The sequence below is a fragment of the Aulostomus chinensis genome, chromosome 16 (genome assembly GCF_037954235.1).
Source record: "Aulostomus chinensis isolate RoL2024-O1b breed Wild chromosome 16, RoL_Achi_v1.0, whole genome shotgun sequence".
Lineage (NCBI taxonomy): Eukaryota > Metazoa > Chordata > Actinopteri > Syngnathiformes > Aulostomidae > Aulostomus > Aulostomus chinensis.
Genome location: NC_141335.1, coordinates 13188666 through 13254298, shown reverse-complemented (window position 1 = coordinate 13254298; position 65633 = coordinate 13188666). Strand labels below are relative to the sequence as shown.

Sequence of the window (65633 nt, the reverse complement as noted above, 5' to 3'; positions counted from 1 at the left end):
CCAGTTTGGACATCACAGCTCTGGACCAGTTAAGGTCGAGTGAAAAAAAGACTAAGTGAACCAATGTTGATGAATTGTTGGACTTCTAAGTTTGTAGTTGGGTCCATGTCTTTCTGGATATTACATGTTCATGTGTTTTCTGTTGTGATTCAGTAAAATCAATGACTGCAGAGCTCTGAAGCAGTAAAATAAACAACATGGTGGTTTAAATGCAGTGTTGATAACATGTATATCTGAAACAATCTCCCAGAAAACCGCAGGTCTACTGCAAGTGTGAGCTCTTTCAAATCAGAGCTGAAGACTTTACTGTTTGCCGCTGGCTTTTATTAAATCAAATCTGTGGCTTCAAGTCAATATCTCACACTGCACTTTAACTTGTAATCTGGCTTTTATTTCCAATTTTCAACTTTTTATTTCTGATTGTAGCCCTTCTAATTGTTTTGTTTCTTTGCGTAGATTTTTATTGCTTTTACACTCCGTATGTTTTCTTGTTTGATGTAAAGCACTTTGAATGCCTTGCTGTTGAATTGTGCTCTACAAATAAACCTGCCTTGCCTTGCCTTATCTCCAGTTTAATGGCATTCAGCAGTCATTCATAAATTCTTCTTTCTTTTCAAAGGAGAGCATCACCAAAAATGCGTAAGTAACAACCAAAATGTGAAATGCTGTCAGGCCATTCAGGAGGAATTCCTCCTTGTTGACAGACACATTAATATATGACATCTATGTGGGCTGAATCTGATTGGTTGCACAGCAGAAATTCAAGGAATGAAGTAATTGGTCACATTGACATTGTTCACAACCTCAAATTATGCCAATAATATGAAAGCCAGGAAATAGAACCAAAAATGCTTTAATCCAATCAAGAACAGGACAACAAAAAAGGCCTTTCAGCAGGTACCGGAAAAGTCAACCCTTATATAAGCCTCATATTGAGTTGCGAGGATTGTGCAGTGGATTGCATTACACTGCATATTTGTACAGTTTTACTCACTACAAAGTGGGGACAATTATTCATATTTCATCTGAACACATTTGGTTGAGTTGTTTAGATGGTTATAATGAACTGGCAAAATAACTAAACTCTTTCCTGCGAGTGTGTGGATGTTGTTTGTAGTCTTGAGGGTGAGTAGCATAGTTAGCATGGCATGAATGTTTGATTGGAGATGATCTGCTATGTGTTGATTTTACCTGCTCTTGTGGTTGCATCTTAAAGTGTTTATGTAGATTTGTTTACACAAATAATAGCTTTCCAGTGACGTGTCATTGGCAGCCATTTTTTTGTAAGCACTTATGACAGTAAACAACAGATCACTGAATAAAAAATGTGTGCAAGTAGAGACAAGAAAACCCTGATGGGCTGAAATTAGGTCTCTTACCTAAAATACAATAAAAGGATTACAGTAAATACAATCATGAACCCCAGGTAAAAAAAAGGCAACAGCCAGATGACATAGGAAAGGATTATAGTAAATAGAATCATAAACACAAGGTAAAAATATAAAAAAATGGAAACAAAGCCGCAAGACAGTAAGGTTTTAAAAGATATTGAATGTTTGACAATTAAAATAGGAGCATTCCACAACTTTTCTCCTCTGTAGCAAAATGAAAATAGAATATAAACTGGAAATATTACATCTGTGACAGAAAGGGGGATAAAAGTAAAATAAGAAGCTGAATATTGACAAGTGTTCTTGCTGAAATGAGATTTGCATCATCTACTATATAGTCCTACATGCCTTCAGCAAGAAAATTGATTCATACAGTCAATTTTTGGCAGATTTTGGTGTTGTTGGTGATAATATAATTAATTCTTGGTGTCATTCATAAATATTCTTCTGGTTTATGGGAACACCAACTCATCTTTTGTTCATCTACAAAGTTAAATGCATAGAAGGGCCCTGAGGTCTTTAGCCTACTTTATTTTGGTAGAGTAACTCAGAGTGACTCAGTGAAATTACTAGTTTAGGGAATGGGAAATTCCTAACTTTCTAAAATTAAACTCTGCAACAATTTAACTTAAAATGTCACTATGTCAGAGCCTCTAAATCTTGTAAAATTACCTTAATGTCAATAAAATGCACTGTGAATATTTTACAGTGAAGAAATTCTCACTTCAGTCTGAGGAGAAAACAAAAAGTCACCTTGACACTCAAATGTTTTAAGTTTTTTCCACAGAATAAACAGTCTCTTGTCAACACACCTTGATGTAACCCCTATACTAAGCCGGCAGGAATTATGCTAAATTAAACCCCTCGGTGCAGGCCTGTATCGTTGCTTTTGGGAGTGGAGACCAAAAACACAGCGGTTGTTTCACTTGCAATGAGCAGAAGAAGTCCAGCGTCCCGTCATTTTCCAGCATTGCCAGAGGAACTCTGAGCATTCCAGGCTAGCTCAGAGCGCTATCTGGTTGTTGTTTCTCGTTCCCAGACTGAAAATAATCCAAACAAAACGTCACACAGTCCAAACAAGGCTTCTAATTCTAACTGAGGTGGTTTGTAGCAGCGCAACGGTTGTTAAGATTCCTGATACTCACTGGACTAACGAGCAGCTAATTAAGTCCTGGGACGCTCAACACGTTGAACTGAAGTTCTGCTAAAAGACTGGTCTTTAAGATCATCTTGCCAATAATCTTAACTAGGGCCAGGGCCAAGGCCTTGACAGTTCGGGTGTGATTAGCAGCCCGCACAACTTAATACAAACATCACGTCATGTACTTTTACACAATCAGCTCCTGATATGGTGGTGACATATGAACAGAACATGATCACAAGGTCATCATCTCACATGTGGCAAATTACTGTGAAAGCAGGAACCTCAGAATTTTGGTCATCTGAGTGAGAAATGCTACTCCACACACGCGCATAGGAGGCCCTGCTGTCGCGCTCTCGGTGGCTTATATAATATAAAAACCTACCGATATCTGATATTAATATTGCTGTCATGGCAAATAACCGATATTTACCGATACCGATATTTTGTACTGAAGAACATGTAAAAACAGTGAATAGGAAAGTAATGTATTTTCTTTATTTCCAAAACTCGCAAACACATTGTTCTTTCAAGTTGCAGGGCCTCCATAACACACACGTTTGGCTTAATCTATAAAATTTTGATTAATATCTTAATATAGGATAGATTAAGCACTGGCTATGGCTGTCTCAGTATGCGATCCAGGAAATTCTTGTGCATGCAACTCAAGTTATCATCAATCCATGAAGCAGTAATTGTAACAGTAATTGTGTGTTCACACCAAACGCGAACACGAATTTCACGTTGTGTCATTCGCGCAAATTTGACGCTGGATCATTTTAGTGTCCATTTGACTTCTGGTGGAAGTAACGATCACATAACAAAATGAAATTGACGCAGCTTTGAAACGGGCGGAACGGTTAAAATCGGATTGCGCTCTCCATGAAAGGACACTTTTCAGAATTTTAAGCGCCTAGCCAGAATTGGGAACAAGGTATTGTGTGATATATATTTGTTTGTTTTGTTTTAATTTGCTATGATGTGTAATTTGGTTTATTTGCTGTGTTTGAAGTGTTTAAATGTACATGTACATGTTCATAGTCTTTGACCGTTAAGCTGATGGAGTTACAAGAGCTGTCTTATGTGTATGTATTGTATGTATTGTTGTCAATGTCAGTTAATTTTTCATTAATGCACTTATGTATAGTTTTGTCATAAAGTTGATGTTTTTAAGATTTAATTGTATTTATTTAACTGTCTTATCTAGCTCTTACGGTGTTTCATGGAAGGATAACGGCTGAATGAAAATAAAGACTTCTGAGAAACATCAGTAAGCCTTTACCATTGACTGGCTGGGGTCACTACAGTAAGAGCTTGACCCTCATCAATCCTCACGACCTGCTGCCTCCCTGACAAGCCACGACGGAGGGTCTCCACGGTGTGTTTGCCTTTGCTGCTACTTGCCACTTGCTGTCCATCCTGGATCCGTCAAGCAGCACGTTTCCATGCGTTGATGACTGATCTATGGTGATCCAGGCCTCAGGCAGGAGGATTTGGTACAATGGTCAAGTACGGCTACATTCAGTGTCATTGAAGTAGAACTGTGAGTATTAATCTATAATTATACAGACGATAGATGAGCAACGGATCAAACCTTTGTTACATTTACATGCTATGACTGGACTATTTATAGCTAAGAGAACTTTTTTCTTAATTTCTGAACTTTGCATTTCAAGTTCTTTGAAAATTGTGTTTATTGTGGTCTTTGCATTGACAGTTATTTGAATTCGTTCCATGTTCATACATCTATGCTAACTATTTGTACCGAAATGTTATGTGTTATACTTATGCTGTTCATTACATGGTTTGACCATATCTGCTAAAGGGTTGTCTTCCAACTTAAAGGTTGAAAATATTTCGTTGATAATGGCAGTCAGCTATTGATAAAGAGTTGGACAAGCAGAAAGCTGGTTTTCAGCATGAAATTGAAGAGCCACAAATAAGCCCCTCATATCTTCAGATGCTTCTGATAGTTTGTGTTTGAAGGAGACTGTTGAAACAAATGATGACCTACCTGAGGGTCTCCGCCGCTCCAAGCATGCACGAAATCCCACTGAGAAGATGCGTGTGCACCAAGATGAAGAGGCCAAGAAAAGGGAGAACAGGCTGTTATCCATGTATGAGAAATGGAAGCTCCAAATACGCAAAGCAAGAGATCAGCTGAAGACATACATGCAGGAAAGTGAGCTCTGGCTTCTCATCGACGAACTTAAGAGTGGTAAAACAGACATGATGGACATGTACTTTGACATTCGAGATCTCACCACACCTTCCACCGACATAAGAAGACGAGTTGATACATGTGAATCAGTGACCACAGAAATCATCAACATTGCCTACAGCAGAGAAATAGATGAAGAAGCTGAGTTTGATGAGAAACAGGAAAGACACCGCCTTCATGAACTGCTCCGCCATGACTGTGCAAAATCCATTTACGGTTCCGCAGCTTCCATTATAAGTCACAGCAAGTTAGACCACTATTCTGTGTCATCATCACTAGCAGCCAGACGAGCAGATGCAGCTGCTGAACTAGCAGCTAAGGAGGCAAATTATGAGATGCTGCAAAAGGAAGAAAAACAAAGGGAATCGATACGAGAGTTAGAGAAACAACAACGTAAGGCTCTAGATGCAAAAAGGCGTGAGTTGGAGCGATTACAAGCAGAGAAAGAAGTTCGGGCAGCCCAGGCCAAGCTGAAGATCTATGATAAGGAGGCAGAACGTGACACTGCTTTCTACACGAACAACGAAGCAAAGAATATGCCTGAAACTGCAGTCCCATCACCCCATGTTACCGTATCCTCCCATACAGACATTTCCTCTCTCTCTCTCAGGTCCTTCAAGACAGCTTAGTCTTAACTAGGCTTCCTGTTCCTGAGCCATTCGTCTTTGGCGGTGATCCAATACGGTTCATTGAATGGAAGGCAGCGTTTACCTCGCTCGTTGACCAAAGGGCAATCACTCCAGCTGAAAAACTCTTCTATCTGAAGAAATATCTCAGTGGCCCAGCACGTCAGGCTTTACATGGCACCTTCTACCGAAGTGACAATGAAGCCTACCAAGACGCCTGGAACAAATTGAACCGCCGCTTTGGCCAGCAATTCGCCATTCAGAGAGCGTTTAGGGAAAGGCTCTCTAATTGGCCAAGGATTCAAAATAACGAGGCTGAGGGGCTCAGAAACTTCTCAGACTTTCTGAATTCCTGTCAAGATGCCATACCTCATGTCAAGGGCCTTGACATATTAAATGACTGTGAAGAGAACCAGAAGCTTGTTCATAAATTACCAGACTGGGTGACTTCACGCTGGAACCGTCAAGTCACTCAAAGCCTGAACGAGAGGCAAGAATTCCCCAGTTTCAAAGACTTTGCTAGCTTTATGTCAACTGAAGCCGAGATTGCCTGCAATCCCATTACATCCCTTCATGCTCTTCATTCATCAGACTCCAACACTGAAAGAAGAAATCGAGATGTGAAGAGAAACAAGGCCAGTGTTCTTACCACTCAAACAGTCGCAAATAATGATAACCAAAGGTCAGACCACAGAAAGGCTAAGACTCCATGTATTCTTTGTCAGGATACTAAACACCAGCTTCATGCATGTTCCAAGTTCACTGAGATGTCGTTGACTGAGCGACGGAGCTATGCAAAGGAGAAGAAACTCTGTTATGGATGCTTAAAACCTGGCCACAATGCAAAAGACTGTCACCATCGTCACTTCTGTGACATCTGCAAGGGAAGGCATCCAACAGCCCTTCATGATACCAACTATGTGAAGGAAAGGTCTTCATCAGAAACAGGGACAAGTCAAGTGTAGCAGGAGAAGGCTCAGCCAATACATCGATGGTGATACCAGTGTGGGTGTCATCCAAAAATAATCCAGCTGCTGAGAAACTTGTCTATACTTTTCTCGACACCCAGAGCGACACTACATTCATTGACCAAGAAGTAAGTGACAGTCTTGATGCAGAAAAACATCCAGTGAAGCTGAAATTAACCACAATGAATGGAAAGGACACTGTTATTACAAGTGAGTGTTTCTGGTCTTCGTGTAAGGGGATACAGTTCTGCCATTCAAGTTAATCTTCCGGTGGCCTACACAAAGGACTGTATTCCGATGAACCGCGCTCACATTCCTACTTGTGAGACAGCTAAACAATGGAGTCATCTCACAGAAATAGTTGAAGAAATCCAACCACTGAAGGACTGTGAAGTTGGGCTTCTCATTGGCTACAACTGCTCTAGAGCCATGGCTCCAAGGCAAGTCATTCTAGGTGGAGACGAAGAACCCTATGCTATACGGACAGACTTAGGATGGAGCATTGTGGGGCCTTCTTCACATGGCCATGACTCACTGAGCCCAAGTTGTCTGTGTCATAGAATCACAGTTAAAGAGCTGCCTCCAGCAACTCCTGCTGATGTGATTCGCATACTGGAATCCGACTTCAAGGATGGAAGTGAAGATGGTAAAGCAGTGTCACAAGATGACATAACCTTTCTCAACAAGATGGGTGAAAGCATACAAAAAAAACATACATGGCCATTATGAAATGCCTCTCCCCTTCACAACCAGACCTAACTTGCCTGACAACAGAGACTCAGCCATGATATGCCTCAACCACCTCAAAAGGAAACTGCAACGGGATGAAAAATATAAGGAGCAGTACGTCAAGTTCATGAAAGATGTCATCGAAAGAGGAGATGCAGAGCAAATCAAAAATGATGGGAGCAAAGGAGAAAGATGGTACATCCCCCATCATGGTGTTTACCATGTGAAGAAGCCAGATAAAATTCGTGTAGTGTTCGATTGCTCGACCAGATACAAAGGTACCAGCTGAAATGACCATCTTCTCTCCGGGCCTGACATGTTGAACAACTTGAGTGGAGTTCTGATCCGCTTTCGTCAACACCCTGTTGCTCTGATGTGTGACATTGAGAAAATGTTCCATCAATTTCATGTCCATGAAGCTGATCGGAACTACCTTCGCTTTCTGTGGTGGAGACAAGGAGACTTGAACTCAAAGCCAAGTAAGTTCCGTATGAAGGTACATCTGTTCAGTGCAGCGTCCTCTCCTGGATGTGCTAATTTTGGGCTGAAGCATCTAGCTAAGGAGAATGCTGACATCTACTCTCAAGGTTCACGATTTATCATGAGGGACTTTTACGTAGATGACGGCCTCAGAAGTGTGGAAAACACTGAAGATGGTATTCAGCTTGCTAGAGAGGCGCGTGAACTTTGTGCCACAGGTGGTCTTAGACTCCATAAGTTTGTGTCGAACAACAGAGATGTCCTTGAGAGTGTACCCCTCTCTGAAAGGGCTACCGATGTGACAGATATGGCCCTTATGTTTGATGATCTTCCACTTGAGAGCGCTCTCGGGATGCAATGGGATGTAGAGTCTGACCATTTCAAGCTGAACGTCAGCCTTAAAGAGCAGCCTGCAACACGACGTGGCGTTCTGTCTACTGTGGCATCTCCGTATGATTGCTCGGTTTTGTGGCGCCAGTCTTGCTCAAAGGGAAGATCATTCTTCAGGAGATGTGCAGGCGTGGCACAGGCTGGGATGATCCTCTCCCTGATGAGCTTCTTCCAAAATGGGAACAGTGGAAAAATGATCTGTCTCACCTGGATAATGTTACCATACCCCGCACTTACTCACCTGTTGGATTTTGAAAGGTTTCTACGGCAGAGCTACATCATTTCTCTGACGCCAGCTCAAAGGGTTACGGTCAGTGTTCATACCTCAGACTGCAAAATGAAGATGGAGATGTTCACTGCATACTAGTTGTTGGAAAATCCAGAGTTTCGCCAACGAAACTTACAACTATTCCACAATTGGAATTGACGGCGGCAGTTGTTTCAGTGAAGATAAGCAACATGCTCAAGGAAGAACTTGGATATGCTGATGCTGAGGAGTTCTTCTGGACTGACTCAAAGGTGGTCTTGGGATATATAAAAAAATGAAGCACGGTGATTCCACACCTTTGTGGCAAACCGTATTCAGAAGATTCAGCTCAGCTCAGCCCCTCAACAATGGAGATATGTTCCAACAAATGACAATCCTGCTGACCACGCTTCTCGAGGCTTGACTACAAGTGAGCTTCTGTCATCTACCTGGTTTACTGGTCCCAAGTTCCTATGGGACAAGGAAATGAAACTACCAGCAGATGAAACTCCAGACTTAACAATTGGAGATCCAGAGGTCAGAAGTGTTCTAGCACTCACCACAGGAACCACTCAACGAGTAAGCCTGGTTGATCGCTTATCTAAGCTTTCATCTTGGTCCCTGGCTACTCGAGCTGTTGCACGCATTTTAAGGCACATCAGCAAAAACAAGTCAAACAGTCTCACCACTGTAACAGAACAAGAAGATGCAGAATGTCACATAATCAAGGATCTGCAGGAAAATATGTATCAAGAAGAGTTGAAGCTGTTGAGAAAAAAGATTCCTCTACCATCTCACAATCCATTATACTCACTTGATGCATTCCTTGACTAAGATGGTGTCCTCAGGGTGGGAGGAAGACTGAGCAACTCCTCTCTTCCCAACTCCATCAAACATCCTGCGATCATCCCCAAAGATCACCACATCACAAGGATGTTGATTGCTCACCATCACGAAAGGATGAAACATCAAGGTAAAGGCCTCACCATTAATGATATCAGGTCCAACGGCTACTGGATTCCAGGAATTAACCGGGCAGTAGCATCTTTCATTCAGCACTGTGTCACCTGTAGACGGCATCGGAAACCAACTGAAGAGCAAAAGATGGCTGATTTACCCCCTGAACGTGTGGAACCATCACCCCCCTTTACCTTTTGTGGTATGGACTGTTTCGGCCCCTTTGCTACCAAGCATGGTAGAAAGGAAAATAAGAGGTATGGTCTTCTCTTTACTTGCCTCAGCTCCCGGGCCATCCATATTGAGATGCTTGACAACATGTCAACAGAGTCTCTTATTAATACCCTGAGATGTTTCATTGCCATACGTGGCACTGTTCGTCAGATAAAGTCAGAAAAAGGAAGCAACTTTGTCGGAGCCAGAAACGAACTCAAAGAAGCTCTCAAGGAAGTTAGTGCAGACCGGCTGGCTGCATTTCTTGCTGAAAAACAATGTGACTTTGTCGTGAATGCACCCTATTCAAGTCACGTTGGAGGGATGTGGGAGCGACAGATCAGGACTGTTAAAAGTGTCCGAAGGTCTATGACATGTTCAATACTTGGCAGAACAATTTTGGAGTAGATGGCGAAAGGAATATCTTGCCAATATTGCTCTCAGACAAAAGTGGCACATCTCACGAAGAAATATGCAAGTTGGAGGTATTGTGCTTGTGAAAGAAGATGATGTGCACAGAAATGAGTGGAGACTAGGGACAGTTTCCGGAATCACGACCGACAAAGACGGACTCAGAAGGAGGGAGATCTGCCTTGGTGACAGGAAGCTTGGCAAAAAAGGGGAGCGTCTCCACAAGATGTCTGAAGTTGAGCGCCCAGTCCAGAAACTAGTCCTGCTGCTAGAGAAAGGCTAATTCTGCTCCCCCAGCCCCCCCCCCGTTGTGGTTCATAATACCCTATTTTCAAAGTATCTAATCGCAATGCAGTGTATTAAGATTCTATATCTGTGTCAAATGTTATGTACTCCAATGTAAAGAGATTCATTTTTATTTGAGAAATCATTCGTACATAATGTATACTGTTCCATTATTCACTCATGATTGGTGGGAGTGTAAGTAACTTTTAAAAAATGTTCTTTAAATGTGGTAACTGCTTCTGTATGCCTTTATTTGTTTTCCCCTTTTTTATATACGTATATAATTCATGTTTTATTTTTTGTGCTCTTCTGGCGGAAGTAACGATCACATAACGAATATAATATCTTGATTAATATCTTCATATAGGATAGATTAAGCACTGGCTATGGCTGTCTCAGTATGCGATCCAGGAAATTCTTGTGCATGCAACTCAAGTTATCATCAATCCATGAAGCAGTAATTGTAACAGTAATTGTGTGTTCACACCAAACGCGAACACGAATTTCACGTTGTGTCATTCGCGCAAATTTGACGCTGGATCATTTTAGTGTCCATTTGACTTCTGGTGGAAGTAACGATCACGTAACGAAATGAAATTGACGCAGCTTTGAAACGGGCGGAACGGTTAAAAACGGATTGCGCTCTCCATGAAAGGACACTTTTCACAATTTTAAGCGCCTAGCCAGAATTGGGAACAAGGTATTGTGTGATATGTATTTGTTTGTTTTGTTTTGTTTTAATTTGCTCTGATGTGTAATTTGGTTTATTTGCTGTGTTTGAAGTGTTTAAATGTACATGTACATGTTCATAGTCTTTGACCGTTAAGCTGATGGAGTTACAAGAGCTGTCTTATGTGTATGTATTGTATGTATTGTTGTCAATGTCAGTTAATTTTTCATTAATGCACTTATGTATAGTTTTGTCATAAAGTTGATGTTTTTAAGATTTAATTGTATTTATTTAACTGTCTTATCTAGCTCTTACGGTGTTTCATGGAAGGATAACGGCTGAATGAAAATAAAGACTTCTGAGAAACATCAGTACGCCTTTACCATTGACTGGCTGGGGTCGCGACAGGGGGTAAAATAGAGGGTTAAGTTCATTCTTCCATCAGTCAAGCATCTTCATCTCATTAAAATTATCATTCCAGACAAGTCCATCCATCCATCCATCAATCAAATCTACACTTTTGTGAGGTATTTGTACCTTTTATATAATTACCTTGTTGCCATAAGAACAGTGCATATTACTTACCTGAAGAGACTTGCCCCACCAAGGCTACCTTTGGTTCAAACTGGACTGCCAGATAAAAAGACGGGTCAAGCTTGGTGTGTTTGCATCAGTCTCGTGGACATGATGAGGACAGTGAACAGGGGCATAGGAGGGGCAGCAGGACCCTGATGTTGCCTGACCACACCCCCAGGCATGATCTTGATTCAACCAGAGCAGTGCTGGGGGTGGGGTAGAATAGAGGGTTAAGTTCATTCTTTCATCAGTCAAGCATCCTCATCTCATTAAAATCATCATTCCAGACAAGTCCATCCATCCATCCATCCATCCATCCATCCAATCTACACTTTTGCGAGGTATTTGTACCTGGCAGGTCTTGCTAGGACCTCTGTCCTGACTTCCTCCAGTCCAGAGGTGGACTGTACCCCTGACCTCTGGATCTGTGATAGACTGGATCCTGCCAGGTTGGTGTCTGCAGCTGCAGGTTAGCAGCAGATGCCAACAACTTCATCAGGGCCTTCATTCTGTCTCTGTCACTCAGGTGAACCTTCACAAAGACCTGAAAACAACAGTTCATAACCAGTTCTGTGTGTTCCTGTGCAAAAATGCATTGTATTAATGTTATAAAAGTACTGTTTGTATGATTACCTGTTTTTATTCCTGTGCTCTGCTGCAAGCAAAGAGGGAACTGAAGTGTTCTCACAATATATTTTTCAATTCTCAAACCTCTCAATGGTGACTACAGTGCGAGAGACAAAAATGGTGAGTGAAATACACACGCACACACACACACACACTGTACAGCAGAGATTGCTTCTGTCCAAAAAGACACATGAATTTAGAATCATAATGGAGTGTCTTTGTAGTTCTGAGACATGAATTGGGGTTATAAATGGACTCAAATGGTAAACAGACTCAATTTTAGATAGCGCTTTTCTACCTTAGCGGCACTCAAAGCGCTTTACAATGTGATCTCACTCACCCATTCACACACACACACACACACACACACACACACACACACTGATGGTGGAGGCTACCATGCAAGGCACCAATTTACTCATCAGGAGCAATAATGGCTTCAGTATCTTGCTCAAGGACACTTCGACATGGTCACCGGGGTCGAGAATTGAACCAGCGACCCTTCGGTTACTAGACAGCCACCCTACCCCTGAGCCATGCTGCCCATATATGCATCTTCTACACTAAGACACTGGAGGAATGGCAATATAATAAGATTATAGTTATAAAAAATTGTACAATTACAAAAAAGTGTGCTTAGAGATGTATGTGTGGATCTATAAAGGATCAAAACATATCTTATATTTTGAAATTGGGGAAACAATTATAGAATGAAATACAACTAGTTCCAATCGAAAAGGGATTTACAGAAACAAAAAGTCATTGATTCAAAATAAATCAACGGTTTCATGAATAAATGATTAAATCTAAAAATTTATTGCAAATGCAGTTTTAGGGCGGCACGGTGGTGAAGTGGTTCGGGTGAACCCTGCCTCTCACATGAAGGCTGCTGGGATAGGCTACAGCCCCCCCCGTGACCCTTACAGGATAAGTGGTAGAAGATGGATGGATGGGTGGTTGGATGGATGGTTGGAAGGATGGATGGATGCAGTTTTAAAAAGGAAATGAGGCAAGACAATGAGGTGTAATAAAACATTTTTTTGACCACTTCATTGAAATTGCTGTGGTGAACAGTTACCTTCTCCACAAAGCACTAAACACAATACAAAACAAGACCCCCTTGTCCCACAAAAAGTTTTGGGAAGTTTTGACGTGGGAAATGGTGGAGCACTGTACAGCTGTGGCTGCTGCAGCCAGTCCGGGCCCTAGCGTCAGCACATCCTGCTTGCCTTTGTTGGGGGGGGTGGCACACAGCAGCGCAGGAAAGGTGTTGTCTGTGCGGCCAAAGTAAAACACAAGGCCAAGCAGATGCAGGACTACAAGGCCAAGGACATGAAGACACCTGTGTACTGTTCCAAGTGCAACGTGTCACTTTGCCTTGTGCCTTGAAGGAATTGCTTTGTGGAATATCACAAAAAGTAATTGCTTATTGTGATATTCCACATCAATTCCTTCAATCCCTTGAAGGCCCATTGTAAATAGTTGATTTGTTGCACTTTTTTTTTTTTTAACTTACTCTTATAGTTTGTTGTTGTGTTTTTTTTTTACTTGCACATTCCATTCCTCCTCAATAACATTGATCACTTTATATTTTATTTATTTTTTGTCACTTTTTTCTACCAAAAGAACTGCTGCTGGAAAGCCATTCCATCCCCTTATTGCACATTGTAAATAGTTCAATTTGTTGCACTCCTTCCTTAGATTTCATTTGCTCTAATTGTGTTTGCTGTGTTTCATGTTCTATATATTTTTTTATTTTATATTTGTTGCACTCTTATTTTACATTTTTTGCACAGAATGGTTGTTTGTTTCTATGTTTGCACTTTTCTGAAAATAAATATACTCCCTGTGGATCCAAAAAAGTAGAAGTTCCTGTTATTTTTCATTATTCTGTATTGCATATAGACATATAATTGCAGAATGTAAAATAAAAAATGATGAGGCACAAGGTAAATTTCATATCCAAAAGCTCCAATAGTTAGTAGTAGAGAACTAAAATTAAAATTTATTGTAATTTGGAGCCAGTTTTCATCAGAGGTAGAAAAAAATCCCTTTGGCACAATTTGGCACACTTTTGTTCTGAGTTCTCACCTGGGTGTATCCTTACAAAATCCTTGATGTAGGCTTCACTTCAAAACCCAAATTCTATCAACTTTGGTAAATTTGTGGTCAAGGACTGGATGAAGCTAATCAGTGGTGTCTGGGTGCATGAAATCATTGCTGGCATGGTGCTTTCCTCTGTCAAAAAAATAAAATATTTTGGCAAGAGTAAAAAAAAAACGTTATTTTTCCTCTGGTTTATTCCAATTTACTCAGGCTTAATGACAGATACAACCCCTCGGTGCAGGCCTGTATCGTTGCTTTTGGGAGTGGAGACCAAAAACACAGTGGTTGTTTCACTCACAATGAGCAGAAGAAATAAAAATCAAGCATTACCTCTCCAGAGCACGGGGTCCACAGAGAAGTGTATCCAGGTGTTACCCTCCACCGGATACACGGACAGCAGCGCAAGAGGGAGAGTCCAGCGTTTTTTTTCCAGCATTGCCAGAGGAACTCTGAGCATTCCAGGCTAGCTCAGAGCGCTACCTGGTTGTTGTCTCTCGTTCCCGGACCGAAAATAATCCAAACAAAAGGTCACACAGTCAAAACGAGGCTACTAATTCTAACTAAGGTGGCTTGTAGCAGCGCAACGGTTGTTAAGTTTCCGGATACTCACTGGGTTAACGAGCAGCTAATTAAGTCCTCGGACGCTCAACACGTTGAACTTAATTTCTGCGAAAAGACTGGTCTTAAGAACATCTTGCCAATAATCTTAACCACAGTCTAGTCCACAAACCTAAAGCTCTCCGCTGGAAAAACTTTGCATAGACGAAGACGGCTCTTCCATCGTCTGATCAATTAGTTTTTTGTTTTTTTCACCATCTCCCACAGACCCCAGATCAGTGCATACACGTCACGTGAGCCAATCAAGACTCAAGACACTACCTCTGTGACCAGGTACATTTCTCCAGAAGATATCTCTTAAAAAATAACTTATCGGAGTAATCCTGCTTTTTCAAATTTGGTTGACATTTTATTTTGGGTGTTTGTCTTTTCCACAGGTTTTCCTGTAGAGAAATTTAAATTAACAGAGGAAGTTTTTTGCAGCGGCATCATGAAAGACAAACATCAGTTGATGTCAGAATAGAATTCCGTGAGTGTAATGTGTTTTTCTTTAATCTCGCTTTAAAATGCATCATCGTGATGCAACAAACCCCTCCCCTTCCCAACTGTCACATATAGGTTATAAATCGTTCTGTCTTAAGACCTGAAGGTGTTGAGGCAGGAGGTTTGTATTCAACAAACTTTACTGAGAGAAACAACACCAGTTTGAGAAACTCTACAGTCGTACCCTAAGATCAATTTCTGACTCTTGAATCAAGTTCACGCTGAAGATTTGACTTGAAGAATGTCTTGCAGGACTTATTCCTTACCCAGCTCGGACAACACAGATGTTTCAGGTAAGAGTAAAAGTATGGCAACATGTTGAAAGAAACTAAGATGTTACACAGGACAGCTCTGCTCTAGTGTTCAGGATAGATTACCAGTGTCTGATACTTTAAGGATTTTGTTCGTCATCTCATCCTGTCTGTCGTTAGCCTCGTAGCACAACTGCCTAAGTCATATTTTGGCCAAATTGATATCTGCCTAACTCACCGAACTACTAAACCTAAAGATATGACTGAGGCAATTGTGCTACGAGGCTCTAACGCTATGTTACTATTGTGTCTGTTGGGGTTTCTTAAATTCATTTGAATTCAGTAACCATGTGAAGGCACACTTCAAAGCTTAAACCTCTGCCAAGGTGCATGCATTGTTTGTGTGGAAATTTCGGCATAGTGAATTTTTGGGTTCCATTTTAAGAAAACTTGGTGCATCCGGTCCCATCACTGACTCCAACTCATTGACTAAAAGTAACACAAGGGGAAACAATGTGTTTAAGCAATAAAAATGGTAAAAGTTCAAGATGGATGGAAATGTAGCACTTGATCAGTTGGCAGGAAAGAATCTGTTAGAGGTTGCCATGGTGATGAAAACTGCCACTTAGTTGTCTTCTAAAAGCTTTGGTCTTCCTGACATGGCAGTCCATGGGTCAGTTGGAGGGTCAGGGAGAAAGAAACATCTATGTGTTTAAAAAAAATTGAAACACCTTCAGCTAAAACACGTACATGAAAGTATTATTTGTTGCTGTGGGGAGCAATTGAACAGACATTTCACTCTTTCCCATCTGTGTGTGATGTTCACCACTTTAGTCTCTGAACATCCAGTCAGTTAAGAGAAAAATATTGGTGTTTTTGCCCTGTGAAATTTAGTGAGTTCTTCTTGGCTCATACTCATATATCTCTGAACCAAGTTTCATTGTGTCATCCTGCTAAAATACAATCCAAACTTCCTTAAATGATGATTCATTTGCATTGGAGACAGTTCACGGGATCTTAGAGGGACTCACAAAGATTAAAAGGCAAGAATGTGAATCGTTTGTTGTTGTAATTCAGCTGATGAAATATGTTCCTCATCTACAGTTACTTCTATAGCACCAGAGATCCAGGCAGCCCAAACCCTGTACAGCAGCTCGACCTCTTATTACATCCTGGACTTTATCGGCGAGGGCTGTTTTGGAAAAGTGGCCAAGTGCCGAAATCTTGTGACCAAGGAGACAGTTGCTGTGAAGATTCTCAAGAATGATACTGAGTTTCTTCAGGACACAGAAAAGGAAATGACCATGCTGCAGATGATCAGTGGCCTGGATCCTGCTCGTACCAACATTGTAAAATTTTTTGAAAAATTTGATTTTATGGGACACACCTGTCTGGCCTTCGAAATGCTGGACCAGAGTCTCTTTGATCTCCTGAACCAGCGAGAATGGAAGCCCCTGTCTTTGTGTGAGATTCGTCCAATCGCACAACAGCTGCTGGAGGCCCTGGACGCCCTGAGGGTTGTTGGTGTTCTGCACACTGACATCAAACCCGACAACATCATGCTGGTCAATCAGCAGAAACACCCCCTCAGGGTCAAGCTCATAGACTTTGGGGAGGCGATTCCAGTCTCTGCAGCCACAGTGGGGCTGGAAATCCAGCCAAGAGGTTTCAGGGCACCCGAGGTCACCCTTGGTCTCCCATTCAGCCAGGCCATTGACGTTTGGGGGCTGGGATGCGTCCTGGGCTTCCTGTACCTAGCAGACAACCCCTTTCCAGTTGAGTGTGACTACCAGTCCATGAAGTGCATGCTTGAGGTTTTGGGCCAGCCAGCGGACCACATGCTGAGGACCGGTTTATACACCCGCTTCTTTTTCAATGAAGTGGATACAACTGATGGAACAAGGTGGGAGCTGAAGACCCCTGAAGAGTATGCCGAAGCCAGCGGTGTGGAGCCTAAGGAAAGGAAGGCCTTCTTTGACCTTCCGAGCTCTCTGGATGACCTTGTCTGCATCCATCCTGAAGGGAACGCAGCCGAGTTTGAGGACAGGAGGGTGTTTGTGGACCTCCTAAAAGGTCTTCTGCAGCTTGATGGGGAACAAAGGGTCTCCCCCCGTCAAGCTCTGCAACATTGCTTCTTTACTTTCACCCACCTGACCCACAGCACAGACGCCTGCTCCTATGTGACCACTGCCCGCCACATGATGGACATCTGTCAAGTGGATGATGTCCACACCTCTTCATCTTTTGGACCCCCAATTAATGTGACCAAACACCCCGTCACCACAAACAACCTGGCCAATGGAGAGGAATCCCCCTACTCTGAAGATGAAGAGGGCTCGTCTGCTGATGAACATGAAAGTGTCAGGTCTTCAGATGATGACAATCACCTTTCAGAGGAAGATGAAGACGCCCAAGATGAAGAAAATGAGGGCTGGTCCTCTGATGACGACAAAGACACCTGGTCTTTAGATGATGAAGACACTTTGTCTGAAGATGACGAGGTAGACACCTCGTCTGAAGATGACGAGGAAGACACCTCGTCTGAAGATGACGAGGTAGACACCTCGTCTGAAGATGACGAGGAAGACACCTCGTCTGAAGATGACAAGGAAGACACCTGGTCTACAGATGAAGATGGAGATGCTTGTGATGAAGACATAGACACCTGCTCCTCAGATGGACCACGAGAGCCTTCTCAAGTTTCTTCATCCGTCTCCACTCCAAAAGTGTTCAGAAGGATTCACAAATTCTTTCGCCAAATCACCACTGCCATTTGCTGCTGCTTCAGACCCGTAACAGAAGACTGACTTTGGTTGGAATAATTTTTTTTTCAAGAGTGTGAGACTCATAAAAAAAAATCAACCTGACGTGAATTGAATCAACATGAGGATGGGGATCAACATTAAAATAAAAAAATCAGGAACATCACAAGGCGAAATGGTGGATCAGAGTCAGGGCCAAGTGAAGTAATCTGACAATCTGGCAAAGAGTGAGGACCATTCCAGATGTCCCTGGAGCTGACGATTCTCCTACCACCCTCAGCCCCATGGCCAGGAGAGAGCGTTCCACCTACCTGACATGTAAATGAGCAACTATCCCCTAGAGTACATTTTTATTAGAATAAAAGGCTTTTCATTTACACACCAAACAAAAACAACACACCAATTCTCATATTTTTTTTGGTTTGTTACAGTAAAATGAGCTGCGCTTTAACCAGAAGAAGATGTGGAGACGTCCCTCCTGCTGCGTCTGATGACGACGATGCTTTTGTTGTTTGCCAAGCAAGAATAGAAGAAGACCCAGAAAGCACCTCATGTTTCTATGGAAAACTATTGAATCAGTTTTTTTTAATGAACTTTGAGTCTGTTGCACAAAACTTGCATGAATGTTTGAATTTCATCCTGAAAAAAGGTTGTCTTTGATGAGATGATGAATGTAAGTGAAAATAACTGAATAATGAATTGTTTAAATGAAAACTAAATTCCACCTGAATGTGGATTCAAGTCTAAATTTTAATCATTAATCCAAAATTATGTTGACCCTTACTGTCATTACCAGACACAGGCAGGACTTCATCAGTAGGTGTTGGTCTTTGGCTTAGAGAAACAGCCTTCACTAAGATGGCAACAACTTCAAAGTTTACAAAGACACACACACACACACACACACACACACACACACACACACACACACACACACACTTGTTTTGTAGAGTCATGAAACTAAACACTGATCTTGTATCTTAGCAGGTAAGCGGCCTCTGGGTTTTCACACAGCGCGCGTTCATGGATTCCATCAAGCTGCCTACCCAAAGCTACAATACTGAACTGGCAGACGAGGTATGATGATGACCTTCACTCCTTTCTCCAAGCAAGTCTCAACATGATTTAGATGTTGCAGCTAAATGTGATTTTAATATTTCTTGCAGGATCGTTGGGATGCTGACTGAGAGGATGGTGGACAAATCTGGGGTCCTGTACGGCCTGAGGCACGTGGCCATGGCCTTTTTTCCTCCCCTATGTGCTGTTACCTTGCCGTGGTGGGGGGGCTTATGGTCCTCTATGACTCTGAAGGCTGCCACAATGGGGGTCCCCAGCAGGTCCAACCATGCCAGGCAGGTTTCAGAGGAGAGGCCAGACTAAAATCAGCACTCGCACCCCTGGATTGGGGTTTGGTGCCAGGCTTGTCCATCTCCCCCGTTCTGTGTGCTGCTCTCCTCCATGTGTAGAGGGAAGATGAAAACTGAACACTGGTTCCAGTTTGGACATCACAGCTCTGGACCAGTTAAGGTCGAGTGAAAAAAAGACTAAGTGAACCAATGTTGATGAATTGTTGGACTTCTAAGTTTGTAGTTGGGTCCATGTCTTTCTGGATATTACATGTTCATGTGTTTTCTGTTGTGATTCAGTAAAATCAATGACTGCAGAGCTCTGAAGCAGTAAAATAAACAACATGGTGGTTTAAATGCAGTGTTGATAACATGTATATCTGAAACAATCTCCCAGAAAACCGCAGGTCTACTGCAAGTGTGAGCTCTTTCAAATCAGAGCTGAAGACTTTACTGTTTGCCACTGGCTTTTATTAAATCAAATCTGTGGCTTCAAGTCAATATCTCACACTGCACTTTAACTTGTAATCTGGCTTTCATTTCCAATTTTCAACTTTTTATTTCTGATTGTAGCCCTTTTAATTGTTTTGTTTCTTTGCGTAGATTTTTATTGCTTTTACACTCCGTATGTTTTCTTGTTTGATGTAAAGCACTTTGAATGCCTTGCTGTTGAATTGTGCTCTACAAATAAACCTGCCTTGCCTTGCCTTATCTCCAGTTTAATGGCATTCAGCAGTCATTCATAAATTCTTCTTTCTTTTCAAAGGAGAGCATCACCAAAAATGCGTAAGTAACAACCAAAATGTGAAATGCTGTCAGGCCATTCAGGAGGAATTCCTCCTTGTTGACAGACACATTAATATATGACATCTATGTGGGCTGAATCTGATTGGTTGCACAGCAGAAATTCAAGGAATGAAGTAATTGGTCACATTGATATTGTTCACAACCTCAAATTATGCCAATAATACGAAAGCCAGGTAATAGAATATTGCATTACACTTTATATTTGTACATTTTTATCCACTACAAAGTGGGGACAATTATTCATATTTTATATGAACACATTTGGTTGAGTTGTTTAGATGGTTATAATGAACTGGCAAAATAACTAAACTCTTTCCTGCAATAGTGTGGATGTTGTTTGTAGTCTTGAGGGTGAGTTGCATTGTTAGCATGGCATGAATGTTTGATTGGAGATCTGCTATGTGTTGATTTTACCTGCTCTTGTGGTTGCATCTTAAAGTGTTTATGTAGATTTGTTTACACAAATAATAGCTTTCCAGTGACGTGTCATTGGCAGCCATTTGTTTTTGTAAGCACACATGAAAGTAAATACTAACCTATAGATCAGTTAATTCAAAATGTGTGCAAGTAGAGACAAGAAAACCCTGATGGGCAGAAATTAGGTCTCTTACCTAAAATACAATAAAAGGATTACAGTAAATACAATCATGAACCCCAGGTAAAAAAAAGGCAACAGCCAGATGACATAGGAAAGGATTATAGTAAATAGAATCATAAACCAGCCGCGTCGCCAGACATATTATACTAGGGCACATGCCTAGTATAGATCTGTAGTGCGACTTCGACTGTGAGAGAGTGAGACAGCAAGAGAATAAGAGTTAGGTAGAGTGAGCGAGCGAGAGAGGGAGAGAGAGAGAGAGCGCCGCAGCTGAGCTGAAGTGATGACACAGCGAGATTGAGCAGGTAATTTCAACACCAACTTGTTGAAAACTGTAGCCTATATTATTTAGATCTTTTTTTAATTTCATTTGAACTCTTATTCTTAGATGGATATCAGAATTTTATTTGCCCGTAGCAGGGACAAAACAGCGAAGAATGAAAGAGGTAATTGAAGACCAAGCTAGCCAAATTGATAACCACGCTAAGTTAGCTAAATTTATTTCTTGTATCAAAAACAATCATGGTTATTTGCTGCAGATTGAGGAATTTGTAGTGAGTCATGAAAAAATATGTTAGTTATGGTCATAATGGTCTGCAGGGGGAAGTCAGTAGGTTGAATCAAGCACAGATATTTAGAGAAGACTAGATACGTCAGCGCGCTGTAGCGGCCGGCTAACGAACGTGCCTATGTGGCAGCCATATTGGTTGGGTCAACTTTCCCATTAAGGCAATGTATTGTACACTGAAAATAAATCATAACTTGCTCATTTTATAACCGATTTTCATGCGGGTAACTTTTTTGTCAATGTCAACACGTGCTGTTACTACAGTAGATTAAAGTAAAAGATATAAATACGGGAAAAGGCTTTTTAATCAAAAAAGCCTAAAATTGTATTTATTTTATTGTACTCCTCATTGACTCCAGGGGCCAGAAAATATTTTGCATTTAGCAATTTTATGTATACATGAAAGATAAATGTGTATTTATATTTACTTGTAACGGTAATCAAAAGGAAAAATTTATGTGTAACCCCCCTCCATAGAGTAGAATTTATGAACAATTATACAAGTTACAAACAATTGCATTGAAATTGTAATCCTTCATACAAAATTCATTGAAAAACTATTAACAATTCACAGTATTATTAAAGGATTTTTTTTTTTGTACTTCTGTAACTTTTTCACAATGTTATTTATATTTTGCTAATCAAGATCAATGAAGTTACTATATATGGTCCCTTGCCAGTCTAGGGTAAAAAAAAAAAAATCCCATATGTATGTATAAATGCTTGTACAATAGCTAATATTAATCATTTGGTATTTGGCTGTCAAGCTGCTAGCTTACGAGAGTGCTTTGCTCGTAGCCAAGTAAGTTCTCAGACTAGAAGCTCTCAACAAGATTAAATAATGAAAAAATAGAGCCCAAAAAAAAATTATACTTGTGAAAGGTTATTCCAACTTTCCGTGACTCAATTGTACGGCGTTGTGAGCAACCGTCGGCAGCACAATGAGCCGGCATCGTTATTTTAGTGCTTTCGCTCCGTCCACATCCATTAAAGCTGGGTGAGTTTGACCCGACTAGCTTAGCCTCGCTGTAGGCACACTGCTCCAAGGGGCGTGTCGTATCTACTCATTTATATCTATGGAATCAAGTGCCACTGGACTTCTTTCTTGGATTTGAACTTCAAATCCAAGAAAGAAGTCCAGTGGCACTTGATTCAACCTACTGACTTATGATGACCTGGATGATTGAGAATCTACACAGTCATTCTGCAGGGGGAAATAAATATTAAAATTTGTGCAAATTTTACATTTTTTTTTTTTGCACACTAGACTTGACTTGTTAATTGGTTTGTCTTAGACTAAAGAAAATATAGTTTGTCACCAGAATAATGGCTGCAGCTGAAGCATATTTTTGTTCCCAGAAAAAAATATACAATTTCAGAATTTTCATACGAAAAGTATATGGTTTCCTTTTGTTGCCTCTATTAGATGTTTTAAAGTATATTTATCTGTGCAGACAATTTAGAACAACAGAATGTTGAAAGAGGTGAGGGAGAGTTGGAAGTTGGTGAGGAAGAGAGCAAGTGAGTTGCCTATGATGTATCAAACATGTTTATTTTTTCCCTTGGACTCAAATGATTTTGAATATCAATATTATACCTCCCATATAAGGAAAAATACTTTTGGTAAACTAAAAATATTTTTTTCCAGAATGCTTTTTATTGTGGTTATTTTTTGCCTCTAGGAAGAGGGCAAAAACATAGATATAATAGAACTATTATTTTTTTACACACACAAAATGTAACTATTAGACGTTTGTAGCGAGTTGTAGCAGAGAAGTGGCCATGCGTAGCCGATAGATTTCCTTTACTTACAATCCTATGAAAACTGAGGACAATAAAAATACAGATAAGAGGGAGAAATTTGTACTATACATGTACATATTTGTGCATAAATAACCAGCTATACTTTGGGTATCTTCAGACTAAGTGGGGCAGAGTGCAGAGTTGATGTGCCTCAGAGAGAGATGACAGAGAGAGTAGACACAGAGAGGTGAGACCTGGTTGACAGCTTGGTTAGTATACAATCTATTATAGTATACAACAATTACATATATATTTTTTTATGTTGCACCAGGCAGGAAAGGCAGGATGAAAGAGAAATTGAGCTTTCTGAATCCGTGAAAGAGGCAGATGATACAGAGGAGGCAATGCAGCAAGGGACAGACAGCCAGAAGAGTCCTAAAGGAGCAAGGCCAAAAACCAGTGCTCACAATATTGAGGGACATGTACAGGATCTAGGACGAAAGGATTCAGGCCCCAATCAACTCATCCTGCCACAATATCCACAGACAAACTTTGGTGTGAAAAAGCGGTCATTTAATTCTGATTGGTTTAAGAAATTTACGTGGTTGGAATATTCCAAATATAAAGATGCAGCCTTTTGTTTTTCTTGTCGACATTTTGGCAAAAACCTGAAGCATGACACATTTGTACATACAGGACTAAAAAATTTGAAAAATGCGCTGCAATTTTGTCGAGATCATGATCAATCCCCTGCTCATAAGGCAAGCGTGCTCTCCTGGCATGGCTATAAGACAAGTTTAACTCACGGAAGTGTTGTCAATCAGTTGGACTTGGCAAGAGACCAAAACATAAATGAGAGACGCGAGTACCTCAGTCGGGTGGTGGCTGTTGTTAAGTTCTTGGCGAAACAAAATATCCCATTTCATGGCCATGATGAGGGCATGTCCAGCAACAACCAAGGAAACTTTCTTGAGTGTATTAAACTCCTCAAAGAATTTGATCCTTTTCTTCAATCCTATGTGGCTCCATCACATTGTACTTACATATCACCTACATCCCAAAATGAAGTCATTCAGTGCTGTGCCCAAGAGATAGTTTCAACTATTGTCAAAGAAATAAAAGAAGCAGGGATGTTTTCTGTTAAGGCAGATGAGGCAAGAGATGGCAACACTGAGCAGCTAGCAGTCTGTGTCCGTTATGTTGTAAAAGGGTGTGTGAAGGAGCATTTGCTTGGGATGACAGAATTAAAAGGCTTTGATTCAGCATCTATAATATCTGCTCTTGAAGAACAGCTGACGTTGAATGACATATCTCATGTGAAGGTGGTGGCGCAGGCTTATGATGGAGCATCAGTGATGAGTGGGACAGTAGGAGGGGTCCAAGCCAAGTTCAGGGAAAACCATCCAATGGCCTTTTATGTGCACTGCTATGCCCACCACCTTAACCTAGTCCTGTGTTCCACCTGCCAAGCTGTACCTGAGGCCAAGGACTTATTTGAGCTTTTACAGAGTGTATACTCATACTTCTCTACATCTCTGGTTAACCACCACAAATTCAAAGAGGTACAAAAACAGCTTGGCTTACAGCCATCAGAACTTGTGCAACTCTCGAAGACGCGCTGGGCGTGCCAGTTACGTTCCATAAAAGCAATGTTAGACAATCTTCCTGCAGTTCTTATGTGCCTATCCAGCATCAACAACCCTATGGCAGTGGGGCTCCATGTCAAACTCTTCAGGTTCTCCACTGTATATCTTTTGATGATGTTCAAAACTTTTCTCTCTGTCCCTGAAAACCTACACAAATATCTGCAAAGCCAAACAGTTGATATGGCCAAAGCTGATGAGTACAAATGTGCTGTGTGTGCCACTCTAAAAGATATGCGCACAGATGAGAAGGCTGCTGAGATCTATGACAGAGGAAAGGCCTACTGTGCAGCCAACCAGATCCCAGAGCTATGTTCTGTGCCCAGACAAAGGCATAAGCAGAAACGCATGGAGGACTATGTTGTGGATTCTAGTTGTGGGGCAGTGAGTGACCTAGGTGATCAAGAGAAATTGAAAGCGAAGCTGTATCTACCGTGCCTTGACAGGATGGTTGCTGAGATGGATCAGCGTTTTTCATCTATAAATAGGCCTGTTCTAAAGGGAATTCAGGCCTGTAATCCAGGATCTGACAACTTTCTCTGCGAGAAGGACCTGAGGGGTCTGGCAGATCATTACAATGTTGATCTAAAGCCTGAAGAGGTGTTAGTGGCCCAAAACTATCTGACCAGAAAGCGAGAGAGCCTTTCAATCACAGACATGCAATCTCTTTTCACCTTGCTGGATCATGTCATGTTCCCTACCTTGACACAGCTCATTCAGATCTCTCTGACCATTCCAGTGTCCAGCTGCACTGCTGAAAGGACATTCAGTGTGCTGAGACGGCTCCACACTTGGCTGAGGAGCACAATGGGTCAGGAAAGGCTTCACCATCTTGCCATTTTGTCAGTGGAGAGTGAGGAACTTTGCAAGTTAAGCCATAGCCAAGTGATTGACAACTTTGCGCAAATGAAGACAAGACGATACACCTTGCTTCCCAAAAAATAATTCCTTACTTCCTTCCCTTCATTCACTATCTTAGAAAATGTTCTCATGCTCAAGAAAAATAACTACTACAACAAAAAGAATGTTCAATAAATATTTCTTACTGCAACAAAAAGAATGTTCAATAAATATTTCTTACTACAACAAAAGGAATGTTCAATAAATATTTCTTAAAGATTCATTTCTCTTTAATTTTTGCTTTAATCGGTTATGGATTAAATTGCTTATGAAAGGCCTAATGTGTAAAAATCTATACCTTTTTTCCATGTTATCATTCCTACACGACACACTCTAAATACATAGTCTCATATGATCAAATAGTGAATTTACGGGATACTGAATTGTAATTTTCTTCTGCACTTTGCATGCTCTCATTAATTTTTTGTGCCCCAGGAGTGCCCCTGTACACTATTAGGTCTAGTGACGCCCCTGTCATAAACCCAAGGTAAAAATAAAAAAAAATGGAAACACAGCCGTAAGACAGTAAGGTTTTAAAAGATATTGAATGTTTGACAATTCAAGGTCCCCTAGAATGAAAATCATCATTTTCGTGTTTTTGGTGTTTATTCAACACGAATACACACAAAGTGTGAGGCTGTGTCATAACCTCTGTTTGAAGTATCTCCCCTTTTTTGAAAGGCCGCGGGAAAATGGACAAATGCGTTTTTGGCTGAAGTGTTCCGTCACAGTTAACTCAGTGCCCCCCCCCCCCTCCCCACACACACACACACACACACACTGAACCCACCCCTTTCACACACGACCCTTCGACATATCTTCCCACCCTTTCCCTCCCTCTAGCAGAGGAACAATGGCAGGTTCAAGGTGTGCTTTCCCTGTCTGTCAGAGTGGAGTGCAAACTTTTCATATTCTGCCTCCAGAAAGTAATGCTCGTGATGGATGGCTTATGTTCATTTTCAACCGCATTCCTAATGTATATCACACCAGACTGGTCCTTTGCTCTGCGCATTTCATGGACAAATGTTTCGTAAATCTGGCCCAATTTCAAGCTGGCTTCAGCCAGCGTTTAACGCGACGAAGGGGATCGGTTCCAACATTGCAACAAAATGAACCCCAACCCCAGCAATCATTACAACCTGTAAGTGTCACATTTCCCTTATATTGATTTATATTTGTGTCGCGCTGTATTCTGGTTGGTGGAAGACATAAGAATAGCAAGTTTGCTCTGGTGTGTATCTGGACAGGGAATAGGCTAGCTGTTTAGGTTACATTATGATAGCAACAAGGCAGCCTGCAACTTGCAGCTTTCGTATTTCAAAGCCTAACCTTTGGAAATCACAATAACTGAAGTAAAACCACGACAAGCAGTCAAACAATCATGGAAGTACTACATAATAGGAGGAGGCTTCGAGAAGCATACGCTCTCAAGTAGTAACTTAGTGCCAATGCTAACCTAGCAAAGATTCTCAATCGTCTCTGTAGGAAGTTTGAGCCGTGCACGTGCCAAATTCCATTTCCTATTTAGCTGGTGACTAGGGTTGCTTTTTTTGTGCTACCAGTTGCAAAGTGGAATCTACCAAGACTTTATGTCCCAGCCAGCCTCTGTCTGATTTCATATGTTGTAGGGCGGAAAACACAATTATCTCTGAACAGCAATGTTGAAACATGATCTGACATAAGTTTGTGACATTTACTGTTGTTACGGCTCGTTTTCAGAGTGCCACGATTTATCCATGGAACAGGCGGGATGCTTCTTTACTGGTGGTTCCTAGAGTTTCTAAAAGTAGAATGGGAGCCAGAGCCTTCAGCTATCAGGCTCCGCTCCTGTGGAACCATCTCCCAGTTTCGGATGCAGGCACCCTCTCTAAATTTAAGAGCAGACTTAAGGCCTTCCTTTTTGATCAGGCTTATAGTTGGGCTGCTTAGGCTGGCCCTTAGATATGCTGCTATAGGCTTAGGCTGCTGGGGGATCTCCCATGGTGCACTGGGCTTCTCTCTCCTCCTCTCTTCCCTCTCTGTCCTCCTATATTTGTCATACATAAATCATACTCATACATATTACTAACTCATCTTCTTCTCCGGAGCCTCCGGGCTCCCCTCATCCCAGATCCCAGGTGCTGCTGGAGGAGGCTGCAGACCTGAAGAGGCTCAAGCTGCCACCCACAGCTCCACCTGCTCACGTCCCCGTCTGTCCATCAGTCTCTTCCTTTTCTCTCTCTCTTTATCTCTGTCCCACTCTTTCCTTCTGCATAAATGTCTTCCTACATTATCTGTCTTTGTCTCTGCCCCACTCTCCTGCTCTCTTTCCCCCCAACCGGTCAAAGCAGAAGACTGTCCCCATTGAGCCTGGGTCTGCTCGACGTTCCTGCCTGTTAAAAGGAAGGTTTTTATCGCCGCTGTTGCAGGATGTGCTTGCTGATGGAGAATTGTTGGGTGTAAATTTATTGATGGAGCGTGGTTCTAGACCTGCTCTACCTGTAAAGTGTCATGAGATAACTTTTGTTGTGATTTGGCGCTATACAAATAAAATTGACTTGACTTGACTTCTTGCTAAACAGATTCGCTGGAAACACAGTCTCGTGGAACTCAACTTTCCCTTGTATATCATCTGCATGTGTGACACAAGGAAAGTAATATGTCTGACTGTGTTATCTGTAACAGTATATGCCAATTATATGCCAATGGTTCTTTTTATTATTATTCTTGAAGTTATTTTATCAACAATACTTTGATAGATTATTTCATACATTGTTCATACATGTACAAACACTGCTCAGCGACGTGGAGAAACTGAGCCCACAGTACCAGAGCTCCACTGTGGAGTCATTTCACAGTCTCATCCTGAGATTTGCACCAAAGAATGTGGTCTATCCCTACATAGGAATGCTGTGCAGGTATCTTCTCTTTGATACATTTACATTTACTTCATAGTAATTTGGACTGAAATAAGCTCCTGTAGTACTTCACTGAGTCAAAGAAGCACTGGTTTTGTTGTAAATGGTCAATGGTGTCACTTCCTGTATTGTGCCAAATTCATACCTGGAGTGCTACTCTGAGCTTCATATAGCTTTTGTTGCATTCGGTGAGTTTTTAGCATAACCTGACCTCTTTAGTAACACATGCCTCAAACATGTCTGTGTTAGATTGTACCTAGTTGCCCTGCACTTCAATGAGAACAGTGACCGTCCTCAGAAGACCTCCGCAAGAGGAAAGACGATTTTCAAGATGTCCTTTCCCAAGGCAAAAAAGGGAGGCCATGTTGTCAAGCCAGTCAAAACAGATGCAACATTTGGTGAGTGATTCACACATTTACGAAGGAAAACACAAAGTATACATTTACAGTGTAAATGATGGTGTGCAAAAAAATTACAAATAATCCAATAAAATACATTAACTGCAATCAAAATGTTTTAAAGCTACAGGTTATGCCAACAATCTGATAGTGCTGGTGTTTGACTCAATTGTCCAGGATCCTCACCCATACATCAAGGAGCTACAGAGAATACCAGTCCCACCAAATCAAATCAAGCACACTTGACCGACTGACAATGGAGGATGCAGGCGCTCAACACATGTCGCGTTTCAGTCAAGGGGAGGTCGGAATCCGACATACTGGCCAGTGGTGTGAGGGAACTCCGTCCTTATTCGTTGCACAACACAGGATGGTATAACGACACGTGCACTCCGGCCAAGAAATCCCCAGCACCAGGACACAAACCAGTGATAGGCCAAGAATCTGCACTGCCTGCAAGACATAATGGACATTCATTCTTATACAGTTTGGAGTGTGGTTTATGCTGTTTGATTTTGTAAATCAGTGTTTCTCAAACCTTTCCAGACCGTGGACCCCTTTGTTCCAACATGTTTTTTTTTTTTTTTTTTAATGGGACCACCTGCTGGGCTCGCTCAAGTTTTCGGCGCCACAATCTTATTTGTTATTCATATACATATAGAATTATATCTTTATGTGAAATTACAGTACTGCCTTATTGTAGTTGTATTGTGTTATTGTTATTGTTCACTGACAAGTGTCTAACAGACCACTCGAGGTTCCTGGACCACATTTTGAGAACTACTGTTCTAAATAAATAAACGGCTTGTACTTCTGTTTCCCTTTTTCTTTGTATGTAGCAACCGACTGAAGTTAACAGTGGTGGTGGTGGTAGAAATAGTAGTAGTAGTAGTAGTAGTAGTAGTAGTGTAATTACATTATAAGGGGGTGATCATCTGCCATACCTTTCCCTTCCTTGGAGTGTCAAACGGCCGTGGTCGGCTCTGTATACATTCAAGGCGTTTTGGAGCGCATTATATTATATATATATATATATATATATATATATATATATATATATATATATATATATATATATATATATATATATATATATATATATATATATTTTGAGACAAACTGGTTCTAGGCCAGGATGGTAAGTCATGCATGTTATGAGGTTGGGTACCTGGCTCAGTCGTCGTGCAACCTATGTCGCCAAACAAGGTAATAAATTCATAACGTTATATGAGTCATTCACATGAAAAATCAGTGTTGATTTTGGCAGGCATATTAGATTTAGTTTTAGTCTTAGTCTTCTGGACTAAATGCTTCTTAGTTTTAGTCACCTTTTAGTCATTTCTATCCTTGCTAGTTTTAGTCGACAAAAACTCAAAGGTTTTAGTCAAATATCAAAGATACCTTTACATAAAAGATATGTGTATGTACTTAATAGGCCAATACAGGTATTAGAATGAAGCACATTGAAACTGATCTAACTTTCAAAGGTGAGTTTTTCCCCTCTCGTTCTTTCTCTATCTTTTACTTGTATTATTTTGTTGCAGATGCAGACAACACACTAGCACACAATATGAGTATTGTATCACAATAAAATAGGATTAAACAAAAATAAAAGCACACTTGACTTCCTTATGAATGACCATATGTCCTACATATTGGCTTTAGCTGCTGTTATTGGTTAAAGCATCCACGTGTGTTGCTTACGATAGGGAACAGCAACAGGTCTGAAGACGACCGAGGAGCGAGCCAGGCTACTGCTAACTTCTCTGATGGCACGGCTGTTTGAGCACCTCCCTGCCAAAAGAAGAAACTCCCTGCAGATGGGGGACATGATTCATATTGTTAACCATCTGTCCAGCAAGGTGCCGGAGGAGGTCAGCAACTCCATTAAGGCCTTAAAAAACATTGAAAACATGGAAAAGATCCTCAAAGCAGTTGCCAAGGACCTCCTGAAAGACTTTAAAACACCAGAGAAGTTATTTGAATCTGCCAAAGCTTCTGATGATCCATCATTTGCTGACACATTGTTTCGACACTTGAAGAAACACATCAGCAAAGCTCAATCAAGGAGCAACATGATGCATGATTTGTTGTGTAAGGCCTGGGCTCTTACCCTTATTATTTGGCTGTAACAAGGACCATCTTGAAAGTGACAGAAAGACTGGTTTAAAAAGAGCCATACCAGCAAATGGCATGCCAGTTTCCAGCAACGTCAGTAATGTTCCCAGTGGACTTTACACTTCGGTCTACTAGATTGCAGTGGGCCCTGAGGATGAGCTGGTAACTGAGTCAAGGATTAATTTAGGAGGTCCAGCTGAAACCTGTCACAGCCAGAGACCACTGGAATGATGAAGATATAACATGATGATGTCATCAGGAGAGCTCACTACATTTTCATGGACAGGATCCAACATGGCCGCTTCACTCAGTTGCCATCAGGCAGACTTACAGAGAGCTTCTACCCACAGACCGCCAGCTGAATACCAGCTCTCATCCGCAACTCTGACATGCCGTGTTTAATCTGTGACAGTATTTGTCTTTAATGTAATTATCAAATTACTGATGCTGCAGTTATTCATATAGTTTTATTGAGGGCAGGGAGAAAGGCCAGTAGGAATTTCATTGTACTGTTTTTACTGTACACAATAAACTTCTTGAATCCTTAATAATAATGATGATGATTGAAATGTTTTTTCTGGTCTACAGAGCATCTGACATGACAGTTTGCTCCGAAAGTGATTTTTTTTTCTGGTTTGGAAGATCAAAAAAATTGTAATGAACACCCCTGGATTCCATGTTGTGATTCATATTTGTCAGAAAGTCTTCCTCAGTGAGTTCAACTCTCAGCAGTAATCCTGAGCAACACTCTTTCACTGATGAACAGCGTGTGGTACAAATGTAATATTAGATATTGCTAATTACCTTCATTTATCAGTGATAAGATACTTTATGTAGGTTTGATGGGGTGCTGATATGGAGCACACCAGCACTAGAACAGCATTGATGATAATAAGCCTACAACATTTAGCACATCTGTATTACGTAGCAAGATCGTTCTTTGTCAACCGTCTGCTGAGAGTTGATTGTGCCTTTCTGCCAAGGGCGCAGGGATGATGCTGCTGCCACTAAAGAAACGGTGAACCCAAAATAGTACTGTAAAGAGACATTAAGTAGCTGACAACTTTGGATTAATTAAGGACAATTTGTAATTTTAAAAACTCAGCTTGTGCAGACTGACCTAATTTTGAGATGCGGTCCCTCCGATTGCATTTGAAGATGGGTGAGAATAAAAGGTTGAGTGGGGACTTCAGGTTCAGTTCACTTCATGGAACATATCTCATCTCCACCTTCATCTACTATTACTTTCTGGGGTCTCTGCAGCCACTTATTAACTTCACACTGAATTATTTTTTTACAGTTCTCAGTTTATGGACTTGTGGAAAGGTCAAAAGAGCTCGTTTTAAAAGAGAAACAAACTCTATCTCCTTATATTACGAGACGGCAATGTACTTTAGTTAGCACCATAAAAATAGATATATTTATTAAAACGCCTGGTCTTTTTTATCTATTTTTGTCAATAATTGAGTCAAAAAATTCCCTGTGTAAATAATTTACACCCCTTTTCCAGGAGTAGAACTTTCAAAGTCTGTCAAGTAGTTACCATTCTTATGTAATTAAATACCTCAAACTGTGTGTTATAAGAAGAAAAGGACAAAAATGGAATTGAATTTCCTTCAACTTTCTGATTATAACTTCTTGAAAAGTGCAGATTGAACATTTCTGAGATTGCAGAAATCTAATTCAAAGTCTTTTACAACAACTGAAACAGTTTTACATTTCTGGAGCTTTCTGAGTCTATGTTACAGGCTATTATGCTGTCAATAGCCAGTCGTTTTTTTTTTACTTTTGCAGTGGTAGTCTCTAAAACAATTCCTGTCCACCTGAAGACAGAGACCCACATGACACACATCACACATCCAAGGTGTGCTTTTGTGGAATGATCCATTCACAATGGCAAAAACTACAAAAAACACAGCAAAAACAGCCAAAACATGGCAAAAACACAGAGAAGAACTCGATCAAAAACACGCAAACATTGCAAAAACACACAAAAATCACTTCAGGAAAAACTTTTATGTAGAAGATTCAGATTTATTTACACAGAATATACCTCTAAAACTTTCCTAAACTCCAAGAAACTGCACCAAAAGTTTGTTTGAATCCTCCCTCTGTCATACAAACGCAGCCTACTGCTGCCGCTTGTTTCTTCCCTCTCCCAACATGGTACATTACCAGTCATTACCATAATGCATGTAATATCATCAGGAAGCCCTGTTTCATAGCTTTCAGGGGCAGTTTGAATGATTAAAATTGCACCAAGTAGCAAGAATTTACAGTAATTTCAAATACACTTGCGCCAGTGTTGTTTTTGGCAGGCATTTTAGATTTAGTTTTAGTCTTAGTCTTTTGGACTAAATGCTTCTTATTTTAGTCACATTTTCATCATTTCTATCCTTGCTAGTTTTAGTCGACGAAAACTCAAAGGTTGTAGTCAAATATCAAAGATACCTATAAATAAAAGATATGTGTATGTACTTAATAGGCCAATACAGGTATTAGAATGAAGCACACTGAAACTGATCTAACTTTCAAAGGTGAATTTTATTGTATCACAATAAAATAGGATTAAACAAAAATAAAAAGCACACTTGACTTCCTTATGAATGACCCTATGTCCTACATATTGGCTTTAGCTGCTGTTATTGGTTTAAGCATCCTCGTGTGTTGCTTACGATAGGGAACAGCAGCAGGTCTGAAGACGACCGTGTTTCCCAGTCCCACAAACACGGGTCAAAGCATTTCACTTGCCACCCGTCCACAAATGGACAGGGGTTTTATTCATAACATGCTAAATTCATCGAAGGGCTGGTTTAAACGAGCCATCATTAGCGGGGCCCCTGGCAGCCCCATTCATTCTAGCTTTAGCATGTAGCACTAGGAAGCGCTCTCTGCACCACGAGGGAGGTGTAACCACCACCGCCACCACAAATCTTTAGGCTCAATACGAAAAAATAAAATGAACCACAGGGCTGGCCTAACATAGACTAAAGCTATGCTTTAATCATCCCTCTTTTCATGACCACCCAACACCGCTGCTGCTGCTGTGGTGTGTGTCTCGTGGGCTGCAGACAGGCCCAGACTTGTCTCTGTGTGTGCATGTGTGTGCGCGAGAGAGGCTTTTAGTGCGTGTGTACTGATCATGGGGGCGTGGCCATTAGGACCAACAGCTACAGCTGGCTCCAGTCTGATGTTTGAGCTCTTGATTGATATTGCACGCATGTTATACTTGGCGGAAAAAAACGCATGTTTTGAAACTTGGATCGTCCACTTACTAACAATTTAGTCTCGTCTCGTTCTTGTCAGATGAAAACGAATACAATTTCGTCACATTTTAGTCTTTACAGGACTTTGGTGACGTTCGTCTTAGTCTCATTTTCGTCATGGAAAAAAGGGGTCTGACGTCGTCATTTTCGTTTTCGTCCAGCGTGACGAAAACAACACTGTGAAAAATGTGTCATGACTGTGTGCCTGTGGATGGAGTTCATTTGTTAGCACCTGTTCAGTCTCTCTGCAGCATACGCTTTCTCTCTCCGTGGGCATACGAACGCAGATTCCACATAAGCACCTGGTTATTGACAAATAGGCAGTGATTGATCAAATTTCACACTTTGCTTTCACTAATGGTGTTTGCCTAAAGTGGCTGCATTGAAGGGCATACAGTTGCAATAATATAGTGACCATTTATTACGTAGTATTCTTGTTCCTGTCATTCCCTAGTCTATTTGTGAAATATTTATGATAAACAGTGATTGATAAATATGTATTATTAAAAATGATAAATATGTATGATTAATATTAATATTATTATTTATTAATGCTTGATCAATACCGCTTTTATGTTCCAAGACTAGTACAGCAATTCTGAACTCGTAACGGACTTTTGGCTTCAAACCTCAAGCACGAACAGCCCCAAGCTTTCATGATGAGGGCCTGAGCCTGAAAGTACATCAGGCAAAGACCCTATTATGTTTGCTTGTTGTTGATACGTTCCTAGTCATAATACAATGACGATGACCTACAGTACCAGCACCTTTATTTCATGAATGTTTAGCCTGGTGAGTTAGACCCCAAACAAAAAGGTAGCGTGATGAACCGCAAAGCCTTTAAAAATATTTTTTTATTTATTCATTTTGGCTTGAGTGTAATTTAAGCATCATAACTAGTACAATAATATAGCAACATGCTACTGCAAAAACATACAACATACAAAAACAAACAAATAACCTACCATTGAGAAAGGTGTACTTGGAGCCTGTCGGGTTGTTCTTCTTCTTCTTCCTCCTCCTCTGATTCTGGCTCGAACATATATGGCTGGATCCGCGAATGGACTATGGCTACTTGGTATCTCAGCTTGTTGTTGTATGATATGGAATGTTGTCAATTGACAGTAGCAGTCACAGTTAGCACTGGTGACAGTTAGCCGAGAAAGTGGGAGTACTTTCTTTTCAGTGACAGTGAGGGCAGCCAAATACAGAGTAGTAGTTAAATGAGGTTGCCAGATAAACAACGGCAACCGATCGCCGTCAACTCATGCACTTGCATAAATAATGAGGTTGCCAGATAAGGTCAGAAACGACGCCAATAGGGACAAACGACGCATTCTAAACCCAACATGGTAACATAGTTTCAGAGAGCCTTTTAGGAAGGTTCTGAGCCATCACAGACCCAACCATTTTTTAGCAAATCCCAGAACAAGAATTAATGCCCCGTTCAACCTCTCCATGGCACCTTTGAAATAGGAGCATTCCACAACTTTGCTCCTCTGTAGCAAAATGAAAATAGAATATAAACTGGAAATACTACTTCTGTGACAGAAAGGGGGACAAAAGTAAAATAAGAAGCTGAATATTGACAAGTGTTCTTGCTGAAATGAGATTTGCATCGTCTACTATATAGTCCTACATGCCTTCAGCATGAAAATTCATTCATACAGTACATTTTTGGCAGACTTGGTTATATGTGTTGTTGGTGATAATATAATTAATTCTTGGTGTCATTCATAAATATTCTTCTGGTTTATGGGAACACCAACGCATCTTTAGTTCATCTACAAAGTTAAATGCATAGAAGGGCCCTGAGGTCTTTAGCCTACTTTATTTTGGTAGAGTAACTCAGAGTGACTCAGTGAAATTACTAGTTTAGGGAATGGGAAATTCCAAACTTTCTAAACTTAAGCTCTGCAACAATTTAACTTAAAATGTCACTATGTAAGAGCCTCTAAATCTTGTAAAATTACCTTAATGTCAATAAAATGCACTGTCAATATTTTACAGTGAAGAAATTCTCACTTTAATTTAAGGAAAAATAAAAAAAAATGTCACCTTGACACTTAAATGTTTTAACAGTCAGACAGAATAAACAGTCTCTTGTCAACACACCTTGATGTAACCCCTATACAATGCCGGCAAGAATTATGCTAAATTAAACCCCTCGGTGCAGGCCTGTATCGTTGCTTTTGGGAGTGGAGACCAAAAACACAGTGGTTGTTTCACTCACAATGAGCAGAAGAAATAAAAATCAAGCATTACCTCTCCAGAGCACGGGGTCCACAGAGAAGTGTATCCAGGTGTTACCCTCCACCGGATACACGGACAGCAGCGCAGGAGGGAGAGTCCAGCGTCCGGCCATGTTCCAGCATTGCCAGAGGAACTCTGAGCATTCCAGGCTAGCTCAGAGCGCTATCTGGTTGTTGTCTCTCTTTCCCGGACCGAAAATAATCCAAACAAAAGGTCACACAGTCCGAACGAGGCTACTAATTCTAACTGAGGTGGTTTGTAGCAGCGCAACGGTTGTTAAGTTTCCGGATACTCACTGGGTTAACGAGCAGCTAATTAAGTCTTGGGACGCTCAACACGTTGAACTTAAGTTCTGCTAAAAGACTGGTCTTAAGAACATCTTGCCAATAATCTTAACCACAGTCTAGTCCACAAACCTAAAGCTCTCCGCTGGAAAAACTTTGCATAGACGAGGACGGCTCTTCCATCGTCTGATCAATTAGTTGTTGTTTTTTTTTTCACCATCTCCCACAGACCCCAGATCAGTGCATACACGTCACGTGAGCCAATCAAGACGCAAGACACTGCCTCTGTGACCAGGTACATTTCTCCAGAAGATATCTCCTAAAAAATGAATAGATTTTTACTACATTTTTAACAAAATAAATTAAAAACTCCTTCTGAAACAAACCATTTTAACATATTTTAATTCCATTTTTAAACCACATTATTTGAAACCATTTATTAACTTATTTATTCATCAGAAACAGATATGCATTCATATTTTCGACTTGGCTACATGTTCATGTTTTTTGTGTGTGCAAATGTTATTGTCTAAATGAATATTAATACCTTATCGGAGTAATCCTGCTTTTTCAAATTTGGTTGACATTTTATTTTGGGTGTTTGTCTTTTCCACAGGTTTTCCTGTAGAGAAACTTAAATTAACAGAGGAAGTTTTTTGCAGCGGCATCATGAAAGACAGGACAATGTCAGAATAGAATTCCGTGAGTGTAATGTGTTTTTCTTTAATCTTGCTTTAAAATGCATCATCGTGATGCAACAAACCCCTCCCCTTCCCAACTGTCACATATAAGTTATAAATCGCTCTGTCTTAAGACCTGAAGGTGTTGAGGCAGGAGGTTTGTATTCAACAAACTTTACTGAGAGAAACAACACCAGTTTGAGAAACTCTACAGTCGTACCCTAAGATCAATTTCTGACTCTTGAATCAAGTTCACGCTGAAGATTTGACTTGAAGAATGTCTTGCAGGACTTATTCCTTACCCAGCTCGGACAACACAGATGTTTCAGGTAAGAGTAAAAGTATGGCAACATGTTGAAAGAAACTAAGATGTTACACAGGACAGCTCTGCTCTAGTGTTCAGGATAGATTACCAGTGTCTGATACTTTAAGGATTTTGTTCGTCATCTCATCCTGTCTGTCGTTAGCCTCGTAGCACAACTGCCTAAGTCATATTTTGGCCAAATTGATATCTGCCTAACTCACCGAACTACTAAACCTAAAGATATGACTGAGGCAATTGTGCTACGAGGCTCTAACGCTATGTTACTATTGTGTCTGTTGGGGTTTCTTAAATTCATTTGAATTCAGTAACCATGTGAAGGCACACTTCAAAGCTTATACCTCTGCCAAGGTGCATGCATTGTTTGTGTGGAAATTTCAGCATAGTGCATTTTTGGGTTCTATTTTAATAAAACTTGGTGCATCCGGTCCCATCACTGACTCCAACTCATTGACTAAAAGTAATACAAGGGGAAACAATGTGTTTAAGCAATAAACATGGTAAAAATTCAAGATGGATGGAAATGTAGCACTTGATCAGTTGGCAGGAAAGAATCTGTTAGAGGTTGCCATGGTGATGAAAACTGTTTGAATTCAGATGAGAAACTTTTTTTATTCCTTAAGGCAAACACTATTACCTCCATTTTAATATCCTGACAGAGTTGGGATTGTTTGGAATACAGCAAATTAAATTATTTGATTGTGGTGTCAAAAATGTGGGAAACAGAGCGACTTAGTTGTCTTCTAAAAGCTTTGGTCTTCCTGACATGGCAGTCCATGGGTCAGTTGGAGGGTCAGGGAGAAAGAAACATCTATGTGTTTAAAAAAAATTGAAACAACTTCGGCTAAAACACGTACATGAAAGTATTATTTGTTGCTGTGGGGAGCAAATGAACAGACATTTCACTCTTTCCCATCTGTGTGTGATGTTCACCACTTTAGTCTCTGAACACCAGTCAGTTAAGAGAAAAATATTGGTGTTTTTGCCCTGTGAAATTTAGTGAGTTCTTCTTGGCTCATACTCATATATCTCTGAACCAAGTTTCATTGTGTCATCCTGCTAAAATACAATCCAAACTTCCTTAAATGATGATTCATTTGCATTGGAGACAGTTCACGGGATCTTAGAGGGACTCACAAAGATTAAAAGGCAAGAATGTGAATCGTTTGTTGTTGTAATTCAGCTGATGAAATATGTTCCTCATCTACAGTTACTTCTATAGCACCAGAGATCCAGGCAGCCCAAACCCTGTACAGCAGCTCGACCTCTTATTACATCCTGGACTTTATCGGCGAGGGCTGTTTTGGAAAAGTGGCCAATTGCCGAAATCTTGCGACCAAGGAGACAGTTGCTGTGAAGATTCTCAAGAATGATACTGAGTTTCTTCAGGACACAGAAAAGGAAATGACCATGCTGCAGATGATCAGTGGCCTGGATCCTGCTCGTACCAACATTGTAAAATTTTTTGAAAGATTTGATTTTATGGGACACACCTGTCTGGCCTTCGAAATGCTGGACCAGAGTCTCTTTGATCTCCTGAACCAGCGAGAATGGGAGCCCCTGTCTTTGTGTGAGATTCGTCCAATCGCACAACAGCTGCTGGAGGCCCTGGACGCCCTGAGGGTTGTTGGTGTTCTGCACACTGACATCAAACCCGACAACATCATGCTGGTCAATCAGCAGAAACACCCCCTCAGGGTCAAGCTCATAGACTTTGGGGAGGCGATTCCAGTCTCTGCAGCCACAGTGGGGCTGGAAATCCAGCCAAGAGGTTTCAGGGCACCCGAGGTCGCCCTTGGTCTCCCATTCAGCCAGGCCATTGACGTTTGGGGGCTGGGATGCGTCCTGGGCTTCCTGTACCTAGCAGACAACCCCTTTCCAGTTGAGTGTGACTACCAGTCCATGAAGTGCATGCTTGAGGTTTTGGGCCAGCCAGAGGACCACATGCTGAGGACCGGTTTATACACCCGCTTCTTTTTCAATGAAGTGGATACAATTGATGGAACAAGGTGGGAGCTGAAGACCCCTGAAGAGTATGCCGAAGCCAACGGTGTGGAGCCTAAGGAAAGGGAGGCCTTCTTTGACCTTCCGAGCTCTCTGGATGACCTTGTCTGCATCCATCCTGAAGGGGACGCAGCCGAGTTTGAGGACAGGAGGGTCTTTGTGGACCTCCTAAAAGGTCTTCTGCATCTTGATGGGGAACAACGAGTCTCCCCCCGTCAAGCTCTGCAACATTGCTTCCATACCTTGACCCACCTGACCAACAGCACAGACGCCTGCTCCTATGTGACCACTGCCCGCCACATGATGGACATCTGTCAAGTGGATGATGTCAACACCTCTTCATCTTTCGGACCGCCAATTAATGTGACCAAACACCCCGTCACCACAAACAACCTGGCCAGTGGAGAGGAATCCCCCTACTCTGAAGATGAAGAGGGCTCGTCTGCTGATGAACATGAAAGTGTCAGGTCTTCAGATGATGACAATGACCTTTCAGAAGAAGATGAAGATGACGACAAAGACACCTGGTCTTCAGATGACGATGAAGACACCTGGTCTTCGGATGACGACGAAGACACCTGGTCATTAGATGATGACGAAGACACCACGTCTGAAGATGACGACGATGACACCTCGTCTGATGATGATGAAGAAGGCATCTCCTCTGAAGAAGACGACAAAGACACCTGGTCCACAGATGAAGATGGAGATGCTTGTGATGAAGACATAGACACCTGCTCCTCAGATGGACCACGAGAGCCTTCTCAAGTTTCTTCATCCGTCTCCACTCCAAAAGTGTTCAGAAGGATTCACAAATTCTTTCGCCAAATCACCACTGCCATTTGCTGCTGCTTCAGACCCGTAACAGAAGACTGACTTTGGTTGGAATCTTTTTTTTTTCAAGAGTGTGAGACTCATAAAAAAATCAACCTGATGTGAACTGAGTCAACATGAGGATGGGGATCAACATTAAAAAAAAATCAGGAACATCACAAGGCGAAATGGTGGATCAGAGTTGGGGCCAAGTGAGGTAATCTGACAATCTGGCAAAGAGTGAGGACCATTCCAGATGTCCCTGGAGCTGACGATTGTCCTACCACCCTCAGCCCCATGGCCAGGAGAGAGCGTTCCATCTACCTGACATGTAAATGAGCAACTATCCCCTAGAGTACATTTTTATAAGAATAAAAGGCTTTTCATTTATACACCAAACAAAAACAACACACCAATTCTTGTGTTTTTTGTTTGTTACAGTAAAATGAGCTGCGCTTAAACCAGAAGAAGATGTGGAGACGTCCCTCCTGCTGCGTCTGATGACGACGATGCTTTCGTTGTTTGCCAAGCAAGAATAGAAGAAGACCCAGAAAGCACCTCATGTTTCTATGGAAAACTATCGAATCAGTTTTTTAATGAACTTTATTGAGTTTGTAGCACAAAACTTGCATAAATGTTTGAATTTCATCCTGAAAAATGTTTCTTTTATGAGATTATGAATGTACCGTAAGTGAAAATAACTGAATAATGAATTGTTTAAATGAAAACTAAATTCCACCTGAATGTGAGTTCAAGTCTAAATTTTAATCATTAATCCAAAATTATGTTGACCCTTACTGTCATTACCAGACACAGGCAGGACTTCATCAGTAGGTGTTGGTCTTTGGCTTAGAGAAACAGCCTTCACTAAGATGGCAACAACTTCAAAGTTTACAAAGACACACACACACACACACACACACACACACACACACACACACACACTTGTTTTGTAGAGTCATGAAACTAAACACTGATCTTGTATCTTAACAGGTAAGCGGCCTCTGGGTTTTCACACAGCGCGCGTTCATGGATTCCATCAAGCTGCCTACCCAAAGCTACAATACTGAACTGGCAGACGAGGTATGATGATGACCTTCACTCCTTTCTCCAAGCAAGTCTCAACATGATTTAGATGTTGCAGCTAAATGTGATTTTAATATTTCTTGCAGGATCGTTGGGATGCTGACTGAGAGGATGGTGGACAAATCTGGGGTCCTGTACGGCCTGAGGCACGTGGCCATGGCCTTTTTTCCTCCCCTATGTGCTGTTACCTTGCCGTGGTGGGGGGGCTTATGGTCCTCTATGACTCTGAAGGCTGCCACAATGGGGGTCCCCAGCAGGTCCAACCATGCCAGGCAGGTTTCAGAGGAGAGGCCAGACTAAAATCAGCACTCGCACCCCTGGATTGGGGTTTGGTGCCAGGCTTGTCCATCTCCCCCGTTCTGTGTGCTGCTCTCCTCCATGTGTAGAGGGAAGATGAAAACTGAACACTGGTTCCAGTTTGGACATCACAGCTCTGGACCAGTTAAGGTCGAGTGAAAAAAAGACTAAGTGAACCAATGTTGATGAATTGTTGGACTTCTAAGTTTGTAGTTGGGTCCATGTCTTTCTGGATATTACATGTTCATGTGTTTTCTGTTGTGATTCAGTAAAATTAATGACTGCAGAGCTCTGAAGCAGTAAAATAAACAACATGGTGGTTTAAATGCAGTGTTGATAACAGAACTCGTCACTCGTATTTTCATGTTTTATTTATTTATTTACTTTCATGAAAATTGGGTTTTAAGTTGTTTCTCCAGGAGTAGTGAGCCTTTAAATACCTGTTTACCCCTGATACTGTTGAAGGCTGAAAGACGAGACACAAACAACTTATCGACAACAAAGTATAAGCCCCTCTTTATTCAATACATTGTAATGTTACTTTAAAGTCAATTTAGAATAAGGCAATAAGGGAGAACAGAGCAGTGCGGCTGTCAGGTACCACTCAACTGGTAGAGCTCTCATTGTCAACAAACACCGATAGCTCGACAGTGTTGACACAAACATTGAAATTTGACTCATATTTTAACTGCATGATGAATTTAAAAAGTATTTTTTTTACATCGTTTTTCTAATTTTTATTTAAAACCTCATTGAAATGGTCATATGATTGTTTTGAGATTACTAAATGAAGATGTTCTTTGAAGTCTGTAGGATATGAAGTGTCAGCGGGATGTCTCTGTGGCAGCGCATTTTATTTAAAACTCTATTTTGACTCACGTTACAAATATTGCACCTTCCCGTGATTCTAAAATTGCACTACGCCCTATTGCAATTAATTGCACAGCCCTCATATGCAGGCGTCTGTGAAGCCAATTGTTGAGACCTTTTCCTCAGTCTTCTTGACTTTATTTTCAAAAACCTTTCAAGGACTGTAGATGATTTTCTGGGTTTTTTAACTTGCCCTCATGAACCCTGTACTAAAAAAGAATGAAAGAACATATGGCTTTTCTTTTATCTCCAGTTTAATGGCATTCAGCAGTCATTCATAAATACTTCTTTCTTTTCAAAGGAGAGCATCATTAATTGACATCTATGTGGGCAGAATCTGATTAGTTGCACAGCAGAAATTCAAGGAATGAAGTGATTGGTCACATTGATATCGTTCACAACCTTAAATCATGACAATAACACTGAAGCCAGGAAACAGAGGGTCAAGACTTCATGGCGATACCAAGAGGTCATGGCAGCAGCACCTGACTAGAGAAGAAACAGCTGGCTCCTCCCAAAATACTCAGTAGAAATGTGACACCCCCCTGCAAATTGAAGCGCGCCACTGTGAGAGGTGCTCGAATGATTCTGCAGCATTTTTGGAACCTGATTGTCAGAGACGAGGTTCGTTGTCATTTAAGCTCCAAAGAAAAATAAATAGCACTTTGTTCCAGATGGCTCCGCATTAGAAAACATGCTCTTCATTCGATCAATATAATCGAACACAATTAAAAAGGCACAAGATTTTCAGGGAGGCACTTAAATACTTCAACATATGCATCAAAAGCAAAGGACAAACAAGAATGACTGGGGTGCTAAAAGTGCGATTAGTTTCAGAGCTTGGAGCAGGAGCACGTCCTAACATCTCTAATAACATTAACCTCCCCGGATCCATGAGGGATGGTGAACGTGACCTTCTGCTGGCAGCAGGATGCCTGTGCTGGTCACAATGTACCCACTCACACGAGAATCCTGACAGAATTACCTCTCAAATTGAATTTTAAGATGGACTGTGAGTCACTTTTGCTGGGTTCTCTGTCAGGAATGTCGTGAGAGCTGGACGGTGAAGGAAGGAGACAGAAGGGATGAGATGGCGAAGGATAGATTACAGGAATGGAAATGGAGGAGGTGGGTTTACAAGGTCCACAGGCACTACTAACATCATGCTTGAGCTCAGTAAAGGAACCTTTGACCCCTCTTCTAAACCAAACAACAAACATTCAATCAAATTGTCTGGATAGTACACTTCTACAGGAAGACACACACACACACACACGCACACACATTGATGTGAAGGCAGCTATATTTGGCTACAAACATCAGCAACTTTAGCTGAAGCTGAAACACAGTCTATCACTCTCACTCACACACACAGTGGCTTTTTTTTGGTAACAAGGGACTTCAACATCACTGCTGGCATTGTAAGATTGTTCATGCACTAGAACTCATCAACACACAATTAACACTAAGGAGATAAATTATGTCACAGACACAGTATTTACAAATTTAAAAGTACACTTGAATGCAGTATTTCCACTGCTTTTATCTTCAGTAGTAACTTAAAAGTTTCTAGTCATGGTACGTCATCACTGACCTGTTTAAAATCATGTCTGGTAGAGTCAGAGAAGGTTGGGAGGAATCCTGGCTTTCTGCACAGGTGTGTGTGTGGACAAGGGCTGTTCAGGGGATGTCAGAGGTGAGCTTGTGTTGGGGGGTGTGACAGTCCGGGGGGGTGCTGGAGGTGGGTAGGATGGGGACTGCAGGATGTCGACGTAGCGCTGGCTGGGCTTGGTCTCCCTCTGGAGGACTTTCCTCAGCAGAGGTTTGAGCAGACCAATGGTCAGCTGGCTGCTGGGCGCCTCAGCGAAGGGAGCAGGGGAGGGGGAGGAGGACATGGGGAGGGAGGAGGGGGACGGGGTGTTAGGAGAGGGGAGATTTTTCAGGATCAAGTTAAGAATGGTCGTGACGGTGAAGTCCTCTGGGCACAGTGCCCACAGCAGGTCCAGGTAGGGGTCCAGGTCTCTGTGCTGGGTCACCTCACACAGCAGGGTAGTGAAGATCTCCTTATTGAGCAGTGGACTCTGTCTGCAGAACCTCTGGGCCAGCTGGGTGACCCGCTCCCACTCCTGCTTGCCAATCAGAACCCTTAAAGCCTGGAGGATGGCGTTGGGTCGCCCACTGACCATCAACACCTCCACGTCAAGGTCCAGGTCCTGATTCTGGTCTCTGTCTTTTCTCAGGCCTGACAGGACAGCCAGGACCCGCTTGTAGAGAGGCACATTGTTCTCCCCCACCTCCCCTCCTCTCCCCCCAGCGAAGCTCCAGGAGGACGCAGCCAGGCTCAGACTCAGACCGGCTGAACCCTGCTGCTGCTGGGCCAGCTCCAGAAACCTGGGCAGCCAGCTGGGCTGGAAGTGGAACAGCGAGAGGCAAAGGAGCTCGAACACAGGAAGGGCAGCTGGGGGGTTGGAGCCTATAGATTTGGGTTGAGAGTTAGCATTGGGATATCCTCTGAGACTGTGCTTGTGTTTCAGTCCACCATTAGTGAGAGGGAGGGAGACTGAGAGGCTGGTGGTGGGAGAAGGATTCAGGACAGTTTTCCAAACGTCCGGTGGTGCCCTGCTGGACAGAGAACCCTCCCCGTTGAAGTGTAGCTGGAGTGCTGCCTGCACCGCCCTCCATGCCTGGCAGGGAAAGATGCTGAAGATGGAGTTGAGGTAGAGGAGAGCCTCTTCATCCAGCTCTGAGGATGACAGCAGCCTGGCTACTTCCCTCTCAACCAGACTCTCACACACCGCCTCCACCTCTTCAACACCTCCTTTCACTAAATTCCCCTTCACTTCCTCCAGCAACACCAGTGCCTTCAGCTCCACCTCCAGGGAGCCTGTTAGCTTGTCCTGCTCTACCATACATCCACCTCCACCATTTTGGGACAGCTCTGCTCCCCTCTGCCTGGTATCAGAGCTGAGGTAGTCCCTGAGGATGGAGGCTAAAGAGATGGGAGCCTGAAACCGCCCTCCTTTCTTTAGTGCCTCCACAGTCAGCTGAGTGCTGCTCAGGCTCCTCTGCTGGTAGTATTTGCAGGCTTCCTCAAAAACCGCCTCCACCAGGAGGGTCCCAGGATGGATCAGCTCCCCTGTACTGAGGGAAGACTTTATCTTAAAGGTATCAGCCTCCTGCTGCATCACCACATACAGCCCGGTATCTAACAACAGGTGAGGGGTGCACCTGTCAGCCTGGTTGACATATAATAACCCTTCTCGCTTCACCGTTATCGTCTCAAGCTCCCTGCCACATTTCAGGTCTATGAGATGCAGAGTTTGAGCAATCAGGATTGCTAATGTGTCCTGAAACATGCAGATGCTAGTGTGTGTACCATATTTCAGCGAAAAGTTGTCTGCCAGTTTGTAAACACGGCGCAGCATCCCATCTCTCTGCAGGACAGTCACCCAGCCAGTGCTGAGCAGAAGCAGCAGGCCTCCACAGTCCGATGAGCAGAAGTCCAGGATCTGAGGTGGATCCAGAGCCGATAAATATCCTAAACAGTCTGTCACCATCCTCCTGAAGTCCGACTCTTTAGCTGAGAGTTTTTTCAAAGGAGCGTTTTTACATGTTGTGCTGACCCTGAAGGAGTCATGGTGAGGGTACCAGGAGAGGAAAAATTTTGAGATGTTCGACGAAGGTTTCACTTTCACATCAGGGAGAAGATGCACGTACTCTCCTGAGCTGATCACGGTGAATTTCGGGTTGTTGTGGAGGGCGATCTTCACTCCTCCTAAGAGGACAGCACCCTCCTCTACGTCAAAATCACGTCTGCAGACACAGTATCTTAATGTGTTCCGTGTGGAGGAGAGGGTGGTGGAGCTCTCTGAGGCTGGCCGCTCCTCACACCAGATGATCAGCTTGGAGGAGACACAGACAGACACCACTCTGGCCCGGGGACTGTTACACAAATCAGAGCTTTGCAGGTGACACCAGCCACCTTTACTCTCCTGGAAGCTCCAAAACTCTGCTTTTCCATTCTCATAAATCACCGCTAACGTGTCTCCGCTTCTGTTCTTACTGTCCAAATATAGAACATCCACTATGGGCACAGTTCGTGTCAGACACAAGTCCAGCTTCCTGTGGTTCTGGGCCAGCTGGGGTCTTTCATATTTATCAAAAGTCACAAGACCGACCTTAGGCTTGGAGAGGATGACATGAACGTGACGTCCGTCTGGGCTCAGGCGAACGCTGGACAGTCGGTCTCGCTGCTCGCTACTGTTGGTCACTTTGAGGCTCTCGATCAGTTCTTTACTGCCGGTGAAGTCTAACAGTTGCTCCAACACCGACCGCGACATGACGGAATGTACCGTATTAACTACCCTGCTAACCTGGCTCCACGGAGGCTAACTGAACGGCATCCCGGTATTAGCTTTTAATAGCTGTTAGCGTCCCCAACAAATGAACCATCCTCGGACATCCTTCGGGCTTGGTAACTCGACCACCGTCGAGTGGAACTTTAGCTGACGACAAACGATGGATATGTTTTAAAGTCCGAACCGAGACAGACCCTCATAACGGGGGTATGCTAACACTCCCCCGACATCACGGGATTGTTAATTTCCGGATACCAACTGTGATTTACATAAGGGGCGGAGCTAAAGATCAAGCGCAAAGATAGTAAATAGCTGAAAAGATGACCCACTGGTTATTTGTATGAATCCAGCATTGTTAGGATAAGGACCATGATGTATTTCTATCATTTATTTATCTTGTTATACCCTGTTTCATTTTATTGTTCAAACTAAACCGATAACTCTACAATACTGTTGTTTTAAAAATTATCTGTGCTGATTGTAATGTGGGGTAACTCAACTGCAATTTTCTGTACATTTCACTCACTTTACATAGTCTTTATTTACATTTACAAATACATTTATGCGTGTCTTCTACATATGTTATACATGTATTGTATTTATATGTATATGTACTCCATGTTGAATGTATTTTTTCACATACTTTTGATTCAATTCGCGTAATATTTTTCTAGTCTTGAATAGGAGCACCTGGAATATGGTCATTTTCCCTTAAGTCCCATGATCAAATGTAAATATAACATGTTTTATTGTGTCTACATAATTAGAACTAGATTTCAATGTTGATTAATGAGTAACAATTTTTTTTTTGGCAGGGTCCCATTTTATGTGTCTTGGTTTACTTTCAATTTTAGAAGCTGGCCCCTGACCTTTGACCTTTCAACTGACGGTGCAAATAAAAGGAGCAGTAAGGAGTTTCTGCGGTAGATATGTGTAAGAGGAAACTCGGGTCTGCTAAATTGTTGGATACTACTTTATTCAGAACAACAAATGAGGAACTGTGTTAACAATTACAACACTTAATATTATTGTAGGCTGATACTGTAACTACAGTATGCAACCCACTTTTACCTCTCCTTCTCCACTTGGCAAGGAAGTATCAGTGAAACTGTTCCAGTGCATTCTGGCAGCCTCTAATGGATTGATACCAACCTGACAGACAACAGTGGAACCAGGAAAAGCGTTGTTGGTCAGGTTTATATAGACGCCCACCTGGTTGGAACTGCGGGGGCTTTTGAAGCATTCATTTCAACAGTGATATGCAGTGACTCAGAGTTTCTATATCAAATTTCCAACCCACACTATCAATCTGCGATGCAGTTTGACATGAAGACAAGAAAATCTGTGGTGTGGCAGCTGTCCAGTAAATGAAACTATCAACGTTTCTATATCATTTTTCTTGGCAACATGAAGAAACATTGCCAAACCAGCCAAAAGAACCTGACAATGAAATTTTCTTTTCTTTACAGCGCTGCGCAGCGTCTGTCATTGTCTTTTTTGATAATAATAAATCGCTTTATCCGGGTGCTTTTGTCTGTTCTAAACACCCACGAGGTAAGATCACTATTCCGATTGAATGAGAGAAACAATTAAAATGTTGAAGATTCTATTCTGATGTTTGATCAAATTAAATAAATTAGCAGACAAGCTCGTGATCCCGATAGCATAATCAAATCAGGGAGAAAGATCTGCTGCTTTGTGTCTCCTCTCCTCACAATGATCAATGCCACATTCTCTGTGTCATAATTTTCCTTCTCATTTTGAAGGATAAAAAAATAGGATTAAATACAATGTTTTAATGTGTCTCTTTTAGTCCAAAAATTAGATTGGTGAATCAATAGGAAAATAATTTTGTTTGCAAGTACCCTGAATATCCAGGAGGAGGCAGTATTGATCTTCTCTGGGTGCATGTGGATGTACAAGACCAAACAAAGAATGAAAATATCTGAAACATACTTTGTAAGGCAAAGTCAAACATGGATGATGTTTTATTTGATCATTCCGTTGTTTCCCTGACAGACAACAATCAACTCTACTGTACTGCGCTACACACAGTGCTTGTTTGATAGCTGTCACATGGCTGAAAAGACAAAGAATCACAAGGCTGCTGTTGCCTTTCTCTAACAGTTACATCACATGACATTTATCGTGTCTGTTTAATGTCTTTGTTTCTATATTTAGAACTGTCTATAAGCCCACTACAGTGGTATCAGCAGCTGTGGAGGTCCACTGGGAGCTCAGGACCAGTGCTATACATTTATTTTTATAGTCGCGCCAAAGATATTTTATTTCCCCTGATAAACTGTATGATGTTCATCATTGCCCTCAGGCAATACTAAATCAGTAGTTCTCAATTAATTGCTTATTTCATTTATTTAAATCCGAACTGACTACCTAATGAATGTTAAATGATGTTTTTGTCTTGTCTTGATTTTGTTTTGTCAAACCCAATTTAGATACCAATATCACAAAATTTTGAGAGCTCAGAAAAGTGGGTTTAACCTCACTCAACATGGAAGCCTTTGAGGTGAACACTAAGGAATATAGTGACTCTGAATTGAATAAGGGGCGGCATGTTGGTGCAGTGGTTAGCAAAAAGATTCCGGGTTTGAACCCTGGCTCGAGAACAGGATCTTTCTGTGTGAGTCTCCATGTTCTCCCTGTTCCTGTGTGGGTTCTCTGCAGGTCCTCCAGCTTCCTCCCACAGTCCAAAGACATCAAGAGGGGACGAGGCTGATTGATACTCTAAACTGACCGTAGGCGCGGCTGTGAGAGTGAATGGTTGTCTGTCTATATGTGCTGTGATGGACTGGTGACCCGTTCAGGGTGAACCCCACCTGTTGCCTGAAGTCAGCTGGGATAGGCTCCATTGTGAATTGAGGTTGTGTTCATTCATCCAAATGATTCTGGTGTCAAAGAAGCTGAGAAAAGCCATGCTTGTAATAACTTTTTAATGCCGTTGTAACGAGATTACGAGAAAACAAGTTTTATCTCGAGAAAACTGAGCATGTTTTCCTGAGATGTCATGTTCATTTTTCTAATCTCCAGAAATAAAAGGCTGAGAGTGATCAACACAAATGTATTATCTCAAGCTATTGCAATAACTTACTCACAGTACTTAAAAACTCATTACAAGTTTGGCCCTTCTGAGCTTCTGTAAATTTGACACCACAGGACAGACTTCATTTGCATAAAGCAGAACATGAATCGTGATTATGCTAATTCAGTATGAACCTGAAAATGTGAACAATAAGGCTTTTGGAAATGGTCTGTTAATTATTCAAATGAGGCTCACAAGGGAGTGATAAATAAGAATTTGTAAATTTGACAACAACCCAATATAATAGAGCTTTAGAGCAGCTCAACAATGATTATTCATATTCAGTGCTAATGCTTTTCTTCTGATATTCTGCAGGAAGCCCTCTTAATAGAGGCAGAATGCATATTTATATTGGTCTGTGTCCATGTATTTATGTGCTATTATGTCTCTGTATCAATAACCATAAAGTATGAAGATGCAGTATGTTATTCAAATGATAAATCCAAGCGCTGCCACCTCTGGACAGGCCTGCTTTGGACAGAAATCACCTTCTATTACAGAGTGTGTTTAGTCTGCTGTGTGTGTGTAGACAGGAAGATGAAGTGCTTGTCTAGAGACTGCAGGGGGGTTAACAGCAAGAGAGTTCTCCTTTTTGAGTTATACGACGCAGGAAAGAAAACCAATGGCTGCAAAGTTTTATAGCGCAGGGTAAAGAAGATGGGTAGGCTGTCAGCTTTGCATCCCCTCAGGATACAATCATTTTAATTTGAGCACAATTTAGAAGCAAGAAATGTGTGTGTGTGTTTGTGTGTGTGTGCATAAATTCAAGAGACCTCACAGTTTGTTTGTAGTTTGAGTGCAGCTGTTGCAGTATCTGTATGTCAACGGGAAGTTGTAACTGCCTGTCAGTCTCCTGTCTCCTGTGAGAACAGCCAGATATTACTGTCAGTTTGTTGTAAAGCTGTCATGTGTGCAGCTTCTCTCTCTCTCTCTCACCATATCTCTGCTGAGAGTCGCGTCACTGGAGCACTTTGTCTCCAGCTTTAAGAACCCTTTGTGGTGTATAGAAAGGCATTGTGGAAGTTAAAGTGATCAATCATTTTGTTCCCCACATTAATCTTTTATGGTTATTAGAGCAGAGACAGACGAGTGTAAAAAAAAAAAAAAAAATCCGATCTTAAAGGTTCTGTTTGTAACTTTGTGTAGTAATACCACTTAATGACTTACCTCTTCTTGTCACTTTTGTCATTCACTGTCTCTCTACATCTCTGCATTCATCAAACTCACAGCACTGGTATAGTGAACAGCAGAGACGATGTATTTTTGTAGTCCAGCAGGAAGTTAGAATCTCCATGGGTTCTCTCAACCAAAACCTATGGGATTGTTGCATTTAATTTTTGATTACAGCTGAAAATAAATGTAAAACTTTTGCTCAGCAACACCAATCTTCAGTAATGAACACCACTTGTATGATTTTTGTAGAGTAAACTTAATCACTAGAACGCAAAGCTAACACTGGGCTTTGACCCAGCGACATCATAGACACAGGACTTTAGCATTACTACAACTAAGTGTCGCATATCCCCTGTTTTGTTGTGATGCTTTTGCGGTCTCTTTTAGCCACTTCCTAGCAGCTGCCATTTTTGAGACACAAAAATGCTTCAAAATTCACAAGTGTGGTATTTACAGATGTATTTTATCAAACAAAATCTTAAAATGAGTTACACTGGTGAGAAACGCCTGCTGTATTTCAAATTTTTGACCACATCCTTTTAACCAAAGGAACTGGACTTTTAATAACGCTGACTTCTCCCTCGTTCATCATCCATCCCCCAAATGCGACCTATTGTCAGTTTCCAAAACCTGGCCATGCTGACTTTTCTACTCTTTCAAATCACCTCTGATAGCTACACGAGCTACCAAAATAGCTAATCTCGATTACACCTCTTTTCACCCCCGGTACCTTCTCTCAGAATAACTGCCCAACTTTCAATGGAAACTAAATCCACCGATTTTCTGCATAAAATTGTACCCTTCTCGAATTAAAAAAGGTCCATCTGGAAGATCTGAGGGAGCGTGATGTAAAAACTTTAAAATGTGAGTCTTCTCAGGAAGAGCAGTGGGATCTGTTCTTCCCGACGACACACTCAGCGTGAGACTAGCATAGTTTCTATCTGATTACATGGATACGTAAGCGTGCACCCGCCTCACTTCGTCTTCTTCTTCTTCTTCCTGAGTAACAACCAGTTAAGTTGGCCTCCTGGTTTTTCTGGTTTCCGTCATGAGCTCATTGATTTCACTGCTATTGAAATTTCACCATGATGACATGAAGACAAAGACACAAAACTGTTATCGTGGATATTGAAAATAAAAAGTTCAGTTCCACCAAAAAAGTCTTTCTCCTCCGAATAAATCAAACAGATATAATTTTAATGTGCTACACAGTAAGAATATTTCTGTGACACCGTGAAGGACTAAGGCAAATGAAAGGATACTGGTTCAGTTAATGGAATATGAAAGAGTTTGATGGATTCAGATGATCTGGAGTTTTGACAACCATGCCATATTTTTAGATTTCTGTAAGACAAATGTTCATCATCTTGATTTTTAACAGCTTTGCTGTGACTTTGAATAACCCTCCCAAATTCATTTTATGAGGGAGATGAATGAAATCCTTTTTAGCGGTAAATATTTTCAAGGGAAGATTATACCCCATCATCCAGACTTATATTTCAGCAGAATCTCTCCAATATTGACTGCTTAATGAATGTGCACAACGAGCACGTGGAAGGGCTGATTCATGACAAAATGTTAGTCCCATAATGCAGCGAGAGGAAACCTTAGCGCTTCATTAGGAAGACAAACAGACTTGGGAGACAAATGGGCTGTGACTGACTATATCGTCAGCTGAGATGAGTGAGCAGGAACATTGTGGATGAGACATTAACAGCCACTTCACAGATTTTCTTGGTATTATGAACAAAGTTGATACCTTAAAGAAAACTTGTAATGAGACTATCCCAGAATTAGAAATCCTTGTCATGACATTTCCTCAAATGAACTGTAATGAGAGCTTAGAGAACTGATGAAACGCCTGTAGTAATTTTGTTCTGACGGGCACACACGCATGCACACGTGCACACACACACTCACACACACAAAACTCAACACACGCTTGCACCACAGATACCCTGTCTCACTGGCTGATTAGATAACAACCCATTCACAATCAGCTGTCCCTCTGCATTTAGCACCAGCTCTTATCTCAATGATTCATACCGCAACTCAGGGCATAAATATCATTAGCTCTCACATCACTCTATGAATCGGATTCATGGCCCTTGGCTCAACGTCGAATGTGCTGATGTTTTGCAAGCCCTTTGCCTCTTTTGCTTGTTGTTAATCTTTATATCTCTTAATATTTCCTCTGTCTCTAATAAAAGGCACACACCTTTTATTGAATGCAATACTATCTGCCACCACAAATTGGCAACATGTGCTGTAACTTTGATGTTGTATTGATCAGGAGTAAATGCGGTCTTGCCATTATTGTTCTTACGCTGTGCTCGATGAATCCAAATGGTAAATTGTAAACCTACATCCCATAAAACCTTTCCTCCTGTCTCCTTCGCAGTGTTTCAGCAGTGGAAACAGGTGTGAGTCACTGCTGCTCCACGAGTGAGACGTCTTGCCGGAGCAAAGAGATGAAAGAACAGGATTCCTCACCCTCTTTGCTGCCTCTTCATTAATCAGCTCGGAATCGTATCACCTATGGTATTTACGCTCTTTCTTCCTCGTTCAGTGTTTGTTCCTGCCGCTGTCTCCTCCCGCTTCCATCTCTCTGTCCCAGGTTAAGCTGTAATTGCTGTTGAGATAAACACAGTTCCTCCTTTTTGTGAGTGAAAACATCAGCCTCGCCTCAGCAACACGGAACACTCAAACCTCTATTGGTGTAGCCTTTGATCAACAGAGAATCCCCTCACCAGCTTTGGCCTGATTTAGCTGCTTCTGTACCCACAAAACCTTCCTGCTGTCACTTAAAAAGGCCTCCACCCAAGCTGCAATGAACTGATGAGATGTTAGCGCGATCAGATGTTCTTGACACATGCGTGCACGTATACACATGTGTTGAACATGTTGTAGGTGGTTAGCAGAGGAGTTTTTCCTACTTGCACAAAACAAGAAGCAGCAGAGCAGAGATGAAGGCCTCAGCCAGTGAGTTATGACATGAAAACATCTTACCAAGTCATTAAAAGAGTGTGGCATTTGAAATTTTCAGCATGCGTGTTCAGCAATTACCTTTATGTCCTTGTAATTTTTTATTGGTGGCTCAGATAAAGATGCATAACCAGCAACACCTGCTTTTCTTAAATCTGCACACACACACACACGCAAGCACACTCTTGCCTTCTCTGCCTCTCTCCTACCGCTGCTGTCTTAACTGGAGCATGAGTGCATGCTTTCACAAAAACACAGGTACACTTTAAATTCAATTTATTAAATGAACTTAAGTAAGGACCAGAAAGATCCAGAAAGTCTCAAATGCTCAACAGGGAACATGTCTGGAACAATGAGACACAGAACCTCATCCTGGTGTTAGACTGTTTCCATGGTTCCTAGGATGATCTGCAGCTGTGTCCATGACCATTTGTGTTACAGAGGTCCAAATAGGAATTTATCTGTAAAGGCAAAATTGCTCAACATGCAAAGGTCCATATGAGTCTAATATGAGTGTTAGTGTGTTGATGCCCTGCAGCAGCCATGTCATGGCCTCTGCGGGGATGACGGACTCATAAACCGGCTTATCTCAGTTAGTAGCAATCTTTGCAGAGGCCTTCCAGTCTGTCAAAGCAATACTTCCTCAGGCGTTCCAGATGTGTGTGTTAAGTGGTCACGCAGATGTAACAGACGTATGATCAGACCCTGCAAAGCTGTGACAATGTCACTGCTGGTTTCAATTGCTGTGCAAATGTGCTGGATCTTACTTCTCAAGGGTTTGTGTCCATGGAACATTTTCCTTCTAACACAGAAGCAGGGGGGTGGAGGGTGCTGCAATAATGCGCCTGTGTAACACCGTAAAAGCCTTGAAGAACAAATTGGTAAGAGTAAACCAGCATGGCGCTTTTTCTGCTTGAATGTATTTGTTCCATCTATTATGTTTTCTTCACCATGAGCATCAGCTGAATGATATTTGCCCCCATAGTTTCTGTGAGTAAGCTTAAGAAAAGGATGTCCTGTCGCCACTGCTTAGTCTGACAGCTGAAGAGTGAGGACGATGTGTGCGTTTTATTATCTCTTCTAGACATCAAGACAGTAAACTTGAGCAAGAAACTCACCGTAAACTGTTTTTTTTTTTCATGTAAGATATCAGATACAGGTAAAAGTATGACTTCTTGTGACGGTTGGTCAGATGAGAAGAGATGGAAGAGAGTTCTGTCTCATGAGATATTTATTCATACGACGTCAGGTTTTCCACCATGCATTCATTTGGCTATAAAGACAACAAGTTCAAGTCTGTGTCTCTTTTATATCTCTGGCAACATCTGGTCTACATACCAACTCACCATGTACATGGAAATATGATTTTGAGGCTCTGTTTGTTTATCTTTCAATACCTAACAGGCCAGCGGTACCCATCCAAACATCTCATCCCCTGTGGGGCTTAACATGATTAGTTCCCTCCTATGTTATGGTCCCCATTTGTACCATTTGTGTGGATACTTACATCACATCTGTGAAGTTCATACACAGTTCAGATATGAATATAAGAAAAACATAAAAACATAGTAACCGTATCATAAAAACTCCTAACAATAGGGATAAACTGATATGACCGAAATAAACTTCTTGTCCATAGTGTTGGTCACCAGGATGGCGTATCTCGACCACGTGATTGGTTGCCGGTAAAAGAGAGACAGTGACGACATCTGGACCTTTCTGAAAATCATGGATATTTTCAAGTTGAAGTCATCTGGAAAAAAAAAAGAAAAAAGAAAAAAAAAAGACAGTGGTAGCAGCTCTTTCCCGAGGCAGCAACATGCGGCCGCATATGCCGTGTGGACACGAGCCCAAAGGAGGCTTATTGTTGAAAAGGGAGGTTTTACGGCTGCGCGAACTTGTCGGATTAACATGCCAAGATGCAACGCATCAACTGTTCTTCTCTCCCTCTGGACTTGTGACATTTGTGGCAATGTGATGTAACAAACCTGGAGGGTTTGTGACTTTTTATTGACTCCATTAGCATTTCACCTGTGTAGTGATTAGACTTTAATCAGCATCTTTATATGCCGCACCTGGGCAAGAGATGAAGCAAGGAATTTGCTAATAGCAAATTTAAACATACAATTTGAGAATTCCAGAGGAATAAAATGAGGGACGTACCATTAAACAAATTGAAAACAGCTGCAAAATTAAGCGCTGAATGAGTATTTTTGTGTTTTTTGGCGTAACATTACTTAATATAGATTGGTCACATGGATTATTCTACTGCTTGCTCACATGGCATATTTCTTGATTTGAAAGGATGGATTTCTGCCATAGTCTGCAGAACAGATATTTACATTGTTTACAGTCTCCTTTAGTCACATAAATATTCAAACACTAATAAATGAAGATAAATGAGTCTTTTGCAGTGATCGGAAACCTGCCACCTTGCATTATCTTCTTTGCAAGCCTGTGCTCGCCTGTCGCGTTCATCTGAACTCTCCCAGGCGAGGATGTTGGTGGAATACGAATTCATAGGGCTACACCTTACACATTACAACCCCGTTGAGTCATCTGCTGTGTGGCTGCATCTCACAAGGAAATGGCTTTGACACTGTTGGCCTTTGCTTGATAAATTAGGTCCCTGGGTAGGCACTGAACATTACACCGCACATTCATTATGAGGTAACCACAGGCCATACGGCAGGGAAAGAACAGTATCACCACACATTAACTGGGCATTATCGCAAACATTGGGAGACATGACCCCACTCCGGTGTTTTAGAGAAGCTCTACAGCTGTCAGCAAACCTTACAACATTGCACGTGTCAGATGCAGAGGCAGGGTTTTCTTTTAAATTGTGTTTCTCATTAAACGCTGCGAGCTTTGGAAGTAAAAACGAAGCCGTTCAGTGATGTGGCGAGCAATCAACAAACACACCTCCTAATTGGAGAGAGGTGGGGCTCAGGGGAGAGGAGGGATTGGCAGAGAATTTCAAAGTGGGTGTAACAATTTCCTTTGGGCAGTGAAAGATCTTGGAACTGGGTCAGTGAGATAGCAGGGTTGAAGGAGGGTAGCTATCCTGACAGTCATTTGTGAAACAATTAAATGGACACCATAAACACTTGAGCCTAGATCAATGTCTGAATCTCTGTGTCTGTCTGACTGTATTGCTTTTTACTTCTGATGATCTTGTAGCCTGAGGAGCTTTAGACGGCTAGAGAAGACCGAACTCCTTCCCACGGCTCTTTCTTGCACTCTGGATGTTTTGCATTATGAATAATTCTTCTTCAGTCCCTGGACCACCTGCTCCATATCTTACTTCCTTTAAATATCTAGAATTATTGCAATATCGTTCTACACAATACTCAGTTCAGTGTTGTTCTAATCAGTATGAAACTAGTATAAAACCAAAAGAGTGGCTCTAACTTTGCTCACATCATCTGCATTTGTAAGATCTCCTGAACGTAAACAGCAGCAGTCGTAAAATACAGCTTGTGATTTTTGTGTGATGCCACTATCTTTTGGTGAATGGCCAGGTGACTGTAAAGTGACTGTATTAATGGAATGAGAAACACCTGCTTGTGAACGCTAACCAGCGGGTACAGTGATGTGCAGAGTAAAGCTCATTCTCAGAAAATTTAAGGCTGAATTCAGACCGAATCAGGTGCTGCTGCAAAGATGCAACTTGAATGGAGATACTGCGTTTTATCTGTGAGTGTTGGCCACTGCATTGCAGACCAGAAAAGTTGAAGTTGAGACGCTTTTCCAAGAAAGCCACCGATCGCCGTTGGGTAGTCTATGCTTAAAAATATTCATAGCAATCACCATTTTTCAGTTTGTCCTAATTGATTTTAAGTGTTAGAGAGACAATAGTGTAAAGGGTCGGTTTGGGGGCTCAGGATCTTTTTTCTCATTTGTCGTTTCACAACGGTTGCCAAACTTTTAGGTGCATTTTACTGCCACCTTCTGGATTGGTTCATTTCACTGAGCCCTACCGTAACATGACCTCACCACCTCACAATTTCCACCGATTTAGTCTGAAACCAAGAAACATAATGGCAACAGAAAGATGCGCCATTGCTAGCATGTCCACATTCCATGCTGCGGCTTGTCTACACATTGCAGGTTACACTCCTCAAGAAATACTGCGTGAGAGCAGATAGTAGATAATAATCTTTAGAGGTTAAAGCAGGCTTGGCAGGTTAGGCTTTTTATGTCCAACTCCATTTGATGGCAAGCTAAGCTAATCACCTTTTTGAGTGCTGCTAAGGCAAACACTTGAGCTATCGATCTTTGTTCTCGCTGACAAGAAAGGGATCCCCCCCAAATATCAGCCTTTTCTCTTACCAGTGGCAAATATTTGCATGTTTTGTTCAATTAAAAATGTATCAAAACTTTGATTTGCATGTCAATTTGACATTTTTGTCAGTATTTGCTATGTGTTGTGGTGTCACTTGACTTATTTATGTCTATGTCTTTTACCTCAACTTCTTCCCCCTCTCTCTCGTCTGTCTCTTCCCCCGACTACTTTTGTAATGCCCATTAGTCTTTGGCATTCAATCGATACCCGAGGCCTTAAGCTCTGCCACCATAATGGTGATGGAGGAAACAAGGAATGGGTGGGAGAAAATGAAAGAGTGCAACAAAGAAAATACTTGCGGTGGTGTCTCTTAATGTAGTAGCTGTCCTTTCATCATCACTGATTTATTATACTGATTAGACCAAACTGTAAGGTAAGAGTGACTGATAAATGCATTACTTTTAAATCTGTCAGTTGAAGATAAGTTGCGGTTAACTTTGCTTCCTCTCTGACACTTTCATCTTTTAATGCTTGAGTGCTTCATGTCAAAAGTTTTGCTTTTAAAACCAGCAGCACGTTGACGAACGAGACTAAGCAGTATTTGTAGATTTATAGGTTCTGATGCTGTTTTATGTCAACACAGGTTATGAGAGGGAGGCCGGGGTGTAAATGAGATTGTAGATCAGGGAACCAGGCAGACGCTGATGCTGCAGGCCTGATGAATGGATAATAGAGCCGCGGTTCCAGAGAGCATTTGGCATATGGCAAATAAACCAGCAAGCACTTGTAGAGGGCTAGCAGACAGACAGGTGTATCTACAGCCCCCCACCCACACACCCACACACACAAATACACACACACACACAAATACACACACACACACACACACACACACACACACACACACACACACACACACACACAATTTCTGTTCTGCGCCAAGAAGCTGCAGACAGGAGCAACTCTCAATGAATACAAAACATGTTGGGATGAAAAACTACAAAAGTGTAGTTTTTCTTGAATTAATAACTTAAAAGCATTACATACGGTTTTCATTTAAGTAAAGGAAATTAAGTATCTTAATCATACTTTTTACTCATTGGTATATACATATATAATATTATACTGTATATATAATGCTATATATCCATTTGTCCATCCACCCATTTATATATGTGTATATATATGTATATATGTATATATGTGTACATGTATACTTATATACTATTAATATACATACTTAATATACATACACACACACACATATATATGTATATACTTATATACTATTGATATACATACACACACAAACCAATATATATATATATATATAAAATATATATAATATATTATATAGGTATATATATATGTATATATATATATATGTGTATATATATATATATATATATATATATATATATATATATATATATATATATATATATATATTGGTTTGTGTAAGAGTTGGAATTTAATAATCATATTTATAATGGAACCGTCTCTTCCCTGAACCCTAAAACATGAATATTTTAACATGTTACATAGTTTAAATTAGTTAATATTTCATCTGCTACTGCAATTAACCACTTGTTGTCTCAGATCTTAGGGGGGGATGGAGCAAAGTCCTCCTCTACCAAACTGTAAGGAGTGAAAAAGGGAAAAAGAACAAGAGTGGGTGTTGAACTGATTTGAGTTCAACCAGTTTTACCTCCTCTACACTTGATATCCATCCTTTTCTAAATCTCTATCGAGCTGTAACGATGACTCAGCCAGTATCTTAGATAACAGAAACATGGCTGGAACGACAACATGCAGCAGCGCGTGGCTTCTAAAAACAGCCCTGTTATCACATCAAGTTGAGACTTACATATCTGGTAATAAAGATCTCCCCCTCATGGAAATGGGTTATATTTTTATTATCAATAATGCAGTCATTAAAAACTGAGCCTCCTCTTGTGACATGATATTATGATTTGGTTGTACGATGATAAAGCCTTTTCAATATACCAACAAATATGCCTGCAATAAATAATGTCACTTCAGATGGTGATCGATGATGTTTATATCCAAGAGCGGTGACAGCAACAGATGCCCTGATCAAGCACAAAGACACACACACACACACACACACACACACACACACACACACACACACACACACACACACACACACACACACACACACATGCACGCACGCATAGCTTGCACATTGTTAATGGTTTGTGACACCTGGCAGATGCTCAGCTTTTAACGTGATGCTGTTAAAGTAAGAAGTGCTGTACAAAAAAAGAAAACATTCTATGGAAATGTGCAGTGAAATTATCACCCGCATGCTCTTAGTGTGTTCAGTATAAATAATGAGCCATACTCTTGTCACTTGAGAGGGGTAAAAAGTTCCTTATAAACAAACAAACAGATAAATTACCCGCTTAGTATCCTAACCAGCAATGTAGAACGGTATTTAACTATTAAACCCATAAATACTAACTGTTCAATATTGCATTTAATAGCAATACTGAACAAGGAGATGCTAGTGTTGAATATTTAATGTAAAGAATAGTGTTGAATATTTAATGTTAAGAAAGCTCACATTCTCCACGTGTAGCCACTGTTTTTTACTTTCATAAAAATGCTTCTATGGCCCCTTCCCCTCAGTTTGCAGGACTTCAGTAACATCTTTTTTCCAGAAAAAAATTAAATTATAAAAACTTTTATCTGTGCAAATGTCAACAAGCTGCTGAGCTTTGTTGTTCATATCTCATACACTGGGCTGACGGAGTCAGTGATTTTAAACGATTCCGATTTTCAACTTGCTGCTCCAAAGTACCCTCATCAATAAGGAAGCATGCCTGTTGTAGAAATTACAAGTGAACGGCATTTAAGATTGCAAGATTTCCAATCCACGTGATCCTCAGTATTGAACTATATCAAGATTTAAAATGTTGAATTCACATTGAATGACGGACAACCCCGGGGCGGCACAGTGGTGCAGTGGTTAGCACTGTCGCCTCACAGCAAGGAGGTTCAGGTTCAAGTCCTGGCTGGGGCACAGGATCTTTCTGTGGGGAGTCTCCATGTTCTCCCTGTTCCTGTGTGGGTTCTCTCTGGTACTCCAGCTTCCTCCACAGTCCAAAGACATCAAGAGGGGACGAGGCTGATTGATACTCTAAACTGACTGTAGGTGTGACTGTGAGTGTGTTGGCCCTGCAATGGACTTGCGACCTGTCCAGCGTGTACCCCGCCTCTCACCCGTAGACGCTGGGATAGGTTCCAGCCCCCCCGCGACCGTTAATAGGAATAAGCGGAAGAAAATGGATAACGGACAACCCCCCGACTGTGGTAGTGCAGGAGTTATATTTCATTTATTTATTCATTTATTTTTCTCTTAGTTTTTTGTTGTCCTGTAAGTGCATCTAGTTTGTATTGTCTGTTATTCTGTGTGATACTGTGTGGCTGTGTATGTGTGTAATATGTGTTAAACTGTGAATTAAAAAAAAGAAGGAAGCAAAAAAAAAAAAAAACAAAACTTTTAAGTTTGCAGAAGGTAAACAGGAGTGGAGATGAGAAGTATAGATGTGTGTACTCTTACCACCTCTTCGTAGAATTATTCTTTTTTCAATAATTACAGCAAATATAATCTCTTAATTGTAATAATGCTCTTGGCAAGTGGTTCAGCGTATGATCTATGGTTATAAATCACTCAGACATCTAAGTTAGAATTAAAAAACTGCAGGTAAATGATGCTCCTCTAAATGATTAATGGGATAAACTGCAACCAACAACGTTATGTCTTTATCATTGTTGTTGGTTTATCAAAGTTCCAGGACGTGAATAAGACTTTCTTATTTTCGGCAAATTCAAACTGAATCATTCTCACCGTCACAGTTGGGATAATAATCCGATTATATTTTATACATGAAAACTCAGTGAATATTCAAGTACCTGAGCTTGTTAATGTAAGACGTTTTACGCTGATTGACAGTTCTAAGCTCAGTGCACAGCTCAGGATATTGCAGTATTCCATTTAAAAAAAAAAAAAAAAAAGCATTTTATGACTCAGTTACCTTTATGTGCTGTGGAGATAATGTCGCAGCTTTTAGAGGATTTACGCAAGTAGGTATTGCTGTTTTCCCTTGACATTGAGGTAAAGTTTTCGCTGTAGTGCACTGGGAAGTGTTGGACTGCCACCGATGCCATTGGCAGATCAGAGTAAACACGAGCTGCGGTCTAATACCTTGGCATTAGCTGCAGAAACTGGGACCGAAGGATTTGCAGGCCCACTAAGCTTCTATCTGGGGAAATAAATTATTGGCCTGACTGATTTCTAATGCTATGTGACTAATTGGAGAGGAATTTTTCCAGAACTCACTCAGTAAATGATTGTTCCCTCTAATCAGCAGCCAAATGAATCTTATTCCGTCATCTTTGGAAAAACAAAGAAAACACGGAGGGAATTTTCTTCTGTCAAAAATGGGAAAACCCATATTAAGTAATGTGTTTAGTGTAGCTGGGAATCTGAGCAGTTCTTTCCGATGTCAGATTATGATGGAGAATTTGGCATAAAATTGGCCTCATTCATGCAGATTTCTTACTTGTTAAGCCCTCAATTCAAAATTACAGACAAGAAGCAAACCTCTTGCAACAGTCAGTCACCAAGGCTTGCAAAGGTTACAAGGGGCATACAGTAGATGTCTGAAGCAGAGAGTTACAAAGCGACGTCAGCTTTGATTCCTACCTGTAAGACTACTTTGAGGGCCAAACCAAAAAAAGTGTCTAAGACATTTGCGAGCGCTGCCCAATGTTTGTAAATAACTGATAATTCCCTTTGGGATCAGTTACATCATGGAATGATGCAACTGCTAGACACTTCACTTCCTCCATATTTTCTCATACAGCATGAATCTGCCACTGTAAATCAAGCACATGTACGCTGGAAAACCGTCTCTGAGTGGGATTATATGGCATGTAAGTGTCTGAATCAAACAGGCTTGCTGTCTGGCTCTCTGCTTTAGTGTGTAAACAATCTGTAATGGCATCATTAGAATAAGTGAGCATGTGTGTGTGGGTGCTTTCTCCCTCATTTGTAAAGCAGGATTAAATATGCAGGTTCATCTTAAGTTCTTTAAAGAGATCAAAGTGTAGATGTGTGTAACAGACTGTATATGGAAAGGATCAAACAAAATATTAAAATTGCAGTCCTTTTAATGGCCTGCAGGGGGCAACTTCTGTGAGTCTAATTGCATTCAACTTACTTTTAGGGATGGGATGTGAGCTATGAATATTTGAATGGCCATTAAACTATAAAATAAATATGTGACCATGTTAGATTTGGAGGCATTTATGTGCACAGCATCTGTGTCCTGGAAAATGTTACCACTGGAAGTTTATTCATTAAGGTTTCGACCCATGTTGAATCTTCGCCTGATCATTAAAATTATTTTTCTTGATGTTTCTTTTCTGCAGTGTAATGCTGTCTCTGGTTGGATGGTTACTCACCATCGTGACTGTCAGTCTATTGGTGGACATGTTATCAATATGAATGTGTTCCCACCTGTCAAACAGTTCTGACATGCAAGATGGTTTCAGACACTGTTAAATTAATATCCTGTGGCTTGGGGGAGTGAGTGTACAGGTCGCTCCTTTGGTCTTTGCGGGCTGTTTTTCTTTGGCCTTGCTCTCCTGCAGTTATCATCTTGAAATATCTAATGCAATTATAATTTCTATGAACTGAAAGGAGGTAGTTTGGAGTATTTCAGGAAACAATTTGAGTGTTTTGGCCTGTTCACTGTATTTCATTTTGGATTACTCCATCCTCATTTTGTTGTGCATTCATGTTTGTGATTCAAAAAGTCTAATTGACTTTTGTGTTTTGTGCAGTTCCATTTTCATATAGCTAGTGATTGATTACCAACTATCTCTGTGGATTAGAATGAATATTGGATCATCTTCTTGTGTTCCCTCCTCCTACAGTACCTCCCTGCCTCATCCTGGATCTCTCTGGGCTCTGAGGAGTTTCATGTACAGGCCTGGACATGCTCAACCAAGCATTAACACTTCACTTTACATGTCAGACACATTCGCACGCACGCACGCACGCACGCACGCATGCACACACACACACACACACACACACACACACACACACACACACACACACACACACACACACACACACACACACACACAGGCTTCCCATTCAACTGACAAGCTGTCTGCTGCATTTCATCCCGAAAAACACCCGTCATTTTTACCCCAACTCAGCCTTTCCCTGGTCCCCTTCTCTCTCTCTCTCTCTCTCTCTCTCTCTCTCTCTCTCTCTCTCTCTGTCCTTGACATGCATGTTTACATCAGATATTGTTGGTATTTTTTTTTTACAGACTTTCTTGGAGACTCTCCCTAACCAGCCTATAACCCTATTTTCACATAACTCTGTTAATGGATGCAAGTTAGTCAGAAGTCTATTGAAATCTTTGTTATCTCTGGTGAGTTTATGCCCCCAATTAAGTGGTCTTGTAATGGGTTACATCATGGGGGACTGACTTTTGTCCCCAAAAGCAATGTGAGTCCCTATAATGTGTAAATTTACTGTGTAAACATATTTCAGGTTTTTGCTGCCAGAAGCAAGTGAAAGTCCAGATGAAACTAGGCAGAGAGCTCTTTGCTTTTGCATTTTTCATATTGCTT

The 65633-nt window shown here is 41.3% G+C and overlaps 4 protein-coding genes and 1 long non-coding RNA gene across 5 annotated transcripts; 3 read left to right on the top strand and 2 right to left on the bottom strand.

The window, feature by feature from the left end:
* Positions 1 to 15252: 15252 nt before the first annotated feature.
* LOC147247557 (homeodomain-interacting protein kinase 1-like) lies at positions 15253 to 18943 on the top strand. Its single transcript, XM_086180351.1, has 3 exons — positions 15253 to 15432; positions 16495 to 18470; positions 18584 to 18943. The coding sequence occupies exons 1-2, from the start codon at positions 15381 to 15383 to the stop codon at positions 18195 to 18197; spliced, it is 1755 nt and encodes a 584-aa protein (XP_086036477.1). The 5' UTR covers positions 15253 to 15380; the 3' UTR covers positions 18198 to 18470; positions 18584 to 18943.
* Positions 18944 to 21110: 2167 nt separating this feature from the next.
* LOC147247556 (uncharacterized) lies at positions 21111 to 29927 on the top strand. The gene is made up of 3 exons (XR_015109407.1): positions 21111 to 21208; positions 28904 to 29052; positions 29230 to 29927. It is a non-coding gene; the product is annotated as an uncharacterized LOC147247556 (long non-coding RNA).
* LOC147247555 (uncharacterized) lies at positions 28483 to 37549 on the bottom strand. The gene is made up of 4 exons (XM_086180374.1): positions 37521 to 37549; positions 36702 to 37292; positions 30757 to 30866; positions 28483 to 29505 (listed from the first exon to the last, which is right to left on the bottom strand). Exons 2-4 carry the CDS (start codon positions 36799 to 36801, stop codon positions 29347 to 29349), a joined length of 369 nt encoding a protein of 122 aa, XP_086036500.1. The 5' UTR covers positions 36802 to 37292; positions 37521 to 37549; the 3' UTR covers positions 28483 to 29346.
* A 254-nt stretch (positions 37550 to 37803) lies between these two features.
* Positions 37804 to 41483, top strand: LOC147247554 (homeodomain-interacting protein kinase 1-like). Its single transcript, XM_086180359.1, has 3 exons — positions 37804 to 37982; positions 39186 to 41123; positions 41234 to 41483. The coding sequence occupies exons 1-2, from the start codon at positions 37931 to 37933 to the stop codon at positions 40853 to 40855; spliced, it is 1722 nt and encodes a 573-aa protein (XP_086036485.1). The 5' UTR covers positions 37804 to 37930; the 3' UTR covers positions 40856 to 41123; positions 41234 to 41483.
* A 1189-nt stretch (positions 41484 to 42672) lies between these two features.
* hps6 (HPS6 biogenesis of lysosomal organelles complex 2 subunit 3) lies at positions 42673 to 47666 on the bottom strand. The gene has a single exon (XM_086181179.1). The coding sequence runs from the start codon at positions 47383 to 47385 to the stop codon at positions 44665 to 44667; it is 2721 nt and encodes a 906-aa protein (XP_086037305.1). The 5' UTR covers positions 47386 to 47666; the 3' UTR covers positions 42673 to 44664.
* Positions 47667 to 65633: the final 17967 nt, after the last annotated feature.

Bases quoted from the DNA above. Each gene is read 5' to 3' on its own strand.
- LOC147247555 (XM_086180374.1), bottom strand. From the start codon at position 36,801: ATGGCCGGACGCTGGACTCTCCCTCCTGCGCTGCTGTCCGTGTATCCG. The intron at 30,867-36,701 runs GTAATGCTTGAT...CCCCATCTGCAG, and splicing joins GGACCCCGTGCTCTGGAGAG to GGAGTTTCTTCTTTTGGCAG. The intron at 29,506-30,756 runs GTAAGCAACACA...TATGTCTTGCAG, and splicing joins ACCTGTTGCTGTTCCCTATC to GCAGTGCAGATTCTTGGCCT.
- LOC147247557 (XM_086180351.1), top strand. From the start codon at position 15,381: ATGTCTTGCAGGACTTATTCCTTACCCAGCTCGGACAACACAGATGTT. The intron at 15,433-16,494 runs GTAAGAGTAAAA...CCTCATCTACAG, and splicing joins GGACAACACAGATGTTTCAG to TTACTTCTATAGCACCAGAG.
- LOC147247554 (XM_086180359.1), top strand. From the start codon at position 37,931: ATGTCTTGCAGGACTTATTCCTTACCCAGCTCGGACAACACAGATGTT. The intron at 37,983-39,185 runs GTAAGAGTAAAA...CCTCATCTACAG, and splicing joins GGACAACACAGATGTTTCAG to TTACTTCTATAGCACCAGAG.
- hps6 (XM_086181179.1), bottom strand. From the start codon at position 47,385: ATGTCGCGGTCGGTGTTGGAGCAACTGTTAGACTTCACCGGCAGTAAA.